Source organism: Elaeis guineensis, chromosome 12, assembly GCF_000442705.2.
Source record: "Elaeis guineensis isolate ETL-2024a chromosome 12, EG11, whole genome shotgun sequence".
Taxonomy (NCBI): Eukaryota; Viridiplantae; Streptophyta; class Magnoliopsida; order Arecales; family Arecaceae; genus Elaeis; species Elaeis guineensis.
Window position 1 is genome coordinate 5,972,047 of NC_026004.2, and position 57,036 is coordinate 6,029,082.

Here is a 57,036-nt window from a genome sequence, read left to right on the forward strand (position 1 = left end):
TGGATTATAGATGACCAACTGATGTGAGCTTCTGTGTAATATAAAATTTTGCATAAAATTTTTTGAAATTTTGATTGTCAAATTATCGACCATTATCGATGATGATAGTATGTGGTAGACCGAATCTGTAAATAATTAATTTTTGAATGAAGTCTTTCATCTTACTTTCAGTTATTTGTGCAAAAGTTTAGCTTCCACCCATTTGGTGAAGTAATCAATGACAACCACTATAAATTTTCTCTGACTGGATGCTGGGAGAAAAAGATTAAGTATGTCTATTTTTCATTGTGCGAAGGGCCATGGTGTAACAATTGATGTTAGCTGGCTGGCCGGTTGATGTTCTATGTTAGTATACTTCTGACATGGTTCACATCTTCGAACAAATTTAGCTACATCTTTCTTCATGGTGGACCAATAATATCCTTATCGTAAAACTTTATAAGCTAAAAATTTGCCTCCCAAGTGATTTTCAAAAATTCTTTCATGAACTTCTCGAAGTACATAGTCGGCATCCGTTGGTCTCAAGCACTTTAGTAAAGAAAAGAGAGAATAATCTTTTATAAAGTTGTCTATTCATTAAAATATATTGCAAGGCCATCCATTATTGTCGTTTGGCTTCTGAAGGATTTGCAGGTAGAATTTCATCAGTCAAATACTGGATGATTGGATCCATCCAACTTAGCTCGTCATTGATTTGTAGCACTTCTTCAATTTTATCAATGCTCGGTTGTTCAAGACATTCAATGAATATCCGACCTAGCAAGTTGAATGAAGTGGTTGCGAGTCAGAAAAATACGTCAGCTCGAGCATTCTTTATTCTTGGAATGTGAGAGATCTCAAAATATTTCAGAGTTGATGTAAAATCTTTCACTTTCTGAAGGTACTTCATCATAATAGGATCTCAAATTTCAAACTCGTCCTTAACTTGTCCAGTAATCAATTGTGAGTCGGTGAAGACTTTCAAGTCGTTAATGTTAAGCTCTTTGACAATCTTCAATCCGGATAGAAGAGCTTCATACTCGACTTGATTATTTGAAGCTTTAAAATTAAGTTGAAGGACATATTCGATTACAATCCTTTTGGAATTGGTGAGGATGAGACCGGCTCTACTGTCTTGTGCATTGGATGCTCCATCAATATGTAGCACCCACATCGATACTAAGTCAGTCTCAGGAGTTTCAACTTACTTTAATTTATCGTTGGATCCATCCTCAGGATTATTGTCAGATATGGTACATTCGATGATAAAATTGACCAAAACTTATGCTTTCATTAACGGTTGTGGACAATATTGAATATCAAACTCACTGAGTTTTATTGTCCATTTTATCATTTGACCTGAAGTATCAGGTCGGTATAGAATTATCTTCAATGGCTAATCTGTCAAGATAACTATATAATGTGCTTGAAAGTACGGACGAAGTCACTGTAATGATATGATTAGAGCATAGATCATCTTTTTCACTTTTGAATATCTTATTTTAGCATTATAAAGTATCTTGCTGGTGTAATAATTGGTCGTTGAATTCGATTTTCATCCTCCTAGATAAGTATCGAACTAATTACTTCTGTCGAAGTCGTCAGATAGAAATACAAAGTTTCTCCCACCTTCGATTTTGTAAGTAATGATGGAGATGTCATATATCTTTTTAGATCTTCGAAGGATTATCGACACTCATCTCACCATGAAAAGTTTTTTACTTGTCTCAAGGTCTCGAAAAAGGATAAATAACTTTCTGTCGATCTTGAGATGAATTGGCTGAGTGCGACGATCTTTTCATTAAGTTGTTGCATCTCTTTTTTGGAGCTTGGATGCTTCATATTGATGATAGCCTTTATTTTCTCAAAATTAGCTTCAATTTTTCATTGTGACATAAAAAATTCAAAAAAAATTTTGGAAGTTACTCTAAATGCACACTTGTCGAATTCAATTTCATCTGATGTCGTCGAAGTATGTCGAAGACTTCTTCTAAGTCCCAAACATGATCAAAAGTTTGGAGATTTTTCATCAGCATATCATCAATATAGACTTTCATATTTCATCCAATTTATGTTTTAAACAGTTTGTTGACTAGCCGTTGATAAGTAGCTCTGACATTCTTTAAATCAAACGACATTACTTCGTAACAGTAGATACCTTTGTCGGTTATAAAGGTAGTGTGCTCCTCATCTTCGGATGCCATTCGAATCTGATTGTAGCCTACAAAAATATCCATAAAACTCAAAAGTCAATATCTTGAAGTTGCATCAACTAGTTGGTCGATCTTTGGTAAGGAAAAACTATCCGTCGGACAAACTTCGTTTAAATTTGTGTAGTCGATGCAGACTCTCCATTTTTCGTTGGCTTTTCTCACTATCACTATATTGACGAGCCAATCAGGATAATTAGCTTCTCTGATGAAGTCAGCTGATAAGTGATATATTTTTGTATTTATTGAAGGTATTTTTGATAATTTATGATGCTAACATCTTCTTAAAAACCTAATTTTATGAATAAATTAAATTTTCTTACAAAAATAGATAATTTTTAAAAAAATAAAATTATAGCATATTTATAAAAAAAATATATTAATTTAATTGAATAATTTAAGTTTTAAAATGATGAAAAAATTTTAAAAAATTTAATGCATATTTTTTTTTATTTTTCAGGCAAAAAATCAGAGCAAAAATCAAGCCAAAATACCTTAAAAAATAAAAAATATTACCTCCGATGCACGGTGGACCGGTCGCTTGGTCCACAGAGCCAGGGCGCAGTCCACGAGAATAGTTACGCAGTCCACAGACACGGTTCATAGCGAGAGAAAGATCTTAGGCGCGATCCAATGGTTGAGATTCAATCCGACTTAGATCCAACGGTTGCTGTTCATTACCGGTTTATAAGAGGACTCTTTTGTACGATTCGATTGCCCAGAATCAATCTCAAGCGCGATCAGATGGCTGTGGTTCGATTCGACTTTGATCAAAATTAAAACGGTTGATTTTTTATCAGATCTGAGCTGTCCAAGCTCCATCCGACGGCTAGGCATATTCCTAAGGAGATTAATATGATTTCTAAGGGTTTTAGGATTCTTTTTCCTACCAAAAAATTATGAAAAATTTATCTACAAATAGGGGGTCCAGAAATAAGCTTTGAGAGCAGAAAAAATCAGTAAAAAGTAAGAAAAAAAATAAAAATAAAATAAAATAACTTTAAGGACCCAAGAAAAAGAAGGAGAGAAGCCAGTTCGCTCTACGGAGTACGATGGAAGATGGAGAGGTCATCAACCATCTTTTCGATGAGGCTGGACTAATCAACTTCAGATCTTTATTACAGTTTTATTTTATTTTATTATTTTTTTTAAATTTTTTTATACTTAAATTTTAATTTTAATTAATATAAAATTTATTTTCTTGCACTTTAAATTTCTGTCTTTTATTTTTCGCAAGTAGATGCTAAGATCTAGTTAGTAGATCTTAGTACTAATTTATTTTATATTTTTTAAAATTTTTATTATTTATTTTTATTGTAAGTAGATGCTAGAATCTAGTTAGTAGATCTTAGTACCCAATTTATTTTTCATATTTTTTATTTTTATTTTTTGACATAAATTGCTTTCTCCAAAATTTTATTTTTTTTACAAAATTAAAGATTTCAAATCAAAATCTTACCTTCTCTGTGGATTCTACCTGACTCACTACTTTCTACGTATTTTTAATTTTTATTGAAGTCAAAATTTGATTGATAATCACGGTGTCCTAATGACAACACCGCGATCGTATCAATTTTTGATATCGTTGCCAAAGAAGACAACAATTTTAATATTTGATTTCTTTGATTTTTTTATAAATATAGCTTACTAACTTTTTTATTTTTTTATCTTTGTGCAAAAAAAAAGAGAAAAAAATTTAAAAAAGAGATAGAAAGCTTTCAATTTTGCTTGGGGAGATCCATCCTAATCCTAACCCTAATTATTTTTTTAGTATTAATTAATATTATTTTTTTTTTTTTAAATTTACCTAAAATTCACCCACATAAATCTAATAAAAATTGCATGACAAGAATAGAAATTTAATTGTTAGAAGTATTCATCATCTTAAATTTTTTTTTGGTGATCGCTAGAGACAAGGTAAGCTTTCAAGTTTGATTAATTTCATACATCTAATTTAGTTGCATAGAACTCCTTGTTTGAAATTGATTGTGCATATTCATCTCAAATCAATTTAAGGACAACACCCATAACAAGATAAGGTAGAGATTTCATTATCCTTTCTTAGTCCAAAAACAACCAACCAGCATCCTGCATTAATCCAAACCTAACTAAAATCAAGTAGACATGGCCCCTAGGATCAATTGAGTTCAGTTTGAGTATTATGGTCAAATCAAGTACAAAATAAGTTTGGACTCACCCCTAAAACTAGTGTCAAAGCTAGAGGTTATGAAGGCTCTGCCTAAGTGGACTCGTGGTTATTTAATTAATTTCGTTAGCTTACTTGGCCATTTCAATTGGTGTCTAAGGCAAGCAACGGGAGGACCCCCACGACCTCACCTCTTACCTGCCCAATTTGTATTTAGGCTAAGCCACTCTATATCAAACTGTTAGGTCTCAAAAATTCATAGGTGTCTAAGTTTAATTATTTGCTAACTTGATTGCAATTAACACTTAATCACAACTAATTCTTCTCATCTTACGTCTTTAGGTCTAAGACTTTTCTTAAGGGTCTCATCTTTAGAACTTTTCTCTTTCTTTCTTTTCTCTTCTTTTTCTCCTCCTTCTTCTTAAAAAAAAAAAAATCTTAACAACACACATATTAGGGTTTGCACTAATACATGCACAGTATAATTTTTTCTGATCTAATTGAACCTAATCCTGAAATTGAATGACTGATTCATACTAAACATGATAATCAAATGGCTAGAAATTCTAAGAACCACCTAGGCAAATGAAAAAATATTTTATTTTTTCCACCTATAATTCATCGATATTCCCATCATTCTATGGGATCAAATATTCTGACTCTAGTCCTGAGATCGATTTGAACCTGCTAGCCCAAAAATTAGATAAAGTCGACCTTCTTATAGATAAATATCTAGCCTTAGATCTACAATCTCCTGTGCAATACACACAACCTTCTAATTATCAGGAGATTTATTCCATCTGTGCTAGCCCAGCCCATCATGTGAGTGAATGTCCCACGACTGCACAGTTTTCACCTTTCATCCAAGAACAGGTTCAAGCTACTCAAGGTTACTCCAATTTTGTCAATGACCCATTCTTAAATACATATAACCAAGATTGGAGGAACCACCCTAATTTTTTTTGGAGACCCCAATAGACTCAGGCTCAGACCCAAATTTTTTTTGTGCAAAATTTTCAAAATAGACCCCAATACCAAAACTATGCCTATAATAGTGGTCAGCCGAGTCAGTCTATCCAACCATCCTATTACAATCAGCTGTTATACCCACCTCCTCAACAGATCAATCTAGCCAACGATAGATTTATCCAACTTCAACAAATAATCATGATCCAACAACAATTCCTCGCTGGGCTAGAAGTACAAATAGATCAATTAACTGAATCTACCATGAGGAGAGAACTAGGTCAATTGCTAAACGAACCAATACTGAATTTTGAAAACAACCCATCCATCCACCAACTATCTAGACCTAGTCATCAATCCAATGTCCCATCTAAGAATCCTCAATTTGAAAATGACAATGCAATTTTTGAGCTTAAAAGTGATAGGATTCTTAAGGACCCATACCATGTCCAGGTGAGTGAGGCTAGTACTGATGCTAGCCAAAAAGAGAATTTAGAAGAGGAGATTAGTACTGAGACTAGCCCAATAGAAGAACCTGAGCCCAGAATTGATATTGATCTAAGTGATAACGAGAAGAGAGCGGATGAGTTACCTGAGATATATCCATCAAAAGTTCCATTTTCTTCAACCCTAGAAGTCGATTCTTCTTCTTTAGAATCACCATCCCCTCCAGAATTGAAATCATCCTCAGTCATACTTGAGAATACATGTTTAGAATCAAATGATATCCTTCCAATATCCATTACATCGAACTTAACTCTTAAACTAAAAACTCAATTTATGAGCATTATAGAAGAACAAATAGGAGAAATTCTCAACAAACAAAGGTCTGTGAATGGGTTTGTGAACTATCTTTCTAAAATTAAAAACGGAGATGTGAATTACTTTCTGAAGATTGATAATAAAATATTAAAATTTATTATAGACCATCTTTCTGAGATTGGTAATTCAAAATCATTGAAATTTATCAATCCAATATTCGACACAGGATAGGTGAGAGAATCAGCATGGTCTGACTGAAGATGGTAAACTTAGCGCTTCCTAAGAGGCAACCCAGTTTTCAATTTTCAGTTTTGTGCTTTTTACAATCTTTTGTATTTTGTTTAGGTCAATCGAGTCTTGCTTAGTGTCTTTTGTACAATATTGGCTAAGTTGGAGGGAGAACCAATTTTGAAAATATTTCTGGATCAGGTGACATCTCTCCTTTTCTTTCTCTTTGCATGCACCCTTCATTTTTCCTACTCCATTAAGAACAATGTCGATTAAGTTGGGGGGATAATAAAAATTTTTAAATTTTTAAAGTCCTCAAGTAAGTTCGTATTTAGTATTTAAGCATCTGATTATACTTAAAAATTAAGTTAAACCAAGCATTTAAAAAAAAAAAATTGATGCACAGACTAGAGAGTTTGTGAGATATTGAGGGATCAAGTATTAAGAAAACTCAATAAAGAGTTAAGTTTAGAACTTAAACAGTTTTTTTTTAGTATTTCTAAATTTTTCTACCAGCATCAAAGAAGAGTTAACTTCTTATGGGCTTGTATAAAGTAACTATACATTTCTTCATATATTAAAAAAAAAAAATCAAGTACTTCATGCTAAGTAACCATGCCTCTTTGCCTAAGCAAGCATTGAGTTTCGCATCAAAAGGTATGAAAGACAAAAAAGTTTTGTTGTAAAGCTAGTTTTAACTCGTAACCTGTTTGATTCGAAGAAGTATGTCCGAGGGATATTCTATACTTAGTGCCCTAAAGCCATCTGGTTTAGGAGTCATTGGCTGAAAACTCACTACATGGATCAAACAGAAAGCTTAAGGAGTTAAAACATTCAATAGCGGTACAATGTTAAAAAAAAAAAAAGAAGAAGAAAAAAAAGTTCAATAAATGAAGAACGGAAGTAATAATATACTTGTCCATATGAAGGTGAATGATTTGGAGATAACGGTAGGAATAATTTAAAAAAATTCAGGAAAGATTTAGTATTCTTAGTTTAACTCTCATATTGACTAGTATTAATACCCCAATGACATATCTCATTTACACTCTACTGAATATCAGTGGCCCTTTTGAAACTTATTTGATGAAATTTGAGATTTTAAGTTAAACGATACTTAATTCTAAATTCTTTTTTTACTCGAGGATGAGCAAAGTTCAAGTTGGGAGATGGATAATAAAAATTTTTAAATTTTTAAAATCTTCAAGTAAGTTAGTATTTAGTATTTAAGCATCTGATTATACTTAAGAATCAAGTTAAACCAAGCATTTTTAAAAGAAAATTGATGCACAGATCAGATAGTTTGTGAGATATTGAGGGATCAAGTATTAAGAAAACTCAATAAAGAGTTAAGTTTAGAACTTAAACAGTTTTCTTTGAGCATTTCTAAATTTTTCTACCAGCATCAAAGAAGAGTTAACTTCTTATGGATTTTTGTAAAGTAACTATACATTTATTTATATATTAAAAAAAAAAATTTTAAGTACTTCATGCTGAGTAACCGTGCTTCTTTGCCTAAGCAAGCATTGAGTTTCGCGTCAAAATGTATGAAAGACAAAGAAGCTTTGTTGTAAAACTAGTTTTAACTCGTAGTCTGTTTGATTCGAGCAAGTAAGTCCGAGGGATATTGTATACCTAGTGCCCTAAAGCCGTCTGGTTTGAAAGTCATTGGCTGAAAACTCGCTATATGGATCAAATAGAAAGCTTAAGGAGTTAAAATATTCAATAGCGGTACAATGTTAAAAAAAAAGTACAATAAATAAAAAATGGAAGTAACAATATATTTGTCCATATGAAGGTGAATGATTTGGAGATAAAGGTAGGAATAATTTGAAAAAGCTCAGAAAAAATTTAGTATTTTTAGTTTAACTCTCGTGTTGACTAGTATTAATACCCCAATGACATATCTCATTTACACTCTACTGAACATCAGTGGCCCTTTTGAAACTTATTTGGTGAAATTTGAGATTTTAAGTTAAACGGTACTTAATTCTAAATTCTTTTTTTACTCGAAGACGAGCAAAGTTCAAGTTGGAGGATGTGATAAGTGGTATATTTTTATATTTATTGAAGGTACTTTTGGTAATTTATAATGCCAACATCTTTTTAAAAACCTAATTTTATGAATAAATTAATTTTTTTTACAAAAATAAATAATTAAAAAAATATAAATTAAAATATATTTATGAAAAATAGATGTTAATTTAATTGAACAATTTAAGCACCAAAATGATAAAAAAAAATTTAAAAAATTTAATGCATATTTTTTCTTATTTTTCAGGCAAAAAATCAGAGCAAAAATCAAGCCAAAATATCTTAAAAAATAAAAAATATTACCTCCAATGCACGATGGACCGATCGTTCGGTCCACAAAGCCAGGGCATGATCCACGAGAATAGTTACGCAGTCTACAGGTGCGGTTCACAGCAAGAGAAAGATTTTGGATGCGATCCAACGGCTGAGATTCAATCCGACTTAGATCCAACGGTTGTTGTTCATTGTCGGTTTATAAAAGGACTCTTTTGCGTGATCCAACGGTCCAGAATTAATCCCAGGCACGATCGGACGCTGTGGTTCGATTTGACTTTGATAAAGATTAAAACGATTGATTTTTTATCAGATCTGAGCTGTCCAAGCTCCATCCGACGATCAGGCATATTCTTAAGGAGATTAATATGATTTCTAAAGATTTTATGACTCATTTTCCTATCAAAAAATTATGAAAAATTTATTTATAAATAGGAGATCCGAAAATAAGCTTTGAGAGCAAAAAAAATCAGTAGAAAGTAACAAAAAAATAGAAAAAAAATAAAATAACTTTAGAGACCCAAGGAAAAGAAGGAGAGAAGTCAGTTCGCTCTACGGAGTACGACGGAAGACAGAGAGGTCATCATCCATCTTTCCGACGAGGCTGGACTGATCAACTTCAGATCTTTGTTACAGTTTTATTTTATTTTATTATTTTTTTTAAATTTTTTATACTTAAATTTTAATTTTAATTAATATAAAATTTATTTTCTTGTACTTTAAATTTTTGTCTTTTATTTTTCATAAGTAGATGCTAGAATCTAGTTAGTAGATCTTAGTACCAATTTATTTTATATTTTTTAAATTTTTATTATTTATTTTTATTATAAGTAGATGCTAGGATCTAGTTAGTAGATCTTAGTACCCGATTTATTTTTTATATTTTATATTTTTATTTTTTAACTTAAATTACTTTCTCCATAATTTTATTTTTTTTTTGCAAAATCAAAGATTTCAAATTAAAATCCTACCTTCTTTATGGATTCGATCTGACTCACTACTTTCTATGTATTTTTAATTTTTATTGAAATCAAAATTTGATTGATAATCATGGTGTCCTAACGACAACACCGCGATCGTATCACCAGCCCCAAAGAGCTTGTCAACTTCTTTGTTGATGACCTTCTATCTTTCAGGAGCAAAAGATATTTTTTTTATCTCACCGATCTAACTTTATGATCAATATTCAGCCAGTGGGTTATTACTTCCGAAGAAATTTTTGGCATATCAGTTGTCGATCAAGCAAAAATATTGGTATTTACTATTAGTAGATTCACTAGTTGTTGCCGCTCCGGATTAGATAATTGCGATCCAATTTGAATTGTCTTCTGAGGATCTTCTTCCTTTAATGAGATAGAAACTAATTGCTCGGTTGGTTCATCCTTTTCTTCATTTTCTCTTTGATCCAATTTATCAACGAACAAAGAGTCTTCAGATTGATTATTCTTTGTAGAGACCATACATGAAGCAACGTCGAGCAAATTATTAATCTCCAGCATTTCTTTGACTCTGTTTCTTATTGAGAATCAGATCAATAAATGATATGTTGATAAGTGGTATATTTTTATATTTGTTGAAGATATTTTTTGATAATTTATTGTGCTAATACCTTCTTTAAAACTTAATTTTAAGAATAAATTAGATTTTCTTGTAAAAATAAATAATTTAAAAAAAATATGAAATTAGAGCATATTTATGAAAAATAAATATTAATTTAATTAAAAATTTAAATATTAAAAATTAAAAAATTAATAAAAAATTTAATGCATATTTTTTTTAAATTTTTCAGACAAAAATTGAAGCAAAAATCAAGTAAAAATATCTTTAAAATAAATTTTATTACTTTCGGTGCACGGTGGATCGGTCGCTCGATCCACAGATTCAAGGGCATGGTCCATAGAATAGTTTCACAGTCTACAGTGCAGTCCATGACGGGTGGAAGCCTCTTTGCGTGATCCGATGGTCGAAAATAAATCTAGAGTCTGATCCAATGGCCAGCATTGATCCTGACTATGTTAAGAAAATCAGAGACATTGATCAACGGTCAAAAATTCATCTGAAGCACGATCGAATGGTTGAGAATGCATCCGACCCTGAGAAAGACTTGATCAATGATTTTTGGGCTGGGGGGCAGTCAAAATACAATCCGACGGTCAGAATTAATTCCTAAGGGTATATTACGATTTCTAAGGGTTTTAGAACTCCTTTTGTGATCAGAAAAAGATGAAAAATTTATCTACAAATAGAAAATCCGAGAATAAGAGTAGGGAGGAGAAAAAATCGATGGAAAAGCAAGAAAAAATTAAAGAAAAAAATAAGAGAGGTTTAAGAATCCAAGAGAAAAGATGAATATGGAGCTAGAGATCTTGATGCGTGGCTAAATCCCTTCAATCCAAGAATACGATGAAGCCTGTGAATGAGTTTTTATTTTCTTTCTTATATTTAATTTTGATGCAATAAAATTATGCTTTTATTTTATATTTTTTTATTTTTTTGAGATATTGATCTAGCCTACATGAACTATATCCTTCACTGACGTGTCGTGATCTCTGGATACAGTACGTGTCTAGGAGAGATAGATTATGGTATATTAGATTAAATTTTATATTTTATAATTAAATTTAGATAGTTTATACTTTGATAGGATGAGCTGTGATCTGCTGATACAGTCCGTACCTCTTAGAGATAAGCCATACTAATACCTTAATCATGAGAATTAATATAGCAATATAAAAAATAAATAAATAAATCTAATTTACATGATGGATTCAAAATTTCTGGATTATTTCTCTGACTTATTTTTTTTCATAAATTAATTTATATTTATAATTAAATTCTTACTATTTTATTTTTTTTTAATCCTTCTACAATCAATTCTCTTTTATTTCTTCTTAAAAAAAAAGATAATCGCCCTAGATCTCCGTGGAAACGATCCTGACTCATCCTATCTATATAGTTTGAGTTGGTTTTTATTCTTGACCACCTACGACAGTAGTCAAATTTTGACACCGTTGTCGGAGATCTATGCATGATTATTTTTTTATTAAAATTTTTTTTTTTAGTCTTATTCTTAGTTTCTTTTTATTTGCTTTCTAACTTGCTTAGTTACTTTGTCAAATTTATTTTCTTCTAAAAAAAAAAATCTTTACATTGACATCTCATAATCTACTTAGAGAATTAAATATTTAATTATAAAATCTAAAAAGTAAAATAAATCAATTTACTCTTGACTAACTACCAAATTTGGCCACTTTTTCTTATAATTTCATAAAACATCTTAAGGGCACAAATCCTAAACAAGATGAGGTAGAGATTTCATCACCCTTCTTTGACCCACAAACCATCATCCTGCATATTGCATTGACCTAAATCTTAACCTAAAATCAATTAAACGTTGGCCCCTAAAGACGCTCGAGCTCAATAGGACAAAGGATCCTAAGAGTTAGACCAGGTAGGGTTAGTCAGTTTGACTGGTGTCTAGAAAAGTGGTTCAGGGACTATATCCTGAAGGAAGATAGTTATTTAATTGATTTCATTCACTTACTTGACCAACTCAGTTGGTGTCTAAGGAAAGCAACAGGGAGACCCCTACCAACTTTACACTTACCTAATCAGTTGAGTGCCTAGTCTTTTACCTGGAGTGCTCAAAGGCAACCTTGACAGTTAAGAGCTGTCTAAATTTAGGGTTACCCTTAGCTAGAATTGACTGCATAACTTGATTACTAACCTACAACCATTAATCCTAATTAAAATACTCTTCTCTATCGTCTCTCGATTTAGGACTCCTTAAGCTCTCATCTTTAGAATTCTCTTCTCATCTATCTCTCTTTCCTCTTCTCTTTTAAAAAAAAGTACAAAAATAACTAAAAATTCTCAAATTTTTTTTTGGATAAGGATATCTGGTCGATTAGTGAGAATAGTCCAAACCTTGCATATAATCCAGTAGACCTTAAGCCCACCATGGGTGAACCCGAACATGAATCTTGGGTACTGAAAGATCTTTACTACCTAGTTGGATCAGCCCAACCCTCATGTATCTGACTGCCACAAACTGATATCAATTTTAAAATTAAATCTCAGATCATAAACATGCTTTTCAAATTCACTGAAATTGAGAATGCGTACATTTTTATGAGGGAATTTGAGGAAGTATACACCACGATGCGGCTTTAATAGCTCATTGAGGATGCTGTAAAATTTAGATTTATCAACTTTGCCCTCAAGCATAGTGCCAAAAAGTGGTTATACAGTCTTCCTAACCAATCCATAGCATCATGGGAGGGTTTTGTTAAAGTGTTCTTGAAAAAAAAATTTCCACACCATAAGACTGTCGCTCACACCATGGAATAAAAATTTGGAGGCTGTGCCAAATTATTTATGAAGGACTAAACCCAAACACTAGAATCATATTAGAATCAATGTGTCAGGGTCAATTTATGAATAAAGAGCCTATAGAAGCCTGACAATTTCTAGAGGACCTAGCAGAAAAGAGCCTACAATGAGAGATTACTAGGAAACCCAATAGACTCACACCTTCAAGAGGAGATGTATATGAAGTTCAATCTTTCCTAGTTGAAGAGGCTAAATTTGTATCTTTGATCCGTAGGATAGAGGCCCTAGAACTCAAGGGACACACCCAAGTGAACCAAATTGCAACATCTACTTGCAATGGGTGTAATGCCACAGACCACACGATGGAAGGAGATCCTTTCTTGATGGGTCCAGTCGAGAATGAAGTAGTATAGGTGAACGCAGCCTATCAAAGATCCACAAATGATCCCTATGCACCAACATATAATTCAGGATGGAAGAACCACCCTAATTTTTGTTGGTCACGAGGGTCAAACTCAAATAGACCTGCCTTCACTCAACCCGACCCCAAACCCACTCAATCATCAAATAACCCATCAGGTTTCAGTAACGATCAAAAGCTTAACTCACTAGAAAAGAGTCTGAAAATCACAGTGAAATCGACTACTAACACCAACACCACACTAAACAACTTCATGCAGACCACAGGCTAGCTTTTAACTTCCAACACCCAGGCTATTGCCCATCTAGAGATGCAATTAGGTCAATTAGCCATGGCTGTAAGTGAAAGAAAAAAATAAACTATCGAGTCAATCCGAGGCTAATCCTAGAACTTAGAATAATCAAGGACCACAACAAGGAGCCCAAATCAATCAATTAAACGTAATTCATACTTTAAGATCTAGAAAATAAGTAGACAACTATGTCGGTATACCTAAAGATCAAGATGACCCATTGTCTAAACCACCTCATGAGCAAGTAACCGATCAGACCGAGTTTAAGGATCCAGATAAGTCTAAGGAGTCAACAGAGATTAATAAACCACCCAAGCCACTTGAAGAATCCACATCAGAGATTAAGCAATTCGAGACATCACCCACCAAACTTAGAAAAAAAAAGGGAGGTTTAGGGATCCAAGAGAAAAAATGAATATGGAGCTAGAGATCTTGATGCGTGGCTAAATTCCTTCAATCCAGGAATACGATGAAGCCTGTAAATAAATTTTTATTTTTTTTCTTGTATTTAATTTTCATGTAATAATTTTTTTTTTATTTTATATCTTTTTATTTTTCTGAGATATTGATCTAGCCTACATGAACCATACCCTTCACTGACGTGTTGTGATCCCTAGATACGGTACGTGCCTAGAAGAGATAGATCGTGGTATGTTAGATTAAATCTTATATCTTGTAATTAAATTTAGATAGTTTATACTCTGATAGGACGAGCTGTAATCTACTGATACAGTCCATACTCCTTAGAGATAAGCTATACTAATACTTTAATCATAAGAATTAATATTGTAATATAAAAAATAAATAAATCTAATTTACATGGTGGATTCAAAATTTTTGAATTATTTTTCTGACTTATTTTTTTTTATAAATTAATTTATATTTGCAATTAAATTCTTGCTATTTTATTTTTTTTTAATTCTTCTACAATCAATTCTCTTTTATTTCTTCTTAAAAAAAAAGATAATCGTCCTAGATCCTTGTGAAAATGATCCTGATTCATCCTATCTATATAATTTGAGTTGATTTTTATTCTTAACCACCTACAGCAACGATCATATGTTGAAACTACCGCTCTTAGGGCATTAAGTTCAAGTCGTCTAAGTATGGCATTGTAGGTCGATGGAACTCGGACAATTATGAATATCAGGAGAACAGTACTTTATTGTGGATCTGTTTCTGCGGTTAGTAAGAGAGTAATTATCTCTTCCACGATAACTGCATCTCTAGTAAAACTGACTAATGGCGTCAAGACTCTTCTGAGTCGGTCAGTCGGTAGTCACATTTAGGAGAAAGTCGAGTAAAAAATAATATCAGTTAAGCTTCCATTATCGACTAAAATTCTTTTTACATCATAGTTTGCTATCGTCATCGAAACGACGACAGCATCATCATGAAAAGTTTGTATTCTCTTAACATCATCTTTCGAAAAAAAATTATATTGTCAAATTGTTATTTTTTTACCGACTCTTTTTCGAAAGTTACCCCTCAGTCCTTCGATCGCCCAGAGATCATGTTGATCTCTCCCGTCGTTGATCAATTATTGATCATTTTCTCAGCTTGTGGCTGAGATTGTTGGTCGGTGGGAGGTTGAGTCGGACGATCTCGTCGAAATTTTTTGAAGTAGCCACATCAGATCAGGACCTCTATTGCATCCCTAAGTTAAATATACTGTTCGATATCATGATCGTGATTATGATGAAATCAACAGTACTTTTTATCACGACTCTTCGATGGCACTTTCATCAGCAGGGGATGTTGAAGATACTTCTCTCCTTCGATCTTCATTAAGATCTGCATACGAGGAGCAGAAAGAAGAGTATAGGAGTCATACCTGCTGCCATAATTGTTCGATCTTGGACTCCGTCGATGGGGTGAAGCTCGCTTATTGATCGTTGACCGACTTTATTTGGTCGGAGCTTCACTTTTTTTTGTTTCTTTTTTTAACCTTTTTTTTCTGTCTGGCACCGGTCAGAAGCATCTTCATCCATGCGAATATACTTGTATGCGCGTTCCAAGAGTTCAGCATAGGTTTGGAGGAGAGTCTTATCCAGAGAATAAGTGAATCTGGATCCCCTCAGACCTCTCTTCATGGTCGATATGGTCATATCTTCATTGAGATCTCTGACCTCAAGTGTGGTCGCATTGAAGCGAGCCACGAAATTCCTCGATGTCTCTATCTCGCCTTGCTTGATAGAGAAGAAACTATCTAATGTCCGTGGTATTTTTCGGCTAATACTGAAATAGGCCACGAAAGAATGCTCGAGTTGCTCGAAGGAATTTATGCTCCCCGACTAAAGTCTTGAATACCATACTCGAGCAGTCTTCTGAATAGTTGCCGAAAAGCCAATACATAGAAGGGCGTCGGTTACCCCCTGGGTCATCATGAGAGCCTTATAGCTCTTCAAATGATTAATTAGATTGGTGGAGCCGTCATATGGCTCCATCTGCGGCATCTTGAATCGAGATGGGATCAGCTCGTCCAGGATACGTTGAGAGAGAGGTTGGACAGTGTGGAAATCATAGTTCTTAGAAGACTTTCGATCTTCTACTTAATGTCGGACAAGTTGGTGGTCGATCTCTTTGAACTTACGCTCGTAGTCATCGAGCCGTCGTTGCTAGAAAAATCCAGAGATAGAATCTCCTGAAGAACTCGAAAATGGAAAGTAGAAGGTACATGCGGCCTCTTCTCCTTCTTGATACTATATACACGAGAAGGAGAGGGAGATTGTCGTGAAGGATGAGCGGCATGGTGAGAATATCGAGAACGTAGTTGCTCGACTCGATGAGATCATTGAGACGGTCGTCGTTCTAGACATGAAGAGGGTGAGCACCGTGGAAAACAACGATTGTGCCTGGATGGCACTGAGTGAGCCATCGCTCCTCCACCGATGGTTGCTGCTGTTGCTGTGTCTGTTATTGTTGGAAGTTGTGGACCACTTCCGTCAATACCTTCATTTACTGTATTAGAGCAATAATTTATGCGTCCATAGTGATTACTGGATGTAAAGAGTTGAGCTCTGCCAATGGAGGAGGAGGAGGGGGATCTTCTCGATGAAAAAATTACCTCGTGGATCCTGTAGAATTTTGAGCTCTAGTCCTTGCCATAATCACTCATATTTGCCCCCACCTGCACACCAATCTGTTGCAGCCAATCCCCTATCATGCTTGTTGCCGGTGAAGAGCACCTGCAAAATGAAGTCCATACTGATCAAAATTATGTCCGACGGGGGTCTTCTGATGCTTAAGTCAATGGGAAGTAGTGAACAGCAGATGAATATTTAAAGAGGCAAAGTTTCAGCTCTCAAGAGATCTTACCAAATGCTGTTCATTTACCTCCTTTTATAGACGAGTAGTTGGTAACCATTTGTAATGGTTAGACACGTGGGTCTCGCTTGTTTCGGTATTATGTGATCATGGGATGGGTGGTTATATCCGCCACTGATTATATTCTGACTATTATATGCTTTCTGCTGTGGCAGTTTCTGGTAAGCCGACTATATGTTAGTAATCAAAATATATTGATCGTATGTCGGTAGTTGTGGAAGTTCGAATGAGCATCGGTCGGTAACTCTGATATACCGACGGTCATCGGTCTGAAATCAGTCGAGTCATTATAGTTGGAGTTTGTCAAATTTGAGGATAGCCGACTGTCAGTCAGCCAACCAATTGATAGTCGGTAGGTCGTGTTTATCAAACCGATCGAAAGTCAGAATCGGAGAGTCGGTTGAGTCATCCCAATAATTTGAAATTTCAGAATGTTCCCAAATACATGCCACATACCTGTATCAGATATTAAAATAATAAAAAAAAAGATAGATTACATAAATTTGGGCCGAGGCGGTAGTCCATTTATCATTATTCTTGAAATATACATGTAAACAGACAAACCTCTGTATACCAGTTTGGTGGGAAATTTGTTTAGGGCCCCTACATTTTCAACGTGCTTGACATATTCTCTTCTCACCTACCTCACAAAGACGTATTCTCTTCTCACTAGCTTTGGTTGCATAGTTTCTGATGCACCACTTGAAAAATGTCACTTGGAAAAACCAAGTCCTTTATTTATAAAGCTTTTACCATAAATCAACTAAGAGACATTTTGTCACTCCAGATGGAAGTGAGTTAAGCATGTAAGCAGTGAGCCACGACTCTGAATCTCCGCAATTTAAGATGGGTCAGAATCCCCTAGAGTTCATTCCCCGACTTGATGGTCCGGTTCTATAAATCACGTCCATCTATATATTGCGTGTCAACTCGTGATACATCACAAACCATCCCTCAATGCACCAACGATTGTGAGTGAACCGAACCGTCAGGTTCTGAACGCCTATAGCATGCATTGATTCACCAATCCTGCAATCGTTGACAAAAGCAAGAAGCATGAATTAGACGATACTTCGTAACCTTTTGTCCTATCCTTAATTTCCCTCTTCTTATTTAGTCATTATTGCAACGTTTCTCTTACATTGTAGCATCGGCTATACTTTGAACTATTGTACCTTTTAATGTCACTCCTCGTGAACAATGCCCACTAACATATTGTACCCAAATCTAATAGAGCTTAGTTACTGATTATAATAATGTTGCTTTTTAATCAATAACTCAGTAATTATGTTATTTTTGTTGGGGATGCCTGGTTAGGACACCATCTTTATAGGATCTTTTCGATACCATGCATCGCAGTAGGAAGAAAGAAGAAATAAAATAGAAACAATTAAATATGTGGATCAGCCAAAAAAGTTCGCCTGCACGGGGCATGCAAGCTTCACTATGAGAAAAAAGAAAAATTACAAGAGGAGATCACACCCTCAACCCTCGTACACCCAATTTCTCCCTCATAAGAAGCTCTTCCTCACAAAAGCTCTCTCTCTCAGAAGACCCTCTGAATTCCTGAAGCAACCGCTGTCCGCAACCTGACAGTCTGCCTGAAACATCCTGCTCCTGCTCTCTGTCGGTGCCTCTCGGTCTGCTGCTGCTGCGATTTTCTGCCGAACAACCAAAAGCCATACTCATTGCTCTGTTCTTTCTATTCTGTCAATAGGAGCCTTTAAAGCCCTGAATCTGTGCAGAAATAGGAGTCAAAACTGATGTTGGACTCTTCACAGCACCCAAACAACTCCTAAACCATCAGATCAAGGCCAGCAACGCTCCAAGCCATCCGATCGTGCAAAACTGGAGTCTCCGATCCATCAAAACCTCCGTAGATCGTGAGAAATCAAGGAAAAATGTCTGTCGGTCCACTGTGGACCATGCAAAACCAAAGGAAAACACCCACTCGATCCATGCGGGTCCCCATGGACCGTCGGTCCATGCATCACACGTGGACCGCATGGGAAAATTGCGTGGGCTACACCCGCACGTGCCGGCCAAGGCTTGGGCCACGCCCGCTCAAGCCTAGGCCCCGCTTGCCCGGGCCTGGGCCGTGCACTGCACGCATCCGCGTGCTCGTGGCCAGGCTGCGCACCACCACGGCCTCCATCGGCCCGCCACCGCCTCCACCGCTTCGATTTTTGTGCCATCTTCTATCGAGCATATCTCCTTTATCTGATCTCCGTTTGGACTGATCTTAAACTCGTTGGACTCCGTTCGTCGTCGTGGACCTCACTGTGGGCTCAGTGTGGATTGAATCTTGAGGCATCAAATCTAACAATCTCTATCTCGACTCAATATTTGACTTTCTAACTCTGAAAGCTTTTGGTTCTTCTCAGCCCCATGTTCTGGGACAATCACCTGCTGATTATGGATAGACAGACATGGAAGTCGAGCCAAGCCACTCGATCCCATCTCCATCATATATTGTGCTCCTCTTATTTTGAGATCTGCTCGGAATATCATCCTGTGCAATAAGAATCTCACCCTACGATATCACCTCTCATCCTCTTGAGTCTCACATCTCGTGCCCGATCCACCTCCACCTGGAACTCTACCTCGCCCTAGACTCCTCCTGGCTCCTGAAGCTCTACCTCGCACTGGACTCCCCGTCAGGTAGTAATATCCTCTTATCCTCTTCTTTTCCTCCAAAATAACTTTATCACCACGCAACACCTTCAGGATTCCTCCATCAGCTACCGTCTTATGGCCTCTTGAATCCAGTCTGTTCAGGGAGATAAGATTTTGCCTGAAATCGAATTTGTATCAGACCTCCTCCAATCTCCTCACTTTACCATCATGTGTCCTCCAGCTGACCGTCTCGATGCCTCTGATCGCACAGCTCGATTCATCCGGTGAATAAATAGTATCCTCACTGTTCTCTAGGGAGTCAAACTGCTCTCCTCTACAATATATGTGATAGGTGCATACAGAATCTAAAATTCACTGCTGGAAAGAAGTAGATACCTCGTCAGATATCTCCAAAACATCACCCTCTGACTCACTACTGGTCGACACTGTAGTAGCCCTCATCTGATCCCTAAGTTAAGAGCAATCTCTAGCTAGATGCCCTAACTCATCACATCGATAACATCTGATCTTGCTCAAATTCCTCATCCTGAACTTGGGCCGCCCTCATCGCGATTTTCTATTGCTTCGTTTACTGCCTCCTACTCCTCCAGAAATCACCAAAGCTGAGCTGCCGCCATCTAAGCTTGAAGCTAGATTCTCCCTCCTGAGAACCTCATTCTGAAGAATCGCCACAGTGATCTCGTCCATCTTGATGGTGCTCTTCTCCACTAGAAGAGCAGTCACCAAGGACTTATACGAAGGGAGAAACGATGCTAGCAAGACCAGCTCCCTGATCTTCTCCTCAACTTTCTCACCAATGCTGAGGAGGTCGGTGAGGATCTTCTGAAAGTGACTAAAATGCTCCTGCACGCTCTGTTCTTTAGTCATCCACAGCTGGTAGAATTGCCTCCAGTGAAAGAGAGTATTGGTGAGAGACTTCACCATGTACAACTCCTCAAGCTTCGACCACAGAATCATCGAAAATGTCTCGCCAAGTACATGGATCACCATCTCATCCGCTAGGTACAAGCAGATCGTACTCACCATCTACATCTGAAGCTGCCTCCAATCCTGCACCTCCATGGTAGTCAGTTTTTTTCGCACAAAAGAGCATCGATCAACCCTTGTTGGATGAGCACGTCCTTCACCTTTGCCTGCCACAAGGAGAAATTACTCTTTTCATCAAACTTATTGATCTCCGTCTTGATTGATTCTGTTTTCTCCATCTTCAATCTTGCTCACCACCACCGTAATCTGTATTCTGATACTGCCTCGCTCTGATACCACTTGTTGGGAATGTTTGGTCAGGACGCCACCTCTACAGGATATTTTCGATACCACACGTCGCAGCAGGAAGAAAGAAAAAATAAAACAGAAACAATCAAATACATGGATCAGCCAAAAAAGACTTGCCTCCATGGGACATGCAAGCTTCACTATGAGAAAAAATAAAAATTACAAGAGGAGATCATATCCTCAATCCTCGTACACCCAATCTCTCCCTCATAAAAAGCTCTTCATCACAAAAGCTCTCTCTAGGAAAATCCCCTGGACCCCTGAAGTGACCACTGTCTGCAGTCTGACAGTTTGCCTGAAGCACTCTGCTCCTGTTCTCTGTCGGCACCCCTCGATCTACTGCTGTGGTCCTCTACCAAACAACCAAAAGCCACACTCGTCACTCTATTCTTTCTATTCTATCAACAGGGGCCTTTAAAGCCCTGAATCCGTGTAGAAATAAGAGTCAAAATTGATGTTGGACTCCTCACAGCACCCAAACAGCTCATGAGCCATTAGATCAAGACCGGCAATGCTCCAAACCATCTGATCGCACAAAACTGAGTCTCTGATCCAATGAAACCCCCATAGATCGCGAGAAATCAAAGAGAAACGCCCTCAGATCCACCATGGACCATGCAAAATCAAGGGGAGACGCCCACTGGATCCACGTGGGTCCCCATAGATCGTCGGTCCATGCACCACGCATGGATCTCATGGAAAAATCGTGCAGGCCGTGCTCGTGTGCACGCCCGGGCCTGGGCCGTGCACCGTGCGTGCCCATGCGTCCGCGTGCTAGGCACGTGCTTGTGGCCAGGCCGCACACCGCCACGGCCACCGCCGTCCCACCGCCAACCTCCATAGCTTCGAATTTTGTGCCATCTTCTATCGAACGTATCTCCTTCATCCGATCTCCGTTTGGACTGATCTTGGGCTCGTTGGACTTCGTTCGTCATCGCGGACCTCGTTGTGGGCTCGGTGTGGACCGAATCTCAAGGCACTAAATCTAACAATTTTAAGGGGACCAATGAAAGTTTCTTGCAATTAGAGTGCATGTAGCCGTGAATCTTGTTCTTCTACTTGTTTGTGCAATTTTATATGAAGAGGAAAATTTGGATAAAAAACGCTATTGTTTTGCAATACTGAAAGGTTTTCGTTGACAAGTGCATGGCACAGATTCAAGCCCTAAATTAGGTATTTTGTGCAAAAAAATGTCAAAAGCTAAATCTGTTCGCTTCCCACATGTTCTAGGATCACTAGTGGCCAAGATTATAATTAGATAGAGGCACATGGATCATGACACTTTGAGAACTGCTTGGACCAAATGGAAAACATCTTAGATATGGTATGCATATAATGTTTTCTATCAGTATGATCTCGTAGGCCATGAACCTAATTTATGTCCTATAGATGAATCCAAATTTTCTAGTTTTTTATGTAAGGAGAGGAACAGGTTAGATTGTTGGTGTGCCTCGCTACAAATTATATGAGATGGAGAATTTCGGAGGGGAAGAAGACAGGATGTTAAGTATCTAGTTGAAGTATGTCAACTTATGAAATAATTTGATAATTTTTAAAATTATTTATTTAAAATAAATTATAGAAAAAAATAAATTTTATTACATTGGATTGATGAAAAATTATTTTAAAAAATAATATGAAAAAAATATTAATACATTTAGTTGGACTTTATCCTATATAAGAATATAATAAAATTTATAAATATATTTTTAAATATAAAATAATTTTTTAATATGTATTGTCATCTCTAATCATTTTTATATAATGACTATAATTATATAGTCTTTTATATAATATCATTTACATCTTATTTTTTTTATAAAAAATTTTTATTAAATGAATTTAAAATAATATTAAAATAAATTCAATGATTATATATGCAGCTTTATTAAAAATATTTTTATCAAGTATAAATTACCACTATTAAAAAATTTATCAAATATTAATATTTTATAGTATTTATTTTGCTCGTTTTTTTCGAAAAATAAATATGGGATCCATTAATTTTTTAATTATTTTTTTATTTTTTATATATAATATAATAATTTAATATCGAATTTATTTTTTTATGTCAGATTAATCTCAATCAAACGGATTATAAGGAAATTCTGCATGTAGGTTCCATGCTCCTTGAAAGCAATGATTATGAAGTGTGTTTCAATTTTGGGTTATAAATCATCAGTCTAGGTATAACGCACTGCAGAAGGTTGACATGGCATAATAAATACAATCATATCCTCCGCGACAAACTCTGACAAAAGCATAAAGCTGCATTTTGTTGTTTTACCAGATTTATAGGCAGCGGACATTGGCATTCTGGCGAAGGTGCCAAATTTCTAACTATTGCCCTGCATCATAGTTTTAATCAACTATCAGTGGCATAGCTGAATGATTTTCAGTTTGACACTTGATGCATTATTATCATGAAAACTAAATCAGATATATTTGAGCTAATAGCGTTGTGCTGTTCTCGTCTAAATGCAAGCCTCCAAACTATATTCAAAGAGCCTGCCAGCATTTGTAGACAAACTAATAATATGTTCAGAAAAAGAAGCTATAGTTCGCATGGGCCCCCTCCTCTACGTCACTTTTCCATCATCATTGAAGTTTCCCTCGAAGTTACGGTGGACACAGAAATTCAAATATGGGAATGCCGTGCAATCTTGCAACGTGCTGGACCATTGATAGGAGGGTCCGAAGGTCAGTATGTGTGTCCTGGACCTAGGGAATTCTCATTATACGTAGAGAAATTGTGCGCGTGCGCAGAGTCCTTGTGTAAAAAATTGATTAATCTCGCATGGAATCAAAACAATCCAATCGCATATGACCATTATATAATGATGAAAATCACAAAGAAAAATCAAAACCGGTCTCGACTTCTGGTTGCATCATCTATGAATTCACCTTTCCTGGTTTAATTCTTCATTTAACTTTAACCACGAAACCAGAAAAATTTTCAGCAATAAGTATATGGAAAACAGCATGGTTGGATCCTCAAACGGCGTAGCCATTATATAGATATGTGAAATCTTTATTATGGTCAATATAGTAATATATATTATCTTTATAATGATCTAAAATTCTATTCCAAAAAGTGAAGCAAAAGATATTATTCAAATTTTTTTAATCATATACAAATATTTAAGATCTATCCAGCACACAATTGATGTAGGATTAAACACATGCTTACATGAATTCTCATATACTTTCTTTCTATAGATCTTTACAAAAATTCAAATTCTTTGAAATCCAATCATGAATACTATAATCAACTTATGATCCATTTAAATGAGCTAATACCGTAATAATCCAGATAGCTGTGAATCAAATTTATTCTAATATCATTTGTAATAATTTAGATTTATTATCTAAAAATACAAATCGAAATGTATTATTTGGATTCATTGATTTTATTTAAGAACTAGCTCATGCACACCTCGTGGATCCACGGTGGAATTAATATACTTTGACATGCTGTGTTTCCTCTACCTTGTTTCCATCAAGGCAATCACAAATTGCGTTCCTTGTCTGCAGATTTAATGATGGGAAGTTCTTGGAGTGGCGCGGTGGAGAGGAGAGATAGAGAGAAGTTGGTGGATAAGATGGACAAGTGCGAAGGTGAGGAGGCGAACATAGGTGGATACGTGGCGGTGGGTTGGCACGGTATTGGCGGTGGTGGTGGACGGTGAGGTGGAGACTTGGAGGGCGTCCGATGAGGAGGAGCGGAGATCTTCTCTTTGATACCTAGCAGAGAGAGAAGGCTCCGTTCTTTCTTTCTTTCTTTCTTTTTTTTTTTTTTTTTTTTCCCTCCTCCTCCTCTCCGGTGCAAGAAGCCCCGTGGGGCGCAGTTGTGCTGCCCAATCAGAAGCGAGCGAGACAAATTGGTAAGAGGCCAGCAGTAACCCAGAAGCCGCGCTCGTTAAATGCGCTACTCCAATCTTGCAACAATCACTACAGCTTCCCGGGCCACATCCAGGGGCAACGCTGGTTTATTAAGAAAGCGCTAGGGAACACCAGCAAATCACACGAAGCCCTTCTGAGACCCACATTGTGCTGACACGGCAATCTGTCATTCAACCACCTCCATCCAAAAGCAGTAAACCAAAGAAACGTGGCAGGAGATCTTGTTGTTGGGACCACCTGGGCGCTCCCCTATCACTACCGCGAATTATTAGGGTTCCGGGCTCAGCCTCTCCACCGGCCCTAGCTCATACCGTTATGGTACCCGCTTACATATAATAAAGCCCCCACCAAGTCCCCCCTATCACCCCCTCCCGGCGACCCCCCAACGCCTCGCAAGACCCAAATCCCCCCAAAATCCACGCCGAGCTTGGGATCAAGAACCATATCCTTACCCTCTCCCCCCTCATGCCCTTCCTCCCTCCATGGGCAAAGGACGACCCCGTGCCGTGGAGAAGGGCGTTCTAGGGCACAGCTACGGCGTCTCCCCCTCGCCCTCCACCGCCGCCCTCCCCCAGGCGCCCGTGTTCTACCCCACCGAGGAGGAGTTCAAGGACCCCTTGGAGTTCATCTACAAGATCCGTCCCCAGGCCGAGCCCTTCGGCATCTGTCGCATCGTTCCCCCCAAGTCCTGGAACCCCCCCTTCGCCCTCGACCGCGACGCCTTCTCCTTCCCCACCAAGACCCAGGACATCCACCACCTCCAGGCCCGACCGCCCTCCTGCGACCCCAAGACCTTTGATCTCGAGTATGGCCGGTTCTTGGAGGACCACCTCGGCAAGAAGCAGAAGCGGAGGGTCGTGTTCGAGGGCGACGAGTTGGATCTTTGCCGGCTCTTCAATGCCGTGAAGCGGTACGGGGGCTATGACAAGGTCTGCAAGGAGAAGCGATGGGGAGATGTCGCAAGATTCGTCCGGTCGGCCGGGAAGATCTCCGAGTGCGCAAAGCACGTCCTCTCGCAGCTTTATCTGGAGCATTTGTACGACTATGAGGAGTACAACATTCAGCTGGATCGAGGGACCAAGAAGTGCAAGAGGGTCAGACCTTGTGAGGATAGAAAAATCTCGGGGCACTTAGAATCCCCTCTTAGGAAGAGAAGGAAGAATTCTGGTAGGGTGAGAGAGAAAGAGGCGGCCAAGGAGGCACTGGATCAGATCTGCGAGCAGTGTAAGAGTGGATCACATGGAGAAGTTATGCTTTTGTGTGATCGGTGCGATAAAGGTTGGCACGTATACTGTTTGTCACCCCCTCTGGAGAGCGTTCCTGCAGGAAATTGGTATTGCTTGGACTGCGTGAATTCTGATAAGGATAGCTTTGGTTTCGTGCCTGGGAAGCAGTGTTCATTGGAAACTTTCAGGCGGATGGATGACCGGACAAGGAGGAAGTGGTTTGGGCAGACGAATGCGTCTCGAGTGCAGATTGAAAAGCGGTTTTGGGAGATCGTGGAGGGTAAAGCAGGAGAAGTGGAAGTTATGTATGGAAGTGATCTGGATACTTCTATGTATGGCAGCGGTTTTCCCCGTGCAAATGATCGTATCCCATCGTCAGTTGACCCAGATGCATGGAGAGAGTATGTTGCTAGCCCATGGAATCTCAATAACTTCCCCAAATTACCAGGATCGATGCTACGGGTTGTCCATGAGAATATTGCTGGTGTCATGGTTCCATGGCTTTATGTTGGAATGCTGTTTTCTTCCTTTTGCTGGCATGTCGAGGATCATTGTTTTTACTCAATTAATTATCTACACTGGTATGTATATTCTTTTTTATTCTTCATCTTATATTTGAGTAACTACTTGCGTTTTATTGGTTCTATTTATTTCATTATCTGAGTCTATGGCTTGGTTTCGAGAGGGGAAATAAGTGGATGTTTGGTTGCTTGGATAAGGATTTGGGGAGTTCTCCAACTGTCTGGATGGTGGGAAATTAAAATAATGCAGAAATGGATTTTCCAAGTTTAGTCAGATAATTCTCTCCTTGGGAAACATTTTTCTTTTCCATAGTTTCCTAAACAACCAAAGATACCCAAAAGGAAGATTAAGAACGTTGACAAACACATACACCTTTTCAAAATAAAGGGAAGTAAAAACTTAAGTATATCTGTATGTGTCGTGTAACTTTGAATGGGCGACTAATTCTTAAGATGTTATTTTTTATTTATTTTTTAATTTTTAACAATAAGAGGAAATAAGCAACATTAGCTTTTTCTCATATAAATTATCGAATAAAAGAAATTGCACAAAATAGTTTTTTTTTTAAATTTATAAAAAAGGAGCGGGAAGGAAGTGAATAATCATTATCATCTACATCTGTTTTCACAAAAATAAACAATCCATCCATATTCCTTGCATATCAAGGAAGGTAAAAAAACACACAACATTAGATAACACTACACTTTTTGGTTGTTGCCAATGAACCATTAACTTGGGAAGGAAGTTCTTTGATTTTTGCTGAAATTATTTTTTTTTTCAATCATTTTCCATAAGTGCGATAGTAATTTCCTTGAATTCACCATCTACAATAAGACTTTGCGTAAAGTGGTTACTTGTCAAATTACTATTATCCAAAACAATGACCTTGACTTCTGGATATTTTGTTTCCTAACATGTCTAGGAAATGTAATTTTTATTTTGCCCTGTTCCCATCATAGCAACTTCTGTACTATTCATGGTCCTTGGATTGCTAAGTAACTATTTTTGAGCCTAAAGCTTTCATGGTTGCAAAATAAGGTTGTAAGGTTTTTTCTTTGGCCTTTCTTTTGGCCAATTTTGATTAAAGACATTTAAATGGAAAACGGCTTAATCCTGTCGATACCTTAATAAAGCAGCTAGGTACTAATTAGAAGGTCAAAACTTGAAAAAGACTTACCACTTAACATAAAATACTCGAATTGACCTTGAGATGCCCAATACTCATTTTAGGTATCAATTTTGTTTCACCTTAGAAATCTCTAAGCTATTTTAGCTATAACATTCAACCATATTGGAAGTTGATGGTACATGTCATTTGATGTTGGTACTTGTCATATGATGGCTTGAGATACTCCATACCTAGGCCGAGATAAGAATATAGTAACATGGAGATGTGGATGTCGATGTGTGAAAATGGGGGATCCTTAGTAAGCACAATATTCTACCTAGGGCAGCGAACTTGTTCGGAATCTTGAACTTGTGCCTCTTGTTTAAATAGTTCTATACTAAAAGTGTTTCTAATATAATTGCTTCTCCGCATGTGCACCTGCTCTTGATTTTGGCAATAGGCACAACTTCCCCATCCTTGCATGCTGCAGAGTCATTGCTTGGTCTTGTTTCACCCTTCAAAATGCCTTGAAGTGGTAAGGTTTCTTTAAAACAGTAGGTTTTTTTCAACCTTGGTGCTCGAAAGAAGCAAAATATTTTGAAACAGTAAATGTTAACTCTCCTTCCCTTCCTATAATAGTAGCCAATGCGCACCATAATGGCTGGCCCTACAATTTTTAGTCTCCTCGTCAGACTGTGAAAGAGAAATTTATAGGGAGTGCCCACTTTAGCAAGGTTGGTTCCCTCTTTCTTTTGTTGTCCTATTAAGCTTTGAAGGAGGGGGGGGGGGGAGCAATTAGGAGAGGGGTTGGTTCACTATATTGGGGGGAGCAATTAGGAGAGGGTTTGGTTCACCATATTGGGCCCTCCTTACTCATGATAAGAAGACCACATAAAGCTTTTTCTCATGTTTCCAAAGCAAACATATAGCCTAGGTAGCCAAAAGAATTGGACCACATCACTATATGAGGCCTGGCACACCTCTCAAGAGCTCACGACTCCTCGTGCAGTATCTCAATGGTCTGATAAATGTCCTTTACAATCTCCTAAAGGCTAAGCCAATGAATTTGGATCTATGTGCATGCTCTATGATCCTACCTAAGCATGTAGATAGGTTTTTGAATCACATATGTAGCATGCAGACCATGACAATAGATATGTAACTTCCAATCAAAGACCTCTTGGTGTATGCATAATCAACAGTTGTCTGTTCAAGCTATTACATCTTATATGACCTATACATCTAAGGTTGGAAGTGACCTAGGAAAATGGTGTTACAGCAAATCTCTCAAGATAGGATTGTTAGATATGACCAATAATTTGTCTTGGTCCTTTGGGAAGATGTTATAACACCATTGAACCCCTAACTCGGCATGCATCCATTAGATATAAGGGATAAGCATACACTAGAAAAATTATTTTCTTAAAAAAATTTCCAAAATTATCAAAATACTATGGAACTAGAGTTCTAGTTCACCATCGATTTCCTCAGTCAATCAAATAAGTTGCTGTGATAATTTTTTTTGTAGCAACCCATACCGGCTAGCATCTGGCATACAATACCTATCCAATAAGATTATAGGGGTTCCATACAGTGCTGCACTGACACATGTTACGATTATTTTCTCGCCTCTAGCAGTGTACCATATTGATATGGGAAGTATCGTATTGTCCCGACCTATATTGATAAGCTGTTTGTACAAAGTTTTGATAGGAGGCTGAAAATCTTGTGCATTATTCTTACAGATCTTAGACATCTCATAGGAATATAAATACACTCAAGTACATGTATCAAATGATATATCTTATACAAAAAATCATGGCTTTGTTAGGGCACCATCTCCAATGCCACAATTATCTCACCCCAAATAAGTTGATGAGAGAATACTTGCATTCACTTATAATAGCTTGTTGATTTTAGCACCTGTTTGGTTAACATGATATTGTGATTCAATCCATTATTGGATTGTAAATTGGTGAAAGAATCTTCAACATTACATTTTTAAAGGTATGTTGAACCCTTGGTAGTGGTATCAAAGCCCTGACATGATGAAATTTCTGTAAAATTAATAATGATTTTGACCATGGTTTGTTGTATTGGTATGTATTGCCCTGTAATGGATGTACTATACTATACTAATATCGAATTGAGGCTCAATACAAGGGGCAAATTGAGTAGGGATGGCAACAGGTTGGATATGCCATTACCCATACCCGCCTCGTACTTGCCTCAAAACAGAACGGAGCATGTAGAGTTAGATGAGGTTGGTTGAACGGATCAAGTTGGGTAATGCTACCATTTTTTTTCTTTACATACAAATCCTTTTTTTTTTTTTTTTGCCTCAAGGAGAAAATTTGTGAAGAGTTATATTAATATATATTCGGATAGAGTTTGAGGCAAGTTTACCATCATTCATAACCATTTTGGATCTACCATCAATCAGGTAAAACCTGCCTAGTAGGGTCAAATTGGGCCGGATACTTGATCAAGTGGATTAAATTGCCACATATACTACTGAGTCTTGGTATGCTGAATTGACTACTGTACCAAGCATGTTGATGCTGCATTAGCATGGTTCTAGTATAGGGTCTAATACCGAGACAACAAACCTTGATAATTCTTTAAGATAAAACTAATTTGGATCAAGATAATCATATGCAAGCAAAAGGCACATGCACATGCATGTATTCCTACGTACAGTTAGTATAGCCTAATGCACAAGTAAGATACCATGCTAAGAAATGATATGTCAAACTATCTAAGGAATCTATAATATACACTTTATATGCAAACTTGCATGAAAAGATGTTCATTTATGAGAAAGGGTCATTTCTGTCAAAAGTGTGTGCGAGAAATAATATGAGTGCGAAGTGGGAAACATGTTTGAAGGGGAGCTTCAAAGGGAGGTAATGAAGCTATTATTTAGAATACCTGTAAACCAGTTGAAATTCATGGAAAACCACAGCAAATCATTGAGAGGGTACTCTGAAATGTTTTATCTGTAAATTTATGAGTATCTGAACACTTTCCCTTTGTTCTTTTTAATTTTTTTCTTTTCTCCAAATCCTTTTTTTGTTTCAATTTTGGGAAAATCAGAATGTATATGCCTCCTAGGAAACATGTTTCTGGAACTATTATATATATTTTGTATGTGTATATATGAATATCACTTTTTGTGCCTTAATATACATGCATGGTGCAAGCATGCATACATGTATATTGTAAAGTTACCAAAAAAGGAATTTCAGTGGAATTTTAGAGGAGTTTAAATAAATTTGGACTGACTAGAACACCTTTTTTTTCTTGGTACACTTTATAGGCAACTTTATGCAATGTTTTGCTTTCCAGCTGTCCATTATATGGAATGAGAATGCCACATTTAGTGCTTGGGAAAATGGCAGAAGGCATATTTGATCTTTAGATGCAAGCAAACTGGACCATATATATAAACAAGGCCGCAAAAATATACACTTATACTGTATAACATCAGAGAGCCCCCTTTCTGGCAACTTTTTGTCACCCCTTTTTTATTGTTATATGCATGACAGATAGTTCATAATGCTTTTTATATCTCAGAGGTGTGTTAGTTGCCTTGCATTATTGTACATGAAGGGTGGTTATTGATGATAAAGCATTTTATATTTAATTCAAACATATTTTTCAGGACATTGCTTCTGACCTTTTTTCTATGCCTACTGATGCTATTTTAGGTGATCACTGTATCTTGTTCATCCTTGTTGAGATAGGCGATGCCTCATTAAGCACTTTTGCTTCTTCCTAGAGTTCAATGATTTTAGTTTCTATCAAATCCTGATCTGAAGTGGCTATTTGCTTTGCTAACTTTTCTCTTGAGGTTATATTATTTCAATTCTCAAATGTGCTGCAAAGGGCCATTTCATGGAGTTCTATCTGATGTTCAGAGTTTGATTGGACTATGTGAGATAGACTTTTTTCTTTTTTTTTAAAAAAAAAAGAAAAGCAATGAAATATGAAGAGAACAGTTCGAGTCCTAATCTTTTTTATTCAAGTCCATTAGAGTTCTCATGTAGTATCCAATTAGGCCTATGCTCAAACCTTATGATGGAACCAGATGTTGCAGTATCAATTTGCCAAACTAACTATGGGTCATGTTTGGAATCATGTCTGGTTTCTTGATTTTGTTTATGGTAAATGTTTCCATTTTTTGTCTTATTACTAATATTTCAAAAGCAGGAACAAGTTTGTCATAATTGCTTTTCATTTTTAACAACAATAAACAATAAAAAGATGTCTTGGCTGTGGCGGCAGTGTGGTGTTGATAGTGCTGGTGCTGGTAGGTAGCGATGGTGGTGCTAGTAGCACTGCCAAAGAAGGTGGTGGTGGCCATGATGGTAATGGCAGCGGTGGTTAGTGACTTTGTGACAGTGGTGGTGGTGAGGAAGAGTTAGCAGCAACAAGTTGTAGCAGCAATCAGTTGTTCTGATTTTGTTCTCATTTTTTACTTCTAAATATTTCATCTGCAAATTACTTCTAAAAATTTCATTTGCAATCCTTGACAAAGATGTTTTTATGTTATAAATTTATAGAAGTGGCCCAAAATGTGCACGTGCATATGCAAGTACAGAAAGAAAGAGAAAGAGAGAGCATTATATATTTTCCCCATATGTTTGGATAATCAATGTCTTCCTGTTTTTGGAATTTCAACTTGATTTAAATAACACTTACTATTATTGACACAGGGCTATCAAGTAGAGTAATTCTTTAGGATTTTCAGTCAGCTTCCACATTGTTAAATCTATTTATGTAGTTTGTGTTTGTTATTATTTAGTATGGTAGCTGAGGAAGTATTTGTTATACTTGCTTGTATTATTTGTTTATTCAGTACTAACCCACACATGCGGGTGCACACATATTAGCATATTATTATTCATTGTGATAAATATTCAGACTTATTGCTCATCTTATAATGTCAGGGGAGAGCCAAAATGCTGGTATGGTGTACCTGGTACTGAAGCCAATGCTTTTGAGCAGGTAGATTTTGGAATGGTAGCAGTTGGATTATTTAGTTTTTCCAAGCAACGTGTCTCTTGATCTGAGGGATGATGGCAATGGCTCTGCATCATCCTTTGTTTCTCTTTAACTATTGCATCCAATGTTATCTTTTAAGAGTATCACATCTTCCCATCCTATGGAGATTTTGATTTTAAGTTTTGGATGAAATTTGTTTTGACTGAAATATTCTAGATTGTAAGTGAATGACATGTACACCTGAAACTAAAGGGATGAGTTTGAGGTCATCTAGAGTTCAGTCTGCTTTGTTTCACTTCTTAAGCTGGATATCGTTAAGGTAAAATAAAGTAAAAGAAAAGAAAAGGAAATAGATCTGTATGAACCTAAACTTTTTTTTTTTTTTTCTGTAAAAAAGCTTTGGAGCAAATTCAGACATGCATATTTTGATTTCTTAACTAAATTGACCATTATAAATTATGAAATATTAAAACACATAACTAGGATTAAAACCAGTTAAATTTATGTGCCATGTTACTGTACATTTTTTCTCATTATCTCCAGCTGATCACTTATGTTAGATGATTTTAAATTACACTTTTTAATGTAACATAAGGAGTTAACTTTGTTTTCGGCTTAAAAGTGACCAATCTTTTCAATGTTGACCATTTAGATTCCCTACTACCTTCGTCATCAGATGTGACAAACTTTTTGGTGGGGTCACATCCATGCAATAGCCCTGAGTAATCGCTTCTGCAGTTTGGTTGCTTGGGGTGCAATTTCTTTCCTCTCTAATGGGTCCATTTTGTTAAACATTTTTTCCCAAGTTATAGGATCTTTATAGTTAGCATATTTTGTAGGAAACATTGTGGCCCGTGATCTTTATTATGGGTTATCATTTCTGCTGGGTTGGACGCCGATTGAAATATGATTTAAGATGTCTCATTTCTTTTACAGGTGATGCGAAATGCTCTTCCAGATTTGTTTGAAGTGCAGCCAGATTTGCTCTTCCAACTTGTCACAATGCTTAATCCATCTGTTTTGCAAGAAAATGGTGTTCCAGTTTATGGTGTTTTGCAGGTCAGTTGGCAAGTCAGTTGCTGTTTATGCAGATGTTTTTTAAATGCATATTATCTCACATTGCACATGCCATAATCCTTTGTAACCTGTGGAACCATTGGCTTGTTTAAATAGTTTGAGGGATCTATCATATGCCATTCTTACTTCATATTAGAGAAAATACTCTCTCTTGTCACTTGCATCCATTACTTGCAGCGATATGCCATCATCCTGAAACAACTCTATATTGACTCCAATATATATATATGTGTGTATGTGTGTCTGTGTACATACATACATACATACATACATACATACAGAGAGAGAGAGAGAGATTTGTATATATGTATATCTATACATACATACATACATACATGGAGATAGCTATGTATATATGTATATCTATATATGTATACATACATATCTATACATACATACATATATACATATATATGGCATATTACTCTTTCGTGACATTTAATGTGACCTTTCAAGTGTATCTCTTCCAGGAACCTGGAAACTTTGTCATTACTTTTCCTAGGTCCTATCATGGGGGTTTCAACTTTGGTAGGTATTTATATATTTGAGCTGATGAATATACTTGGTTTGTTTATTTTATTGGAACTTGTAATTCGTGCTGCAAAAGGCTCAAGCATTTTGGTTGGGTTTCCAGGCTTGAATTGTGCTGAGGCTGTCAATTTTGCTCCTGCTGACTGGCTGCCTCATGGTGGATTTGGGGCTGAACTTTACCGATTGTATCGCAAATCAGCCGTTTTGTCTCATGAAGAACTTCTTTATGCGGTTTCCAAGGTTAATGGTTAATTCTTGTTCATTTAATGCTTTTTTTGGTAATTATATTAGAATATTAAATCTTGAACGCACATTTCATTTGCTTTTTCTGAGCTTGGATGGATTTTTTTTTTTTTTTTTTCTGTGGGGGGGGAGGGGGGGGGGGCAACTTCACAACAGTAATAACCAGAGATGTTAGGCCTTGTATTATTGATTAGAGTTGATTATTAGATGAGCTCTTTCTCATACATTCTTGCATCTCGCTCTGAGGTCTTATCAGGCCTTCTTTTTCACTTTTTGGAGCACATCTTGGCAGATGTTGGCTAATAACTTGCCAAAAACTGGTTTGATGAAGTTGTTGACTGTATAATATTTTGAGGGGATGCTTTATTGAGGTTAAATTGTGGTGCGTTGCTCTTAGGGGACATCCTAACATTAGATATAATGGGTAATAATTAACAATAGAAAGACATTGGCTATAAAAAAGAAACTCAAACTACAAAATGAAGTCCAAAAAAGTTTAAATTCAAGAAGTATTACATGATGCATTGTTGCTATCTCAATGCCTTTTTTTTTATGTAGTCCATTGAATTATCTTTCTTGTGACTAGTGCACTTTATTAAATCTCTATATAAGATCAAGTTTGTCTGCTTGTGTCTTTTGTATCCCATGGCATTTCTTTTTGTCCTGGGCTTTGATATATGCAGCCACTTCTGTGAAATTTATGTTGATATGCTTTGTTGTAATTTTCATCTCATTTGGCCGGTGCTTTTGCTTTTGCATGAATAGTTCTCATAGATGTACACAATTTTGGTCAGCATCATTTCCTTCATTACTTTCCTTGTTTTTGACTGTTTGGTCTCCTAACATTATATCTTCTTGATTTCTTTGTTCCACTTGACAGAATGGCTGTGATACCAAAGCCTTGCCTTACCTCGAGGAGGAAATGCGGAGAGTATTTGCTAGAGAGAAAAGATGCAGAGAGGAGCTTTGGATCAATGGTGTTGTCCGATCATCTCTGATCCACCCAAAGAAACATCCCACTTATGTCGGCACAGAAGAGGTGACTTCTCCCCTTTGGTTTTCTGTGAACATCTCATGTTGTAAGCTTGCTACAGGGTCCCTTTCTGATGGAATCAAAAACCTGTGGAAATTTTGTAGGATCCAACCTGCATAATATGCCAGCAATATTTGTATCTTTCAGCAGTCACATGCAGCTGTAGGCCATCTGCTTTTGTCTGCCTTGAGGTATGCCGTTTTTACAACAGTACACTGGTACAATTTAAACTTCATACATTATCAGGCATTTTCATTTTGTTTCAGATGGTTTCAAACTGAAAAGGGCTGATATCATATTGATGATATTTTCAAGCTGAGTTCAGGGTAGTGAGCTATTGAAACATGATCATGTTCAAATGTTAATAAACAATATAAGAAAATATGAATTGTTTTCTAGTTTCAATTGTGAAAGTCTGTGTTAAGGCTCCTAATCAACATCTAGCTTGGTAATTTATAATTTAGATATTACTAATGATAATATGTTAAATTTGTATGCACATTATTCTGATAAAGATAAAATTTAGTAGCTAGCAATGTAAAGATTCTGAAGTGAGGTAGCAAGGAAAGCCAGATGATTTCGCCAAATTTGTGCTGTTTCTGTTTTATATGTTATGCAAGGGAAGTCGAATAATTTTGTTGCAAACTGAAATACACGTTAGAAACTGAAGTGGTTTCCTCGAAAATAATTTGAACATAGCATGGACGAGTAATTTATTCTGGTATCCTGTTTTAGCTAAGAAAAAAGCTGCAACATGTTTGCATACAAAAGAAGATGAATTTTTTGAATAATATTAGTTGATGAAGTGGAAGTGACTATCAATTTATTGGTCTACTTCTCCATGGCAGAAAAAGTAGCAAACATTCTTAGGGTGACCTTTTTTGTTCAGGTTGTTTAAATTCTAAAGCATTTGGTAAATCTTGGAAGTGTTAGTCAAATTAATTTACCCCACAACTACCTGATTACATAGAATCTATTGCTTCCAGTCTATGCAAAAATCAACATTCCATTTTCTTCTTCAATATGTTCTCATATGTAATTATATTTGCAATTAAATTTTGTTTTCAAGCAAGTGCAGTTATATTTGTCGTATGTAGACATATCAGGGCCGTTATAATATAATGTTTTAGTAATTTGAGAAGACACTTAATATAGGTTTTACTTGGAATTGACTTCTGTTATATTTCCCTTTTTTTTGTGTCTTTATTTGACAGCATTGGAAACATCTTTGTGAATGCAATGCCAACAAGCATCAACTTCTTTACCGTCACACTCTTGCACAACTTGGTGACTTGGTCCATATGGTCTCTGCTGTGCCTGAAACTACAAACGCGGAGACCTCCCACAGCAGGCGTTCTCGATGGCATCACTTGGTTCCTAATGCATCAAGTTCTATGATGAAAAAGGTTCCCTCTTATTGTTTCTGTTTTCTTGTGGCAAAATAATGATCCCTATATTTCATTAAGGCTTATATCTTATCAAACAGACTTCATTCCAGGTTGAATTATTGGAATAATTTGCCTCTATGATCGATATTTTTGTGTTCACATTTTGGGTGTTGGGACATTTATAGAAAGTCCAAGCCTTTATTGGGTGTGAATTGGCAGCTATATCCCCATACTTTTGCTGGGGAGAGATTCTGTGTTTGCCTAGGAAAGGTTGCAGTTCCATCACTATTCTGAAAAAAGAAAGATCGGACTTTGTTTTTTGCTACTTGGTTACATTATTTTAGATGGATGGAAAATGGATTTCAATGTCTCATATAGGTTAACACACGGGATTTTGTTGTTTGGTCTGCTATGCAATCATATCATCAGATTGAATGGTAATCGTACAATACCATTATGAAATGCTACATTTTTAATAATTTGAGATATTCAATAGGAAAGAGAGTCTGTGCGTCATATGCATGTACCAAAAAAATGGGGCTGTTATGTTAAAATTCTGGCAAAACTAGGAACTGAAGTAACAAATAGTTTATAGGAAGGTTAAAATAGCATGCATAGAGAATAAAGTGACAGAGTATTTTCTTTTGACTTTGTTATAGGCTAAAATAATGCCAGAACTAAGCTTCTCTTGATGATTTACTGATTGCATGCTGTCTTGCTCTTAGTGCAGGCACTATTACTAGCAGTCTTTTCTGTTTGTCTCTCATCAGACAAGTATAGGATGCTAAAGTATTGGCAGATTATTCTCATCCTAGAGAAAACATCTCAAAATTTAAAAGCTTGATCATCATAAGTGTAGACCTCTTCTTAGTATTTGTTTGGTATTTTGATTGTATTAACCACAGTCTTCTTGCTGAATAAATTTACTAAGGTTCCTTCTGGCTTTGCTTTAATCCTTCATTATTTCATGCTGTGTGATACTGAGAAGGATCTATACATATTCAGGTGAAAGGTAGCCTTGTTTGTTATGCACAACTTGCTGAAGATTGGCTTTCAAATTCTTGTCACATTTTTGAGATACCATTCTCAAATTCTGCTTACGCTAGTGCCCTAAAGGAAGCTGAACAATTCCTTTGGGCTGATCATGACATGGATCCGGTATGTTAAATACTTGACATGCTAATGTTTTGCGTATTGGTTGTCTAGTATACCTAATTGTAGGTATTGTATGAGATTTGCTAGGTACGTGATATGGCGAATAAATTGATTGAAGCTCAAAAGTGGGCAATGAATGTGAATAGCTGCCTGTCTAAAGTAAACAACTACCTGCATTGTCAGAAAAAGAGTTCAGAGAAAGTAATGTTAAGTGAAATTGAGCAATTGCTGAGTTTTTATCCCTTGCCTTGTTATGAGCATGGGCTGACAAAGTTGAAGGTTGATATCTTTCTTATATGTTGGCTCTATGTTATATGCTTTCAATACATGAAAATTTCATTCCATCTTTGATTTATTGTACAGGCCTATGCAGAAAATGCAAGGATGTTGATTGCTGAAATAGAATCTGCTCTTTCATCTTGCTTTAGTGTAAGTAAAACACATGCATGGATCATTCAATGGGCTTCATAAAAAAGTTCTGCTGCAATTTATCTAGGCATGCTGGAGGATCTAATGCATATGTTTCTTTTCTTTGACTGCAACATAAGTCACCATTCCGTTAAAATGGGATTTTGTTATATTAATGTGAATTTTGGTCTATATTGTGCTGACTGCCAAGGTTTCGGTTTAATGCCACTGGCTATAATTTAGTGAGAAGGCATGCTTTTGCTTATCCGAGCTCATTCAAGGACGTTGGTTATGCCTTAGTTCATTACTTTTTATCTGTTTAAGAAATATGCACTTGATATTTAGGTGTAACACGTGCTGACTTGTTCAAATCTGTTGACTTGCATGACATATTGATTTCAGATTAGCAAATTGGAGGTACTGTACACCAGAGCCACTGGATTTCCGATTGATCTAGAGAATATTGGAACATTAGCATGTGTGATTTCTTCTGCGAAGGTATTACACTAGTTCTGTATGCCAAATTGAAGTTTCTAGGTTCTTTTCTTTTGTTTTGGAAAATGGTATTTAGTTTTAGGCCCTCTTTGGTACTATTTTTTTTTCTTTCATGAAAAAGGACACGGAATTCAATGCAGAAAACATGTTTGGTTATCCTGTTTATTTATTTATTTTTTTGAAGCAACTTTCGTTATTTTTGGAAAAGTGGGTCTTCACCCCTCATGATCTTCACCCGACCTCCCCAAGTTTGCCTCAAGAACCTATCCCTGGAGTGGAAGGGCCTTGCCAGCATCATTGGCATCAAGCACGTTGGTCTCTCCCGCCTAGCCAATGGTCAGATCGAGTTTGCCATTGGCCTCCTCTGCTAGATCCACCTCCTTTTCCCCACTCTGCATTTCCCACACCCCCAACAAAGAATGACAATTTTAGCTGATCCGCTGGGTACCTGACCTGACTCGATTAAAACTCGGGGTGGATATGGGGTACCAGATAAAATATCTGAAGCAGGTTCTGATCAGAGTAATGGTATGCTTTACCCCAAACCCGATCCAATATAACCTTAATATAAATTCTCTCTTTCAAAGTCATAATTATGTTATAATGTTTGTATAATAAGTTCCTCACTCGCTCGACTGGACCCAACTCGACCACTCTTATTGACCATATCACTCTTATCTATCCGATCTGACCCATTGCCATCCCAACCCCCAACAAACTCCCACTAGTGATGACGACGACATCTCCTACTGGCATTGCTGCCATTCGAGCGGCCATGGCTAGACTCTGCCATGGCCGTCGCCGTCTTCGACATTGCCTAGACTTGCTCCGTCCTCAAGACCACTGGCAAGCACACTAACCATGAGGTTATTGACAATTTTTGAGTCTTGGTTGCTGAGATCGAGGCCGCTCTCATGTGAGACCTCGAGGAGATCATCTACACCTCAGCACTCCTCCTGACTCCTCTCGGCATTGCCTCTGGGTGTCAACATGGTTGAGCGGCTCCTCTTTTTGTTAAACAAAAAGAGTTAACCAAACATATTTTCTGTTGTTAAAATTCTAAAAAAAATGGAAACAGGATTCCTGTTTCAAATTTTTTTAAGAAGAAAAGTGACAATGATGCCGAACACAGCCTCATTTTCCAATTTATTCTTTTTTCTCTTCTACAACCCAAATCCAAATTAAGGAGAGTCAATCATGATGAGGTGGACATATCAAAGAAGTGATTTGTCATAATATGATGGCAAGATTATTAGGTGGGCAAAGACTGATTAAGTATATACCGTGTAGGATAGTTGTGCCTTTTTTCATGGCTATTCCATGTGTTATATCTGAAAGAACATTGTGAGAGCACAAGAAGGCTATTGAATTCAGTTCTAGAATTCAAGTTGGCCAGGACAATTATGATCTAAAAGGATACTTGGCTTGGTGAAAGCAGTTCCTCAAGACCTTTACCTTGACTGGCATTTGGTTAAAGTTGGATTATGTGATCAAGGACTTTGGATGTTGAAGGATGTGTTGGAGTCCCATTGTCACAAGGAACTTTGAAGGGACTAGATTGCACAGTTGTACTACCAACTTCCAGAAGTTCTATGTACCAGGAGAGATTTGACTATGCTATTTGTTGTGACGAGAAAGTGATTTCTGTGGGCAACTAATTTCTTTTATCCATTTTGAATTCATTTGGTTTATCTTTATCAGGTATTCCTTGTGTTGATAAAATCAAGTTCCTGACCTTTTATTGTGATATGAGTTGCCTTTGGAGATAATCCATGAACTGATGCTGCTATTAAGTCACATGCTATGCTCTAGAATTTATCTAGAAAGATATTGCATACTTAAGCAAACTAGACTGGATAAATGATAACCTGTGATTATGAATGCATCTGTCTAGAAATTACCTTTTATATTGATAATCTATTTGATGGGAAATCATCAAGCTAATCCCAAATTGTTGGGACAAGACTTGATGTCAAATCATAAAGCTAATCCCAAGTGGTTAGGACAAGACTTGATGTCTATGGTTATCTTGCCTGTAAAAATTCATGCTGAAGTTCTAGTCATGTTAAGTTGTAGCTGATGTATGATGGTGACTTATACTGTACTGAGGGCTGCTCTAGTGAAGTATGGTGCCTTCCAGTTAGGGATATTCTAAAGCTTGCAGCTGCTAAAGGTGATACCACTTTCTGTTATTCATGAATGCAGAGGCTCCTGGTTGAAATATTCACTGGTTGAAATTTCATTCGGTTTGGTTAAAGTGATAGTTTCTAAAATGAGTTGGCACCATGGTTTCAAATACAGAGCTTTGTGCCTGTACTGGCTATGTACAGCAGTGCATGCCCCTGCCAACACATGGTACCAGCTGACATGGCCGATATACTGTTGATTGATGTACTATGGCAATACAGGTTAGCATGGTCTAGTATGTACTGGCTTCTATGGACCCCTCCAGCTAATACTCCAGTCTTGTTTAGCATACCACCATCTTTGTTTGTAATTATCTATAAACTTGTAAAGTCATTTTATTAGAGCAGGCAGATCATATATATCACTCTTTGATATTTCTTTATAATTATAATCTGCATAAGTTAGCATTTTGAGCTGTCAGTCTCAATATGAAATCTTTATTTGTGCTTGCCATAATTTTCTAGTTGCATTAACTTGTGATTGACATATAACAAGAATCAGGTGAACATGTTTTGTAAAATCAATTATCAGAGGGGATGAGTGACCCAAACTGAACCAATATGTGTGACCAAGATATGTTATTTGTCAGAATTATGACTCCTGTTTGTACGGAGTGGGCAATCTTCTGAGATGCCTAGTTGGAAGAGGATCATCTAAAATTTCTTTTGGCGAACAGGTTTCTGTGAAAGTAAGGTTTTTATATGGGAAGGATGATAACATTAGTGTGTGTCATTGTTTTAGAAGACTGTAAGTGGCAGATAGGCAGCCCAAATTTATAAAAAAACTAACGAATGAATTATAGATTATCTAAAAAACAAATAAAAGAAGAAACTTTGAAGAATAGTTATAATCCAACGAATGAAGTATAATATTTTTACCAAAAAAGAAGTATAAGATATCAGTTAAGATGTAATAAGTCAATGATATGCATCAACGAGGCAAAAACTTAATAATCATTCAAAAATTGATCTCATTATCAATATTTAAACATAATGCAAATTCTTAGGGTGCCTAGGCAGCCGTGCCTAGGCTGGCCATATAGGCTGATCTCTTTTTAATCATTGGCTTGCATATGTGGATCTTAAACTTTTAACCTTAGAATAATAGATCACTGTCCATGTCAGTTTTGCCTGTTCTGGTAATGATATTGGTGGTATCAAAGTCGGTGGTCATTTTATGTTATTTCAAAAGGAAACTGACTTTCTCTAAGATCTTGTGATTAGAGTTATCACACTCTCCTTCCCACCTTCCTTACTGCTATCCTAATATTTGCCATACATCTCTATACATATAACATTAAGGAGCTACCTTCTTTCTTTTTTCCATAATGGTGCAGAATTGGTTGAATGAGGCACGTGAATGCCTCTTAGAGAAAAAGCCTGGTTCCATTGAGTTTGATCTCCTGAACAAACTGAAATCAGAGGTATGGAGTTCTTCTAACAAAATGGCATTTTTCTTTTGCTGTCATGTCATCACAAAAAAAGATTTCTTTAATTTCTTATCTTCGTATGTGCTTCCTCATACGTATTACATAATATTATCAAACTTCATAGATGCTAGAGCTTCATGTTCAACTTCCCGAAATGGATTTGCTGTTGAACTTGTGTGGAGAGGCTGAGTCATGGCAAATCCGATGTGAAGAGATCTTGAAAGGTCCCCTAAGATTGAAGGTTGTGATCTTTCCAAGAGAGTTGCTAGTTATTTTGTTGCACTAATTATGGAAAGTAGTTATTTTGCTGAGTTGTGGAGACTAACGCCTTCATAATACCTTGTACAGGAACTTGAAGATTTTCTGCGGGCGGCAAATAATGTCACAGTAAGCATTCCACAGTTGAAACTCCTAAGGCAATACTGTTATGATGCTCAGTCCTGGATTTCCCATCTTCATGATATCCTGCTAAACCTTAATGATCGGAGAGACCATGGAAACATCGTGAGAGAACTTTCTTGTATCTTGAAGGCTGGAGAGTCATTGAGAGTGCATGGTATGGCTTTTGTAAATTTAATTATTCGCTATGCTGTTGCTTGAACCAACAATCCAGGTTTTTCTTCATCTATATTGCGTGAAATGAGCTCTTTAAGTTCTGCTTCTTTCTGGAACAGTTGACGAGTTGCCCCTTGTTGAGGCAGAACTCAAAAGGTCAAGTTGTAGAGAGAAAGCTTCAAAGGTAGTACTGCACCTTTTTTTTTTTTTTGCTTTTTTTTTTTGCATTTTTTTTTTTTGCATTTTTTTTCCTGAAAAGATTTACTCCTTTATCTTTAGTTATGGTATTAATAGGTGATCCTTTTTGCTGTAGATGTCAATAACTGCATCTTCTTATGAGCCTTTTTTCTTTGTTGATACTGATTTTCCTTTTTAATTAACACAAGCATATGAGGGTGACCCTTGGCGCAACAGTAAGGTTTCTCCATTATGACCTGGTTATGGGTTTGAAACATGGAAACAGCCTTTCCCCAAGCAGGGGTAAGGCTTTATACATCTGACCATTCCCTAAACCCTTCAGTGGCAGGAGGCTCATGCATTGGGCTTCCCTTTTTTTAATTAACACAAGCATGTAGATGTTTTTAGTATTATTTGATTAATTTGGCATAGCCGTTCCTTCTGTATATGAGTGTCATTTATCAGATTAATCGTTTTGCATCTCTGCCATTCTGGATCAAGTCTAAGTACAAATTCAAATACATAATGCAGGCACTTTCCACTAAAATGCCTCTGGAGTTTTTCCAGCAAGTGCTGACCGATGCTTCATTGTAAGTTACACTTCTGGAAAATCTGAATTTTGTTTAGTAAAAACACCTTTTTTTTGCTATAGACTTTGTGATACTATAATATAATTTTCTCTCGCAGGTTAGAAATTGAGAATGAACAATTGTTCATGGAAATTTCCAAAGAACTTATAGCAGCTGTTTCATGGGAAGAAAGAGCCAAATCTCTTCTTGGGCATGCAGCTCAAATTTCTGACTTTGAGAACATCATAAGGTATATGAGAGGCTATTATGCACATTGTTTTGCTGTGTGCTTGATCCTGTCACTTTCATTGATCAGAAAGTTTGATTATCTCAGGGCTGCAGAAGATATATTTGCAATCCTTCCTTCTCTCCCAGATCTCAAGGATGCACTATCAGCAGCTCATTCATGGATAAGTAGATGTCAGCCATATCTAGAGCATGCTATATGTCATGGGGATCGATTTGGTCCTTTGCTTCAAGTTGATGACTTGAAGGTCCATATTGTCTCATAGATGAATTTATAATTTTTCCAAGTTTGGTGCTCGATAATTTGCATGAAATGCATTACATTTTGCAGGAGTTAGTCTCCCAGTCTAAACTTCTCAAAGTGACTTCAGATGCCTCAGAAAGGCTACAGAGTATCCTAAAGGAAGTTGATGAATGGGAACATGATGCTTCTTCTTTACTACAACATTCAAAGACTTTATTGTATATGCACAATAATGATTTTGTAGTTGATATTGGCCTTTTAGAAAAAATTAAGGAGCTACTCGATAAAATTGATTCCACTATGGAAATTGGGCAATCCTTGGGTTTTGAGTTTAAGGTGTTGCTGGGACTTAAGGACTCATCATTGATATTGCAATGGAGCTTGACAGCCCTGTCTTTCTGCTCCAGGATTCCCTTACTCGAGGTAATGGTTCCCACTTGGCTTGCATAAGTATAATATATGCATTGATCTATTGTGCCATGTGGTCTTTTGTTCCTCATATTATCATTTAACATATGAATGTTACAGAAGTCTTAATGATGATTCAGATTTCTAGTTGTGCTTGATGTTGCTGCTTGAATTTTTATAGTGTTCTTTAGTGTTATTTTCATTATTGCATGTCTTTTTTGTTATGCCCATAAGTTGAGTTTTTTGCTATGTACAAATGAAAAAGCAAAGAATGCTATACATGCATGCATGCATGCCCATGTTAGAACTAATTGTGTTACCTTGACTTCGTTACCCATCCGTCCAGGTGCTCGTTGAATTTCTGATTTTCTTTTTGCACATCTTTTTTTGAAGCTTCTGTTACTAAGTTGAAATTATTATCTGCTTCTTTCAATGCTATAAATTTTGTCCAACCCCCACCCACCCCCCCCCCACCGGTGCGGGTCCCCTTTTTGAGAAATCCAATTTGATTTCATTAAGCTTAACAATATTCCATGTGCAATATTCACTTGACATGATTTCCTTAACCTTATTTGCTTAGAAATTTGTAAAAATATTAAGTATTATTTCTAAATGGTTCAACATACCTCCAATTCATTTGATATTGTTTAGCCCTTTTGATGGAGGATTTATTGGATTTATTTACTTTTTGGTCATACAGGAGGTTGATAGCATACTTGAGGATGTGAATCGTCATTCTACCATATTTTCAGGTAGCACTTTAGCTGAAGTGTTGATTAGGGGAACCAGCTGGCTCAGAAAAGCACTTATCGTGCTTCCAGAATCTCAAATCTCTAAAAGGTGCAAGTTGAAGGATGTTGAACAAATTTTAGAAGAAATTCAGGTTCTTCTTTCTTAATTGCTCCCAACTTTAGTGATGCTTTATTTCTGGTGCTTATTCGCTGGCTGACTCTCTCTATCTTTCTCTTGTTATCCTGCAAAATAAACAATGAACTTGCAGGATATCGAGGTTCCATATCCTATGATGGTTGCGCAGCTTCAAAATGCCATTGACAGACACGAGTTTGTTCTCTGACTCCCTACATTCCTGCATTTTGTTCTTCTGCAATTGGGCTCAAGATCTTTATTTTAGCAGTAATGATTTGTTTATCAGTAGCCACAATCACAGAATAATTGATTTCTTAAAACTATATTGTTTGGTAGATAGCCTGTTTGAAAATTCAGACTGCTTACCAACTTTCATTATGGATTTTGAAATGTGAGAGTTGGTGGAGCGGTAAAACTACCAGAGGCTAATTTATTATTGTAGAGGATGATGATGATGACGATGATGAGGAAGAAAAGACTAATAATCAACTTATCATGATGTTTCAATTTAAAGAAATCCATGCTTGTCAAAGAGAGAAGTTTTACTGAATGCTCCCTCAATGGAAGTGGTTTCATAAAACTCTCTCTTTGTCCTTCCCTCCCTCCTTCGCCCCCCCCCACCCCACAGTGCTTTGGAACTCTCCAATGGTTCTTTCTTTACAAGCATGAGGTTATGGAGTTCCATTAGGTAAAGTAATATTTTTCGTATTTGTTCCAAAAGGGGGTGAGGATGGTGCAGCAGGATTGGGAATGGTGTTTGGAAGATGGAGAAAACTAGGAAAACTTAAACCTTTTGGATCCCTCTACTACAAACACGGCTAAGGATTTAGATTCCAGTGGAACGTCCTGCGGGACACTGAGATAAGGTACGATCCCATGTGGTGGGACATGGCCATCCCATTAGTGTCCCAACATCCTCCTGATTGGGATGACTTGGGACATTTTTTATCCCAAGAGTTGGGACAGAGCGGGATGGCGGCGCATCATGTTCCATGAAAAAATCGGGACAGCCTCATTCCATGGAATTTAAAATCTTGAACACGGCATCATCACCCCCACCCCTGGGTTTTCTTCCTGATCATTTACCAGATACAGCAATGTTTGTATTCTTCCTCCCAATTCCTTTGGTTATGTTGTCCCTGTCAGCCCTGTTCTCTGAGCAATCTCTCTGATGTTGGCTTACTAACCTTTTTTATTAGCCATTCTCACTACTAAATGCTGGGGTTTAGGAAGATTAGAGCTGAGGTCAGGAGGATGGAATTGGGGGAGGGATTGGTTTGGGGAACGAAATGTTGGAAACGGATAATGGAGTTGGGGCACAAATCCAGACACGTGCTGGGTAATTGCTTTTTTCATTTGCATACACCTAAGTCGAAAACCTAATTTTCAGGTCTGAATTGTTGCCAGACACAAATCCAAAAGATCGTCACACCCATTGCTACCGATCTGTAGTATTTGATTGTATACTGATAGCACGCAATTATTAGCTAAGGAATTATGAAGACATATTGGGATATATTAGAATCAAGAAAAGATATTGGATGTTCATGTGCAGTTATCTCCTTGTTGTATTGATTAGCTTCCTAGATGTGTTTCATGAAAATCCTAGTCAACTCTGAATCTTCAGCAGGGTATTGCAACAATCATATTAGGTTCCTGCTCAGCAATCTCTTGAATGTTAAATTATATATAATCTACTTTTGAACTTCTTGCAGATGTTCTTGCACTTGGATAAATTCATTGTTTTGAAGAGACAAATCTCAAGTGTCTATTATAATTAATTCTTGTCACAAAAAGAGATTGAAAAAGCTGATTTGTCAACTTATTAACTCAAAAAAGAATGAAATCTAACATTAGATATGAGCATGGTTCACACTTCACAGTACCAGTTTTGTAACATACCAGTATCATGCTGGTTGTGTTGGTATGGATCAATTTGTGGTATTGGAACTTATGCCCTTGTAACAAGTTTAGTTCGTTATTGATACAATACAGTGTGCTTGACGCTAGGCAATATGGTCCAGTATGATGAAACATCTATGAGATATATAGCATTGTCCCTTCTCTATCAATCAATAGAAAGAAAACTCAAATGTACAAGGTCCACAAAAGTGGTACCAAGAACTGCATTGATGTGTTACCAGGTTGATACAGTACTGTTGGTAAGGAACAACATGCACTTTGTATCACTTGGAACATGGCGAAATGGGTTAGTACTAGCCGGTACATGGTTCCACTCGGGTTTGAATTGGTTCAGCTCATATACCAAACTGAACCTTGATATTGTTATGGTACATTACCAGTATGGTATGGTACGATTGATACAGGGTCACACAGGTTGGAATGGCAGGCCTTGTGACCATCATAGACACATACTCATATGTACATATATTTGTGCATATAATGTATGCATAATCTGTGACAAAAATAAGCAATGTCAATGCTCAATTCAGTTTCATTTTAGCATTTTGCATTGTGATACACTTGGTAGGAGCAGCAGAATTATGTATTCTTTTCATATTTTATTTGACACAGTTTGTTTGATACAGATCCTGGATAAAGCAGGTGCATTCTTTCTTTGGGCCGTCCAGTCAACAGTCTTGGACTAATCTATTGAAACTCAAGGTATGCTTAATCCTTGTTGTTTTCAACTTATGGATGGAAATCAATATGTCACTGTCCTTATCATAGTAAAATAAAATCGATCATTCATCAAATTATGCAATTATAACCAACTAATTGAACCTCAGCAGTAGAAATTAAAATAATTATTTCATTGATCATCTTGGTCCCCTGAGATGGTGCTTGCTATCTATCACAGAATTTATTTAGGGTGATCGAGTAGGCTCTAACCAAATGTGGTAGTTTAACTAAACTCTTTCGTACTGACTCTCTACTGAGTCGATATGCTCAATGAACCACAATAATTCATGAAAGATGGTGCGCTTGGTAGTGATTTGGTCAGATATTTGTCATTTTTGGAAAGAGTACTCATGTGATTCATTTGAAATTCTTTTTGATTGTTTTTATTTTTTGTCTTGGTAATGTAATTTAAAGATGCATCATTGCAGGAATGTGGACAATCTGATGCCTTTGATTGCCCAGAGCTGGACAAAGTTGCATTTGAAACTGAAAAGGTTGAGAAGTGGATGTTCCAGTGCCATGCTGTTGTGGAGCCTTTAGTTGGTGATCTTGGTTGTTTATCTGATGAGCTTGAAAAGGTTTGTTCTTTCTGTCAGTTTCTTGCAGTATCACTGATCAACAATTCTCTTCTGCGAGTATTTAAGATGTTATTGTTTTTCCTCAGATCAAAGGTTCCCTGGATAGGGCTCTCTGCATATATCATGGTTCAAGGGGCTATAGGGATGGAGCATCCTGTGTGTGCTGCCCTGATGATTCTGAAAATGAAGAAGTATATATTTGTTTGACATGTGAGGACCGGTAAGCTACTTGAGTTTAATTTTACATTACATGTCCTGTTTAGTGACATCATTTGCTGCTGACCAGTTTTACCCTTTAGGTCCAAATTACAATGAAATACAGTAATAGTTTGTGATGGATACAAAATATAGTGTTGATTTGGGGTTGAATTTGGAAATTTTAGATGATCTGGCAAGTTTTTGCTTAAGCTATACAGAACGTTTTAGCTGATAATCTGTGTCAAATCTAATGTCAGAGAGCACTTCTCTAGATGAATAAAAGAAATTCGCAATCTACAGATCTAGGTTGAGAATTTCTTTAGAAATGTCAATTTGGAAAGCAGATTGACATTGAATATGAGGAAAAATATATTTATTTTTTTTCCTTTCAAAGGATTGGGTGGTTAATAAATATATAATAATTGGTTTTATGTAAAACTTAATCTAACATGTTGAATATGAAAATTTGTAGAGTTGATCTTGTCATTATGTTACATGTTTGAGATAACCTTTGTTTTATTTGGTTTTCAATCGATATCACTGTTAAATGGACAGGTACCATTTCTCATGCATGGGGCCACCACTTGCTACTGCAGGCATGACAAACGAGTACTCATGTCCATTCTGCCTCTGTATACAAAGTGGAGCTATATCCAGAAATGGAGGCCAAGCACTGGTAGATCAGTTTATCTTAAAATTCCAGATTGGATAGGAAAAGTTGTTTTTTGTTTCTCTGATATTGGGACCATTTGTCACAGATATGTAGAGGAAATCGTCCTGAGTTGAAGTCATTCATTGAGTTTCTATCCACTGCAGGGGATTTCTATGCAGGGTAATAAACCAAAGATTTATTTTGCGTATCTATGAAGTCACAGACCTGTTTTACAGTATTTGTATGTAATAGAATGTATATGTCCATGCATCGCACTATACTCTAATTGTAGGTAACTAGCTAAGTTATTCATTATATGACACTCACTACTTAGATCACTTACCTGCATTTATCTGACAAATGAAAAATGCAGTCATGTGATACTAATTATGTGAAATGATGTGGCTTTAGTTCAGTTCATGTATATCTTGGGATCATTGCATCTGTGCAGTCGAGATAAATGTTCTATGACAAGACGTTTAGCTGCAAGATAATATTTCTCTACTTTTTAAATATCTTCCATAGTGGATTTTAATTTTTGCTCGACTTTGGCTTCATCAATCCTATTATGTATCTTTATTGATGTCTCGGTTCATTTCCCATGGCACAACTGCTTGTTCATATTCCTTTCCCACCACCACCATCCTGCTCATTCTTGACCTCTGCATCCCTAGATCGACTTTTAAACAAACAAGATCCTTCCATGGGATGGGGGACATCCATCACCCCTTTTTATACTTTATACACGCAAGAATTCTCAATCAATGCATCATATTATTTATTATTTTTATATGTATGCTTTGCTAAGCACTAATGTTTCTTATTCTGACCCTTACATGCACTGTAGATCCTCATTTGTTTTGTCTGTATATCATGTTTGTTGCTGCAAGACATAATTAATACAACACAAACTATAATAACGTGTTTATGTAATTTGTCAGTAAGCATCATGGGCATTGACAATCATAGAGAGCTCTTTTCTTAATTCCAAGTCTAGATGATTGAAATGATTGCTTTATTGATCTTCTTTTTTCTGAGATTTGTGTTGCTGATCATGCAAATTTGGTTTGTGTCAAAAACTGTGCTGTTGCCGATGAATCCAGGGTCATAACAAACAAGGGACCAAACCCCTTGGAGCACTCTCCCCCAGCTGCATACTTCCTTCTTGAAGTTGGAACATTAACACAACCATAACCAAACTTGCCTTGCTAATCTTTGGGCATTTAGTATCCTTGCCCCAGGGCAGGTCATTACAACCCTTATTGCAAGGCCATAATCAGTAAATCAGCAGGTTATTCACCCTCATTGGATTTGTGTGAATTCAAACTTTGGAGATCCATCATTTTTTCAGTTCTCTTTAAGGAAGGTTCTCTGACCAGACCCATAATTCTTACCTCAAGGTTAATCTAGTGGCTCACATGAAATCTTTAAAAAGTAGCTTGTATGTTAAAATAACTAGTACGTAATGTCACAGCTACGCTTTTTGCTTGTGAATATTACCCTCGAATATTTTGTTGGTGTTAGAATTCTTTGTTTTGCAACTTCAGCTCATAGCGTGCAGGATGTGAATCATAACTTGTTGGATCCTGAAAAGCAAGATTTTGTGTCATGTATTGGTAAATATTTATGTGTTTATATTCATACTAATAACAAACTAATTCATTAGCTTATGTTTTTCTTATAGGATTAAAGAGTTGGCTTTGGTACAAGAAATTGTTGAGAAGGCTCTGGAGTGCAAATCATATTTAACTGAAATAGTGAAGCGTGCTATTTTTCACCATGACAAAGATCTGAGCTCTATCTCAGACAGTCTTCTAAGTGCATTGAAGGTTTTCTTTTCATGCATTTTCATTTTGCCTTGCACACAACCGGTTGTTTAAATGTCATCAGTGGTGTACAGCTTCATATCATTTTCTACACAAGCTAGCTTCTGAAATGTTGTCACTGTCTACAGGCAATATCAGTCGCTGGGGTGTTCGATCAGGAAGGAAGCTGCAACCTAGAGTCAGCCTTGTCTAGAAATTCGTGGAAAATTAGAGTCAAGAAACTGTTGAGGGGATCAGAAAAGCCAGTCATCCAACAAATTCAGCGTTTAGTGAAAGAGGTAAAGAATTGGTGAATGTGAGTCATACAAAATGTCAGCTAACTGATGCAATATCCTATCACTTGAAAATGCAGATGTCTGTGGAATAAATTTTCCCATCACGTTGCTTACTCATATGTTCTTTAAGATATGTTCCAGCTCTTTCATTTTAGTAAATAGAACTTTATTAACTAACAGACATTTTCTGCATGTTTTAGATATTTATACTAATAGCAAATTGTCATCTATTGCTACTTTGTATTTGTTCTCGGAAACCCATATGTGTGTCAAATGCATCATGTATTAACCAGTTTGACAGAATTGGTTCCACTTGCGAGTCCATGTATCATAGACTTGGGAACTTTTACTAGCACTAGAGAATGCTGGAAATCACTTGTGTTGTTAATGGTAAATGTCTCCGTTGTTTGCAAATATTTGCCTGTCATGCTGAACTACTCTAGTGGTGGGTCCCATAATTCTACCTATGCTCTCATTGGCAGACTTATATTGTTTAAAACTCTAGTTGGATTTACACCTTTGCAGTATAAAAGTTCTACAATCTTGGTTGATTTTTCAAAATATATTAAAAAATATGATGGTTGGACCATGTCAATGTTGCAGGGTTTAGCTATAAGCACACCGTCTGAAGATCATTTTATGCAGGAAATTACAAAAGTAAAACAGATCAGTTTGCAGTGGGTAGATATTGCTAAACAGGTGAAAAATTAGCATCTAATCTCCAAATTTTGAATAGTTTTACCAGATAATAATCTACTTCTGGATAATCTTTTTGTATAATGGTGCAGATTATTTCAGATTCAGGAGATCATGAACTGAGTGAAGTATTTAAAGTTATGAGTGAGGGGGAATCTTTGCCTGTCTGCTTCGAGAAAGAGTTAAAGGTATCCATATTGATTCTTAAACCCAAACACAAATATATGGTTGCCACCCTCATTCTTGTGGTCAATGCAGTTATTAAAATCTCGGAGCACACTTTATTGCATCTGCCGGAAGCCTTATGATCAGAGGGCCATGATCGCTTGTGACCAGTGTGATGAATGGTACCACTTTGATTGCATTAATCTGCATAAACCACCTCCCAAGAACTTTTATTGTCCTGCATGCCAGCCAGTTAATGGGGAGTTCATATCTCTGCCACATCCAATATATCATGGAGAGAGGTATGGTAGAATGACATGATTCTTTTTCCCCTTTTGAACCCAGTATTTCTATCCTGCTGTATGATTTTGTTCATGCTGCATCCTCTCCACAGTTTGGGTTTGTTCATTTATTGGTGGAAAGCACCAGCACATAGTGGATCAGTTAGATGTCCTAGATGCTACAGTGCAAAGCATACGGTTGAACAGCAGCGCTTCTATTCCCTCTTGTAACATCAAGAAGGATGCAAAATTCATAAGATGAGCATGCTGGGCTATAGTCCAGAGGTTGCACCCGTCCATAGAATAGGAGGATCTAGATATACACCTTGGTGATGGTGTTTCGCGAGTGTTTGACACAGTTAATTCTAGCTGGTGGTATCCCACCTTTCTTAGAAAAAGGAGGAAAAAAAAAAAAAGAGGAAACGAAGGGGTGTGTGTGTGTTTTTTTTTTGTGGGTGGGGGGGGGGGGGTTGGGGGGGCGGGGGGAGGGGGGAGGGTGGTGTTGGGGGCGGGGGTGTGCCATAAGCTTGATTTTGACAAATCAATGACGTAATGAGAAACCGAATACTCTCTTGAGATACTAGAGATCATTGGTGGTGCTTTATTAAAATTAATATTGATGCTTTATATCTATTGGAATGAGAGCCTATTGTTACAAATACGTTGAGTCCTGCATGTATACGGCACCTGTGTACTCCATAAACTGTAAAATATTCTTATACTGCCTATTTTGGTTTCATGTTCATGAAACTCTTCACCATTCCAGCATGTTCAGCTGACAATTTTATTAAATTTTATTTTGCAGATCAAGTGCTGATGGAGAGCCTCCTACACCGCCAGCTTGCCATAATGAATCAAAAAGAAGACATCCCAAAAAGGTTAGGTATGGTTCACATCAGAAGGCTCATGTTCGAGTTGATTTAATCAATTTTTTAAGATCTTATAGTGACATTGATCATTTGTGGAGAGAAAACAAAAGGCCTCTTCATAGAACAGCTAGAAGACGTAGAAAGTTCGAGGGCCTCTCTTGTTATTTCCAGTTTCAACATGTAAATGAGTAATTCCTATCATTTATTTGTTTCATTATTTATTTTTTTTGTATTCACGTCACAGGTTCAATAAGTTATAAGATCATTGCATCTTTCGTATTATCTTGGCTGCACACGTGTTTAGTGTCACTTCAAAAACCCAGCATCATCCCTCATTAGACTTGTTTCAGTACTTCAGTATCCTGAAACTGATGCACGTCTTCATCTTCTACTCTATACAACAAGTAGTCCTCTTATGTAGGGATGGCGAAAGTCTGAAGGAAAGAAGTCTCCTCAACCGGTGTCTTCTCCTTGTATTTCGAGTGTTTTACGGTTCACCTCGTGCTTTGACCGCTCTCCGTTGCCTGTCCCGTGGTCACCCCATCTTTTCCTTCTCCCTTTCCAGTCCACTGTAATGTTGCCTCTAAAGATGGTTTCCTTCTGCAGATTGGACATCTGCACAGCATTCTCAATTCTCAATGTATGTGAATGGGTATACCGTCAAACGCGTCTACTGGGAGTTGCTACATTGCATGCTTGTGCTGCGGCTTGTCCTGTATGCCGATCATTAATCGTGGCTGTCTGTATTCCATTTCCCTCGGTACCTCTGGCTGTCTTATTTTTCCCAACCTTTTAATCAAACCTTTTCTCCTTTTTTTTTTATATTAAAAAAAGAACGGCTGAATTGCGGACACCTGGTAAATTTGCTTTTAATTCATTTAGCAAATCTATCCACGTCGAGTAAGAGATTATCAGGTAACCGGAAATGTGGAGTTATCATGAGAGTACCTTCACGGGCACATAGCTCTGAGGCCAGGCTGGAGGCATCATGTATGTAGAAGTCTACTTGCTGCTTTCCGCATCAGTTTCTGTGGATGAAGTGGAGTTTGTCCCTAAATATTCTTGCAACATGATCACTTTATTCTTCAAATATTTGACTTCAACTCCCTAGTGTCATCTTTACCGCAAAAAAAACTCCCTGTTGTCATCCTTGTTTCTGGTGGTTCACTCTACAGTCCAAGCTTGGAAAAGTAATATGCTGTTTGCTGACAATGAGTGGAGCTGTGAGGGGCTGTTTCATTAACGGGCCGTGTCTCATCATTTCTTCTTCCTTGCATTTCAGTGTCTTCTTGATACATCGATCATGATGCCCACCGGTGACAACCAAAAAAAAAAAAAACAGAAAAAAAAAAGACACATCTGTCGAGATTCTTGTGATACTGGAGAATCTTTCTTTCAATCATACGCTGAATATAAATACAATGAGAGCTTACGAAGCGATGGTGTCATAATTTCTTTTTTTTGTTTTGTTTTCGGTTAAAAATATCACTGGTGCAATCATTCGGATCCTTGCTGCTTTATCTTTATGCTTCTGTAATATCTGATATTTCTACAAATTTCTTCTGGTTATGTTTCATATTTTTTCATGCTATTTGATATGATTTGATATGATATTTACAATAAAATCTGAAGAGGAAAGCCCTAAATATATCATTTCCTTTCATTTTTATTTTGCTGGGAATGTGGTTTAGCATCAGGCTTATCTAAGTTTGCCATCATATTTCTTTTGGCTAAATTACTTTTAGGATCCATATGATTGGGGTTATTCTGATATAGAAAAATAAATTATATATTAAATTATCATATTTAATATAAAAAATGAAAAAGAGAGATAGTAAAAAAAATTAATGGATCCCATATTTATTTTTTGGAGAAAAAATATAAAAAAAAAATCATGAAAGATTGGTATTTGATAAATATACGAGTGATATTAATTTATTCTTGATAAAAACATCTCTAATAAAGCTACAAATATGATCATTAAATTTATATTGTGATATTTTTTTAAATTCATTAAATAAAAAAATTTGTAAAAAAATTAAGATGAAGATGACATTATGAAAAGAGATGTGATTGTAGTTATTATATAAAAACTGATTAAAAATGATAATACTATCCTATTGTTAAAAGGTCATTTTATTTTGAAGAACATATTTGTAAATTTCATCATATTTCTATATGAGATTATCTTCAACTAAATATAATAATTTTTTTTCAATATAATTTTTTGAAGTATTTTTTCTACGAACAAAATATTATAAAAATTATTTTTTTCATAATTAATATTTTATAAATAATTTTTAAAAATCATCTGATTATACCGTATTTTGACACACCCCAACCAACCAAACGGACCGTTGTTGGTAGGACGGGATTGTAATGGGTGCGCAAGAACTAACAAGATAACCATCAACTTCGGCATGATCACGGATAATTGATGAGTCTGCTTCGCTCGGAGCTCGACATGTATCACCGTCGGCCATGGCCCATGAAGATTGTCCCCTAGCCCTTGACGACTCCACAAGGGAAGTTGGGAGCCTAAAGTAAAAGGTACCTCCGTTGGTTGGACGACATTGGAAGAAGTAATGGCACTAGGTGAGCCCCATTTTGGTGGGGGTGGGGACCTCTCGCTGTCCCCTTGCAAGATTGGGTGGGAAGGTGTGGGCCCTCGCGTGCCGGGGAGTGGGGGAGCACGCGGACGTAAGCGCGACGCCCGCGCGTGGGCCCGGCCAGCCTAAGATCCGGTCGCCGGTCGCTGTTGGGGCATGGAGTCGGTGCCCTTGGGCCCTAACACTCCCACATGACCCTGCCTCGTGGGAACGGGGAAAAAAGGGTGGCCTCCCCAAGTACACAATGGCCTTCACGTGAGGTGGGAGCGTGGGCTCTCTCCTGCCCTTCCTTGCTTGGTGTCTGACGATATTTTCTTGCAATGTGGAAACAGTGGCGTCACGAGGTCGGTCTTCTTTCCTCATCCATTATTGATGCCAGATGGAACACACAGACTTCACCTCCCTCTAGTAGACTAGTGGTAGCCCAGTTTGTTTTTTTTTTTTTTTTTCTCTTCTTTTTTTCTCCCCTTTGATTTTGATCATAAAATAAGGGTCAGACCAGCTAGTGTAGGGTTGTATGCATCTCGTACATTTATGTCACAATAAATGACGTACCAAATATAGATAATCAAATTGCCAATCTT

General features: G+C 36.8%; 1 protein-coding gene across 2 annotated transcripts; it reads left to right on the forward strand.

Annotated features, from left to right (window-relative positions):
- The first annotated feature begins 25,129 nt into the window (after positions 1 to 25,129).
- LOC105054844 (lysine-specific demethylase JMJ17) lies at positions 25,130 to 54,129 on the forward strand. 2 transcript variants are annotated; one of them, XM_010936460.4, is made up of 33 exons: positions 25,132 to 26,592; positions 32,594 to 32,651; positions 33,585 to 33,707; positions 34,196 to 34,253; positions 34,360 to 34,496; positions 35,380 to 35,538; positions 35,637 to 35,723; positions 36,747 to 36,938; positions 37,926 to 38,078; positions 38,163 to 38,354; positions 38,439 to 38,504; positions 38,886 to 38,981; positions 42,502 to 42,588; positions 42,719 to 42,835; positions 42,943 to 43,150; positions 43,269 to 43,333; positions 43,858 to 43,916; positions 44,014 to 44,145; positions 44,230 to 44,389; positions 44,473 to 44,808; positions 45,494 to 45,676; positions 45,794 to 45,855; positions 48,210 to 48,285; positions 48,732 to 48,881; positions 48,968 to 49,101; positions 49,635 to 49,755; positions 49,838 to 49,911; positions 51,416 to 51,560; positions 51,686 to 51,835; positions 52,436 to 52,531; positions 52,621 to 52,716; positions 52,787 to 52,995; positions 53,780 to 54,129. In XM_010936460.4, the coding sequence occupies exons 1-33, from the start codon at positions 25,268 to 25,270 to the stop codon at positions 54,033 to 54,035; spliced, it is 5,562 nt and encodes a 1,853-aa protein (XP_010934762.1). In that variant the 5' UTR covers positions 25,132 to 25,267; the 3' UTR covers positions 54,036 to 54,129. The 2 variants fall into 2 exon arrangements, 1 of the variants encoding a protein (XP_010934762.1); XR_002165840.3 differs by lacking the exons at positions 52,436 to 52,531; positions 52,621 to 52,716; positions 52,787 to 52,995; positions 53,780 to 54,129 and having other exon boundaries at positions 25,130 to 26,592; positions 48,968 to 49,091; positions 51,686 to 51,697.
- The last annotated feature ends 2,907 nt before the right edge of the window (positions 54,130 to 57,036 follow it).

Bases quoted from the DNA above. Each gene is read 5' to 3' on its own strand.
- LOC105054844 (XM_010936460.4), top strand. From the start codon at position 25,268: ATGGGCAAAGGACGACCCCGTGCCGTGGAGAAGGGCGTTCTAGGGCAC. The intron at 44,809-45,493 runs GTAATGGTTCCC...TTGGTCATACAG, and splicing joins CCAGGATTCCCTTACTCGAG to GAGGTTGATAGCATACTTGA. The intron at 49,756-49,837 runs GTAGATCAGTTT...CATTTGTCACAG, and splicing joins GAAATGGAGGCCAAGCACTG to ATATGTAGAGGAAATCGTCC.